We start from the raw sequence: 72,089 nt of genomic DNA on the forward strand, positions 1-72,089 counted from the left end.
TGGCAGAGGTTGGCAGACTACACGCTGAAGGCCTGACACCCGCTTGAAGACAACTAACTGCTATTCAATCTATAACAGTGGAAAAACTTTTTTTCTTTTTAAAGGCACGCTATTGTCACACCAGATATGAGTGGCAAAGTGGACTGGCAGAGGTTGGCAGAGTACACGCTGAAGGCCTGAAAACCGCTTGAAGACAACTAACTGCTATTCAATCTATAACAGTGGAAAAACCTTTTTTCTTTTTAAAGGCACGCTATTGTCACACCTGATATGAGTGGCAAAGTGGACTGGCAGAGGTTGGCAGAGTACATGCTGAAGGCCTGACACTCGCTTGAAGGACACTGACTGCTATTAGCTTACAGTGAAAAACTCATTTTTCTTTTTAAAGGCACGCTATTGTCACACCAGATAAGAGTGGCAAAGTGGACTGGCAGAGGTTGGCAGAGTACACGCTGAAGGCCTGAAACCCGCTTGAAGACAACTAACTGCTATTCAATCTATAACAGTGGAAAAACTTTTTTTCTTTTTAAAGGCACGCTATTGTCACACCTGATATGAGTGGCAAAGTGGATTGGCAGAGGTTGGCAGAGTACATGCTGAAGGCCTGACACTCGCTTGAAGGACACTAACTGCTATTAGCTGACAGTGAAAAAGTTTTTTTCTTTTTAAAGGCACGCTATTGTCACACCAGATATGAGTGGCAAAGTGGACTGGCAGAGGTTGGCAGAGTACACGCTGCAGGCCTGACACCCGCTTGAAGACAACTAACTGCTATTCAATCTAGAACAGTGGAATTTTTTTTTTCTTTTTAAAGGCACGCTATTGTAACACCTGATATGAGTGGCAAAGTGGACTGGCAGAGGTTGGCAGAGTACACGCTGAAGGTCTGACACTGGCTTGAAGACAACTAACTGCTATTCACTCTATAACAGTGGAAAAAAGTTTTTTCTTTTTAAAGGCACGCTATTGTCACACCAGATATGAGGGGCAAAGTCGACTGGCAGAGGTTGGCAGAGTACACGCTGAAGGCCTGACACTCGCTTGAAGGACACTGACTGCTATTAGCTGACAGTGAAAAACCTTTTTTCTTTTTAAAGGCACGCTATTGTCACACCAGATATGAGTGGCAAAGTGGACTGGCAGAGATTGGCAGAGTACACGCTGAAGGTCTGACACACGCTTGAAGACAACTAACTGCTATTCACTCTATAACAGTGGAAAAAAGGTTTTTCTTTTTAAAGGCACGCTATTGTCACACCAGATATGAGGGGCAAAGTCGACTGGCAGAGGTTGGCAGAGTACACGCTGAAGGTCTGACACTCGCTTGAAGGACACTGACTGCTATTAGCTTACAGTGAAAAACTTTTTTTCTTTTTAAAGGCACGCTATTGTCACACCAGATATGAGTGGCAAAGTGGACTGGCAGAGGTTGGCAGAGTACACGCTGAAGGCCTTACACCCACTTGAAGTACACTGACTGCTATTAGCTTACAGTGAAAACGTTTTTTATTTTTAAAGGCACGCTATTGTTACACCAGATTTGAGTGGCAAAGTGGACTAGCAGAGGTTGGCAGAGTACACGCTGAAGGCCTTACACCCACTTGAAGTACACTGACTGCTATTAGCTTACAGTGAAAAAGTTTTTTTCTTTTTAAAGGCACGCTATTGTCACACCAGATATGAGTGGCAAAGTGGACTGGCAGAGGTTGGCAGAGTACACGCTGAAGGCCTGACACCCGCTTGAAGACAACTAACTGCTATTCAATCTATAACAGTGGAAAAAACTTTTTTTTTTTGAAAGGCACGCTATTGTAACACCTGATATGAGTGGCAAAGTGGACTGGCAGAGGTTGGCAGAGTACATGCTGAAGGCCTGACACTCGCTTGAAGGACACTGACTGCTATTAGCTGACAGTGAAAAACTTTTTTCTTTTTAAAGGCACGCTATTGTCACACCAGATATGAGTGGCAAAGTGGACTGGCAGAGGTTGGCAGAGTACACGCTGAAGGTCTGACACTGGCATGAAGACAACTAACTGCTATTCACTCTATAACAGTGGAAAAAAGTTTTTTCTTTTTAAAGGCACGCTATTGTCACACCAGATATGAGGGGCAAAGTCGACTGGCAGAGGTTGGCAGAGTACATGCTGAAGGCCTGACACCCACTTGAAGTACACTGACTGCTATTAGCTTACAGTGAAAAACTTTTTTCTTTTTAAAGGCACGCTATTGTCACACCAGATATGAGTGGCAAAGTAGACTGGCAGAGGTTGGCAGACTACACGCTGAAGGCCTGACACCCGCTTGAAGACAACTAACTGCTATTCAATCTATAACAGTGGAAAAACTTTTTTTCTTTTTAAAGGCACGCTATTGTCACACCAGATATGAGTGGCAAAGTGGACTGGCAGAGGTTGGCAGAGTACACGCTGAAGGCCTGAAACCCGCTTGAAGACAACTAACTGCTATTCAATCTATAACAGTGGAAAAACCTTTTTTCTTTTTAAAGGCACGCTATTGTCACACCTGATATGAGTGGCAAAGTGGACTGGCAGAGGTTGGCAGAGTACATGCTGAAGGCCTGACACTCGCTTGAAGGACACTAACTGCTATTAGCTGACAGTGAAAAACGTTTTTTTCTTTTTAAAGGCACGCTATTGTCACACCAGATATGAGTGGCAAAGTGGACTGGCAGAGGTTGGCAGAGTACACGCTGCAGGCCTGACACCCGCTTGAAGACAACTAACTGCTATTCAATCTAGAACAGTGGATTTTTTTTTTCTTTTTAAAGGCATGCTATTGTCACACCAGATATGAGTGGCAAAGTGGACTGGCAGAGGTTGGCAGAGTACACGCTGAAGGTCTGACACTCGCTTGAAGGACACTGACTGCTATTAGCTTACAGTGAAAAACTCATTTTTCTTTTTAAAGGCACGCTATTGTCACACCAGATATGAGTGGCAAAGTGGACTGGCAGAGGTTGGCAGAGTACACGCTGAAGGCCTGACACTCGCTTGAAGACAACTAACTGCTATTCAATCTATAACAGTGGAAAAACTTTTTTTCTTTTTAAAGGCACGCTATTGTCACATTTGATATGAGTGGCAAAGTGGACTGGCAGAGGTTGGCAGAGTACACGCTGAAGGCCTGACACTCGCTTGAAGGACACTGACTGCTATTAGCTGACAGTGAAAAACTTTTTTTCTTTTTACCTGATATGAGTGGCAAAGTGGACTGGCAGAGGTTGGCAGAGTACACGCTGAAGGCCTGACACTCGCTTGAAGGACACTGACTGCTATTAGCTTACAGTGAAAAACTTTTTTTTCTTTTTAAAGGCACGCTATTGTCACACCAGATTTGAGTGGCAAAGTGGACTGGCAGAGGTTGGCAGAGTACACGCTGAAGGCCTGACACTCGCTTGAAGGACGCTGACTGCTATTAGCTGACAGTGAAAATCTTTTTTTCTTTTTAAAGGCACGCTATTGTCACACCAGATGTGAGTGGCAAAGTGGACTGGCATAGGTTGGCAGAGTACACGCTGAAGGCCTGACACCCACTTGAAGTACACTGACTGCTATTAGCTTACAGTGAAAAAGTTTTTTCTTTTTACCTGATATGAGTGGCAAAGTGGACTGGCAGAGGTTGGCAGAGTACACGCTGAAGGCCTGACACTCGCTTGAAGGACACTGACTGCTATTAGCTTACAGTGAAAAACTTTTTTTTCTTTTTAAAGGCACGCTATTGTCACACCAGATTTGAGTGGCAAAGTGGACTGGCAGAGGTTGGCAGAGTACACGCTGAAGGCCTGACACTCGCTTGAAGGACGCTGACTGCTATTAGCTGACAGTGAAAATCTTTTTTTCTTTTTAAAGGCACGCTATTGTCACACCAGATATGAGTGGCAAAGTGGACTGGCAGAGGTTGGCAGAGTACACGCTGAAGGCCTGAAACCCGCTTGAAGACAACTAACTGCTATTCATTCTATAACAGTGGAAAAACCTTTTTTCTTTTTAAAGGCACGCTATTGTCACACCTGATATGAGTGGCAAAGTGGATTGGCAGAGGTTGGCAGAGTACATGCTGAAGGCCTGACACTCGCTTGAAGGACACTAACTGCTATTAGCTGACAGTGAAAAACGTTTTTTTCTTTTTAAAGGCACGCTATTGTCACACCAGATATGAGTGGCAAAGTGGACTGGCAGAGGTTGGCAGAGTACACGCTGCAGGCCTGACACCCGCTTGAAGACAACTAACTGCTATTCAATCTAGAACAGTGGAATTTTTTTTTTCTTTTTAAAGGCACGCTATTGTAACACCTGATATGAGTGGCAAAGTGGACTGGCAGAGGTTGGCAGAGTACACGCTGAAGGTCTGACACTGGCTTGAAGACAACTAACTGCTATTCACTCTATAACAGTGGAAAAAAGTTTTTTATTTTTAAAGGCACGCTATTGTCACACCAGATATGAGGGGCAAAGTCGACTGGCAGAGGTTGGCAGAGTACATGCTGAAGGCCTGACACCCACTTGAAGTACACTGACTGCTATTAGCTTACAGTGAAAAACTTTTTTCTTTTTAAAGGCACGCTATTGTCACACCAGATATGAGTGGCAAAGTAGACTGGCAGAGGTTGGCAGACTACACGCTGAAGGCCTGACACCCGCTTGAAGACAACTAACTGCTATTCAATCTAGAACAGTGGAAAAACCTTTTATTTCTTTTTAAAGGCACGCAATTGTCACACCAGATATGATTGGCAAAGTGGACTGGCAGAGGTTTGCAGAGTACACACTGAAGGCCTGACACTCGTTTGAAGGACACTGACTGCTATTAGCTGACAGTGAAAAACTTTTTTTCTTTTTAACCCCTTAAGGACCAAACTTCTGGAATAAAATGGAATCATGACGTGTCACACACGTCATGTGTCCTTAAGGGGTTAAAGGCACGCTATTGTCACACCAGATATGAGTGGCAAAGTGGACTGGCAGAGGTTGGCAGAGTACACGCTGAAGGCCTGACACCCGCTTGAAGACAACTAACTGCTATTCAATCTATAACAGTGGGAAAACTTTTTTCTTTTTAAAGGCTTGCTATTGTCACACCAGATTTGAGTGGCAAAGTGGACTGGCAGAGGTTGGCAGAGTACACGCTGAAGGCCTGACACTCGCTTGAAGGACACTGACTGCTATTAGCTTACAGTGAAAAACTTTTTTCTTTTTAAAGGCACGCTATTGTCACACCAGATATGAGTGGCAAAGTGGACTGGCAGAGGTTGGCAGAGTTCACGCTGAAGGCCTGACACCCGCTTGAAGACAACTAACTGCTATTCAATCTATAACAGTGGAAAAACTTTTTTCTTTTTAAAGGCACGCTATTGTCACACCAGATTTGAGTGGCAAAGTGGACTGGCAGAGGTTGGCAGAGTACACGCTGAAGGCCTGACACCCGCTTGAAGACAACTAACTGCTATTCAATCTATAACAGTGGAAAAACTTTTTTTTCTTTTTAAAGGCACGCTATTGTCACACCAGATATGAGTGGCAAAGTGGACTGGCAGAGGTTGGCAGAGTACACGCTGAAGGCCTGAAACCCGCTTGAAGACAACTAACTGCTATTCAATCTATAACAGTGGAAGAACCTTTTTTCTTTTTAAATGCACGCTATTGTCACACCTGATATGAGTGGCAAAGTGGACTGGCAGAGGTTGGCAGAGTACATACTGAAGGCCTGACACTCGCTTGAAGGACACTAACTGCTATTAGCTGACAGTGAAAATCGTTTTTTCTTTTTAAAGGCACGCTATTGTCACACCAGATATGAGTGGCAAAGTGTACTGGCAGAGGTTGGCAGAGTACACGCTGCAGGCCTGACACCCGCTTGAAGACAACTAACTGCTATTCAATCTAGAACAGTGGAAAAACTTATTTCTTTTTAAAGGCATGCTATTGTCACACCAGATATGAGTGGCAAAGTGGACTGGCAGAGGTTGGCAGAGTACACGCTGAAGGCCTGACACTCGCTTGAAGGACACTGGCTGCTATTAGCTTACAGTGAAAAGCTCTTTTTTCTTTTTAAAGGCACGCTATTGTCACACCAGATATGAGTGGCAAAGTGGACTGGCAGAGGTTGGCAGAGTACACGCTGAAGGCCTGACACCTGCTTGAAGACAACTAACTGCTATTCAATCTATAACAGTGGAAAAACTTTTTTCTTTTTAAAGGCACGCTATTGTCACACCAGATTTGAGTGGCAAAGTGGACTGGCAGAGGTTGGCAGAGTACACGCTGAAGGCCTGACACTCGCTTGAAGGACACTGACTGCTATTAGCTGACAGTGAAAAACCTTTTTTCTTTTTAAAGGCACGCTATTGTCACACCAGATATGAGTGGCAAAGTGGACTGGCAGAGATTGGCAGAGTACACGCTGAAGGTCTGACACTCGCTTGAAGACAACTAACTGCTATTCACTCTATAACAGTGGAAAAAAGGTTTTTCTTTTTAAAGGCACGCTATTGTCACACCAGATATGAGGGGCAAAGTCGACTGGCAGAGGTTGGCAGAGTACACGCTGAAGGTCTGACACTCGCTTGAAGGACACTGACTGCTATTAGCTGATAGTGAAAAACTTTTTTTCTTTTTAAAGGCACGCTATTGTCACACCAGATATGAGTGGCAAAGTGGACTGGCAGAGGTTGGCAGAGTACACGCTGAAGGCCTGACACCCACTTGAAGTACACTGACTGCTATTAGCTTACAGTGAAAACGTTTTTTTCTTTTTAAAGGCACGCTATTGTCACACCAGATTTGAGTGGCAAAGTGGACTGGCAGAGGTTGGCAGAGTACACGCTGAAGGCCTTACACCCACTTGAAGTACACTGACTGCTATTAGCTTACAGTGAAAAAGTTTTTTTCTTTTTAAAGGCACGCTATTGTCACACCAGATATGAGTGGCAAAGTGGACTGGCAGAGGTTGGCAGAGTACATACTGAAGGCCTGACACTCGCTTGAAGGACACTAACTGCTATTAGCTGACAGTGAAAATCGTTTTTTCTTTTTAAAGGCACGCTATTGTCACACCAGATATGAGTGGCAAAGTGGACTGGCAGAGGTTGGCAGAGTACACGCTGCAGGCCTGACACCCGCTTGAAGACAACTAACTGCTATTCAATCTAGAACAGTGGAATTTTTTTTTTCTTTTTAAAGGCACGCTATTGTAACACCTGATATGAGTGGCAAAGTGGACTGGCAGAGGTTGGCAGAGTACACGCTGAAGGTCTGACACTGGCTTGAAGACAACTAACTGCTATTCACTCTATAACAGTGGAAAAAAGTTTTTTCTTTTTAAAGGCACGCTATTGTCACACCAGATATGAGGGGCAAAGTCGACTGGCAGAGGTTGGCAGAGTACATGCTGAAGGCCTGACACCCACTTGAAGTACACTGACTGCTATTAGCTTACAGTGAAAAACTTTTTTCTTTTTAAAGGCACGCTATTGTCACACCAGATATGAGTGGCAAAGTAGACTGGCAGAGGTTGGCAGACTACACGCTGAAGGCCTGACACCCGCTTGAAGACAACTAACTGCTATTCAATCTATAACAGTGGAAAAACTTTTTTCTTTTTAAAGGCACGCTATTGTCACACCAGATATGAGTGGCAAAGTGGACTGGCAGAGGTTGGCAGAGTACACGCTGAAGGCCTGAAACCCGCTTGAAGACAACTAACTGCTATTCAATCTATAACAGTGGAAAAACCTTTTTTCTTTTTAAAGGCACGCTATTGTCACACCTGATATGAGTGGCAAAGTGGACTGGCAGAGGTTGGCAGAGTACATGCTGAAGGCCTGACACTCGCTTGAAGGACACTAACTGCTATTAGCTGACAGTGAAAAACTTTTTTTCTTTTTAAAGGCACGCTATTGTCACACCAGATATGAGTGGCAAAGTGGACTGGCAGAGGTTGGCAGAGTACACGCTGCAGGCCTGACACCCGCTTGAAGACAACTAACTGCTATTCAATCTATAACAGTGGAAAAACTTTTTTCTTTTTAAAGGCACGCTATTGTCACACCAGATTTGAGTGGCAAAGTGGACTGGCAGAGGTTGGCAGAGTTCACGCTGAAGGCCTGACACTCGCTTGAAGGACACTGACTGCTATTAGCTGACAGTGAAAAACCTTTTTTCTTTTTAAAGGCACGCTATTGTCACACCAGATATGAGTGGCAAAGTGGACTGGCAGAGATTGGCAGAGTACACGCTGAAGGTCTGACACTAGCTTGAAGACAACTAACTGCTATTCACTCTATAACAGTGGAAAAAAGGTTTTTCTTTTTAAAGGCACGCTATTGTCACACCAGATATGAGGGGCAAAGTCGACTGGCAGAGGTTGGCAGAGTACACGCTGAAGGTCTGACACTCGCTTGAAGGACACTGACTGCTATTAGCTTACAGTGAAAAACTTTTTTTTCTTTTTAAAGGCACGCTATTGTCACACCAGATATGAGTGGCAAAGTGGACTGGCAGAGGTTGGCAGAGTACACGCTGAAGGCCTTACACCCACTTGAAGTACACTGACTGCTATTAGCTTACAGTGAAAACATTTTTTATTTTTAAAGGCACGCTATTGTCACACCAGATTTGAGTGGCAAAGTGGACTGGCAGAGGTTGGCAGAGTACACGCTGAAGGCCTTACACCCACTTGAAGTACACTGACTGCTATTAGCTTACAGTGAAAAAGTTTTTTTCTTTTTAAAGGCACGCTATTGTCACACCAGATATGAGTGGCAAAGTGGACTGGCAGAGGTTGGCAGAGTACACGCTGAAGGCCTGACACCCGCTTGAAGACAACTAACTGCTATTCAATCTATAACAGTGGAAAAAACTTTTTTCTTTTGAAAGGCACGCTATTGTCACACCAGATATGAGGGGCAAAGTCGACTGGCAGAGGTTGGCAGAGTACATGCTGAAGGCCTGACACTCGCTTGAAGGACACTAACTGCTATTAGCTGACAGTGAAAATCGTTTTTTCTTTTTAAAGGCACGCTATTGTCACACCAGATATGAGTGGCAAAGTGGACTGGCAGAGGTTGGCAGAGTACACGCTGCAGGCCTGACACCCGCTTGAAGACAACTAACTGCTATTCAATCTAGAACAGTGGAATTTTTTTTTTCTTTTTAAAGGCACGCTATTGTAACACCTGATATGAGTGGCAAAGTGGACTGGCAGAGGTTGGCAGAGTACACGCTGAAGGTCTGACACTGGCTTGAAGACAACTAACTGCTATTCACTCTATAACAGTGGAAAAAAGTTTTTTCTTTTTAAAGGCACGCTATTGTCACACCAGATATGAGGGGCAAAGTCGACTGGCAGAGGTTGGCAGAGTACATGCTGAAGGCCTGACACCCACTTGAAGTACACTGACTGCTATTAGCTTACAGTGAAAAACTTTTTTCTTTTTAAAGGCACGCTATTGTCACACCAGATATGAGTGGCAAAGTAGACTGGCAGAGGTTGGCAGACTACACGCTGAAGGCCTGACACCCGCTTGAAGACAACTAACTGCTATTCAATCTATAACAGTGGAAAAACTTTTTTTCTTTTTAAAGGCACGCTATTGTCACACCAGATATGAGTGGCAAAGTGGACTGGCAGAGGTTGGCAGAGTACACGCTGAAGGCCTGAAACCCGCTTGAAGACAACTAACTGCTATTCAATCTATAACAGTGGAAAAACCTTTTTTCTTTTTAAAGGCACGCTATTGTCACACCTGATATGAGTGGCAAAGTGGACTGGCAGAGGTTGGCAGAGTACATGCTGAAGGCCTGACACTCGCTTGAAGGACACTAACTGCTATTAGCTGACAGTGAAAAACTTTTTTTCTTTTTAAAGGCACGCTATTGTCACACCAGATATGAGTGGCAAAGTGGACTGGCAGAGGTTGGCAGAGTACACGCTGCAGGCCTGACACCCGCTTGAAGACAACTAACTGCTATTCAATCTATAACAGTGGAAAAACTTTTTTCTTTTTAAAGGCACGCTATTGTCACACCAGATTTGAGTGGCAAAGTGGACTGGCAGAGGTTGGCAGAGTTCACGCTGAAGGCCTGACACTCGCTTGAAGGACACTGACTGCTATTAGCTGACAGTGAAAAACCTTTTTTCTTTTTAAAGGCACGCTATTGTCACACCAGATATGAGTGGCAAAGTGGACTGGCAGAGATTGGCAGAGTACACGCTGAAGGTCTGACACTAGCTTGAAGACAACTAACTGCTATTCACTCTATAACAGTGGAAAAAAGGTTTTTCTTTTTAAAGGCACGCTATTGTCACACCAGATATGAGGGGCAAAGTCGACTGGCAGAGGTTGGCAGAGTACACGCTGAAGGTCTGACACTCGCTTGAAGGACACTGACTGCTATTAGCTTACAGTGAAAAACTTTTTTTTCTTTTTAAAGGCACGCTATTGTCACACCAGATATGAGTGGCAAAGTGGACTGGCAGAGGTTGGCAGAGTACACGCTGAAGGCCTTACACCCACTTGAAGTACACTGACTGCTATTAGCTTACAGTGAAAACATTTTTTATTTTTAAAGGCACGCTATTGTCACACCAGATTTGAGTGGCAAAGTGGACTGGCAGAGGTTGGCAGAGTACACGCTGAAGGCCTTACACCCACTTGAAGTACACTGACTGCTATTAGCTTACAGTGAAAAAGTTTTTTTCTTTTTAAAGGCACGCTATTGTCACACCAGATATGAGTGGCAAAGTGGACTGGCAGAGGTTGGCAGAGTACACGCTGAAGGCCTGACACCCGCTTGAAGACAACTAACTGCTATTCAATCTATAACAGTGGAAAAAACTTTTTTCTTTTGAAAGGCACGCTATTGTAACACCTGATATGAGTGGCAAAGTGGACTGGCAGAGGTTGGCAGAGTACATGCTGAAGGCCTGACACATGCTTGAAGGACACTGACTGCTATTAGCTGACAGTGAAAAACTTTTTTCTTTTTAAAGGCACGCTATTGTCACACCAGATATGAGTGGCAAAGTGGACTGGCAGAGGTTGGCAGAGTACACGCTGAAGGTCTGACACTGGCATGAAGACAACTAACTGCTATTCACTCTATAACAGTGGAAAAAAGTTTTTTCTTTTTAAAGGCACGCTATTGTCACACCAGATATGAGGGGCAAAGTCGACTGGCAGAGGTTGGCAGAGTACATGCTGAAGGCCTGACACCCACTTGAAGACAACTAACTGCTATTCAATCTATAACAGTGGAAAAACTTTTTTTCTTTTTAAAGGCACGCTATTGTCACACCAGATATGAGTGGCAAAGTGGACTGGCAGAGGTTGGCAGAGTACACGCTGAAGGCCTGAAAACCGCTTGAAGACAACTAACTGCTATTCAATCTATAACAGTGGAAAAACCTTTTTTCTTTTTAAAGGCACGCTATTGTCACACCTGATATGAGTGGCAAAGTGGACTGGCAGAGGTTGGCAGAGTACATGCTGAAGGCCTGACACTCGCTTGAAGGACACTGACTGCTATTAGCTTACAGTGAAAAACTCATTTTTCTTTTTAAAGGCACGCTATTGTCACACCAGATAAGAGTGGCAAAGTGGACTGGCAGAGGTTGGCAGAGTACACGCTGAAGGCCTGAAACCCGCTTGAAGACAACTAACTGCTATTCAATCTATAACAGTGGAAAAACTTTTTTTCTTTTTAAAGGCACGCTATTGTCACACCTGATATGAGTGGCAAAGTGGATTGGCAGAGGTTGGCAGAGTACATGCTGAAGGCCTGACACTCGCTTGAAGGACACTAACTGCTATTAGCTGACAGTGAAAAACGTTTTTTTCTTTTTAAAGGCACGCTATTGTCACACCAGATATGAGTGGCAAAGTGGACTGGCAGAGGTTGGCAGAGTACACGCTGCAGGCCTGACACCCGCTTGAAGACAACTAACTGCTATTCAATCTAGAACAGTGGAATTTTTTTTTTCTTTTTAAAGGCACGCTATTGTAACACCTGATATGAGTGGCAAAGTGGACTGGCAGAGGTTGGCAGAGTACACGCTGAAGGTCTGACACTGGCTTGAAGACAACTAACTGCTATTCACTCTATAACAGTGGAAAAAAGTTTTTTCTTTTTAAAGGCACGCTATTGTCACACCAGATATGAGGGGCAAAGTCGACTGGCAGAGGTTGGCAGAGTACACGCTGAAGGCCTGACACTCGCTTGAAGGACACTGACTGCTATTAGCTGACAGTGAAAAACCTTTTTTCTTTTTAAAGGCACGCTATTGTCACACCAGATATGAGTGGCAAAGTGGACTGGCAGAGATTGGCAGAGTACACGCTGAAGGTCTGACACACGCTTGAAGACAACTAACTGCTATTCACTCTATAACAGTGGAAAAAAGTTTTTTCTTTTTAAAGGCACGCTATTGTCACACCAGATATGAGGGGCAAAGTCGACTGGCAGAGGTTGGCAGAGTACATGCTGAAGGCCTGACACCCACTTGAAGTACACTGACTGCTATTAGCTTACAGTGAAAAACTTTTTTCTTTTTAAAGGCACGCTATTGTCACACCAGATATGAGTGGCAAAGTAGACTGGCAGAGGTTGGCAGACTACACGCTGAAGGCCTGACACCCGCTTGAAGACAACTAACTGCTATTCAATCTATAACAGTGGAAAAACTTTTTTTCTTTTTAAAGGCACGCTATTGTCACACCAGATATGAGTGGCAAAGTGGACTGGCAGAGGTTGGCAGAGTACACGCTGAAGGCCTGAAACCCGCTTGAAGACAACTAACTGCTATTCAATCTATAACAGTGGAAAAACCTTTTTTCTTTTTAAAGGCACGCTATTGTCACACCTGATATGAGTGGCAAAGTGGACTGGCAGAGGTTGGCAGAGTACATGCTGAAGGCCTGACACTCGCTTGAAGGACACTAATTGCTATTAGCTGACAGTGAAAAACTTTTTTTCTTTTTAAAGGCACGCTATTGTCACACCAGATATGAGTGGCAAAGTGGACTGGCAGAGGTTGGCAGAGTACACGCTGCAGGCCTGACACCCGCTTGAAGACAACTAACTGCTATTCAATCTATAACAGTGGAAAAACTTTTTTCTTTTTAAAGGCACGCTATTGTCACACCAGATTTGAGTGGCAAAGTGGACTGGCAGAGGTTGGCAGAGTTCACGCTGAAGGCCTGACACTCGCTTGAAGGACACTGACTGCTATTAGCTGACAGTGAAAAACCTTTTTTCTTTTTAAAGGCACGCTATTGTCACACCAGATATGAGTGGCAAAGTGGACTGGCAGAGATTGGCAGAGTACACGCTGAAGGTCTGACACTAGCTTGAAGACAACTAACTGCTATTCACTCTATAACAGTGGAAAAAAGGTTTTTCTTTTTAAAGGCACGCTATTGTCACACCAGATATGAGGGGCAAAGTCGACTGGCAGAGGTTGGCAGAGTACACGCTGAAGGTCTGACACTCGCTTGAAGGACACTGACTGCTATTAGCTTACAGTGAAAAACTTTTTTTTCTTTTTAAAGGCACGCTATTGTCACACCAGATATGAGTGGCAAAGTGGACTGGCAGAGGTTGGCAGAGTACACGCTGAAGGCCTTACACCCACTTGAAGTACACTGACTGCTATTAGCTTACAGTGAAAACATTTTTTATTTTTAAAGGCACGCTATTGTCACACCAGATTTGAGTGGCAAAGTGGACTGGCAGAGGTTGGCAGAGTACACGCTGAAGGCCTTACACCCACTTGAAGTACACTGACTGCTATTAGCTTACAGTGAAAAAGTTTTTTTCTTTTTAAAGGCACGCTATTGTCACACCAGATATGAGTGGCAAAGTGGACTGGCAGAGGTTGGCAGAGTACACGCTGAAGGCCTGACACCCGCTTGAAGACAACTAACTGCTATTCAATCTATAACAGTGGAAAAAACTTTTTTCTTTTGAAAGGCACGCTATTGTAACACCTGATATGAGTGGCAAAGTGGACTGGCAGAGGTTGGCAGAGTACATGCTGAAGGCCTGACACATGCTTGAAGGACACTGACTGCTATTAGCTGACAGTGAAAAACTTTTTTCTTTTTAAAGGCACGCTATTGTCACACCAGATATGAGTGGCAAAGTGGACTGGCAGAGGTTGGCAGAGTACACGCTGAAGGTCTGACACTGGCATGAAGACAACTAACTGCTATTCACTCTATAACAGTGGAAAAAAGTTTTTTCTTTTTAAAGGCACGCTATTGTCACACCAGATATGAGGGGCAAAGTCGACTGGCAGAGGTTGGCAGAGTACATGCTGAAGGCCTGACACCCACTTGAAGACAACTAACTGCTATTCAATCTATAACAGTGGAAAAACTTTTTTTCTTTTTAAAGGCACGCTATTGTCACACCAGATATGAGTGGCAAAGTGGACTGGCAGAGGTTGGCAGAGTACACGCTGAAGGCCTGAAAACCGCTTGAAGACAACTAACTGCTATTCAATCTATAACAGTGGAAAAACCTTTTTTCTTTTTAAAGGCACGCTATTGTCACACCTGATATGAGTGGCAAAGTGGACTGGCAGAGGTTGGCAGAGTACATGCTGAAGGCCTGACACTCGCTTGAAGGACACTGACTGCTATTAGCTTACAGTGAAAAACTCATTTTTCTTTTTAAAGGCACGCTATTGTCACACCAGATAAGAGTGGCAAAGTGGACTGGCAGAGGTTGGCAGAGTACACGCTGAAGGCCTGAAACCCGCTTGAAGACAACTAACTGCTATTCAATCTATAACAGTGGAAAAACTTTTTTTCTTTTTAAAGGCACGCTATTGTCACACCTGATATGAGTGGCAAAGTGGATTGGCAGAGGTTGGCAGAGTACATGCTGAAGGCCTGACACTCGCTTGAAGGACACTAACTGCTATTAGCTGACAGTGAAAAACGTTTTTTTCTTTTTAAAGGCACGCTATTGTCACACCAGATATGAGTGGCAAAGTGGACTGGCAGAGGTTGGCAGAGTACACGCTGCAGGCCTGACACCCGCTTGAAGACAACTAACTGCTATTCAATCTAGAACAGTGGAATTTTTTTTTTCTTTTTAAAGGCACGCTATTGTAACACCTGATATGAGTGGCAAAGTGGACTGGCAGAGGTTGGCAGAGTACACGCTGAAGGTCTGACACTGGCTTGAAGACAACTAACTGCTATTCACTCTATAACAGTGGAAAAAAGTTTTTTCTTTTTAAAGGCACGCTATTGTCACACCAGATATGAGGGGCAAAGTCGACTGGCAGAGGTTGGCAGAGTACACGCTGAAGGCCTGACACTCGCTTGAAGGACACTGACTGCTATTAGCTGACAGTGAAAAACCTTTTTTCTTTTTAAAGGCACGCTATTGTCACACCAGATATGAGTGGCAAAGTGGACTGGCAGAGATTGGCAGAGTACACGCTGAAGGTCTGACACACGCTTGAAGACAACTAACTGCTATTCACTCTATAACAGTGGAAAAAAGGTTTTTCTTTTTAAAGGCACGCTATTGTCACACCAGATATGAGGGGCAAAGTCGACTGGCAGAGGTTGGCAGAGTACACGCTGAAGGTCTGACACTCGCTTGAAGGACACTGACTGCTATTAGCTTACAGTGAAAAACTTTTTTTTCTTTTTAAAGGCACGCTATTGTCACACCAGATATGAGTGGCAAAGTGGACTGGCAGAGGTTGGCAGAGTACACGCTGAAGGCCTTACACCCACTTGAAGTACACTGACTGCTATTAGCTTACAGTGAAAACGTTTTTTATTTTTAAAGGCACGCTATTGTTACACCAGATTTGAGTGGCAAAGTGGACTAGCAGAGGTTGGCAGAGTACACGCTGAAGGCCTTACACCCACTTGAAGTACACTGACTGCTATTAGCTTACAGTGAAAAAGTTTTTTTCTTTTTAAAGGCACGCTATTGTCACACCAGATATGAGTGGCAAAGTGGACTGGCAGAGGTTGGCAGAGTACACGCTGAAGGCCTGACACCCGCTTGAAGACAACTAACTGCTATTCAATCTATAACAGTGGAAAAAACTTTTTTTTTTTGAAAGGCACGCTATTGTAACACCTGATATGAGTGGCAAAGTGGACTGGCAGAGGTTGGCAGAGTACATGCTGAAGGCCTGACACTCGCTTGAAGGACACTGACTGCTATTAGCTGACAGTGAAAAACTTTTTTCTTTTTAAAGGCACGCTATTGTCACACCAGATATGAGTGGCAAAGTGGACTGGCAGAGGTTGGCAGAGTACACGCTGAAGGTCTGACACTGGCATGAAGACAACTAACTGCTATTCACTCTATAACAGTGGAAAAAAGTTTTTTCTTTTTAAAGGCACGCTATTGTCACACCAGATATGAGGGGCAAAGTCGACTGGCAGAGGTTGGCAGAGTACATGCTGAAGGCCTGACACCCACTTGAAGTACACTGACTGCTATTAGCTTACAGTGAAAAACTTTTTTCTTTTTAAAGGCACGCGATATTACACACCAGATATGAGTGGCAAAGTAGACTGGCAGAGGTTGGCAGACTACACGCTGAAGGCCTGTCACCCGCTTGAAGACAACTAACTGCTATTCAATCTATAACAGTGGAAAAACTTTTTTTCTTTTTAAAGGCACGCTATTGTCACACCAGATATGAGTGGCAAAGTGGACTGGCAGAGGTTGGCAGAGTACACGCTGAAGGCCTGAAACACGCTTGAAGACAACTAACTGCTATTCAATCTATAACAGTGGAAAAACCTTTTTTCTTTTTAAAGGCACGCTATTGTCACACCTGATATGAGTGGCAAAGTGGACTGGCAGAGGTTGGCAGAGTACATGCTGAAGGCCTGACACTCGCTTGAAGGACACTAACTGCTATTAGCTGACAGTGAAAAACGTTTTTTTCTTTTTAAAGGCACGCTATTGTCACACCAGATATGAGTGGCAAAGTGGACTGGCAGAGGTTGGCAGAGTACACGCTGCAGGCCTGACACCCGCTTGAAGACAACTAACTGCTATTCAATCTAGAACAGTGGATTTTTTTTTTCTTTTTAAAGGCATGCTATTGTCACACCAGACATGAGTGGCAAAGTGGACTGGCAGAGGTTGGCAGAGTACACGCTGAAGGTCTGACACTCGCTTGAAGGACACTGACTGCTATTAGCTTACAGTGAAAAACTCATTTTTCTTTTTAAAGGCACGCTATTGTCACACCAGATATGAGTGGCAAAGTGGACTGGCAGAGGTTGGCAGAGTACACGCTGAAGGCCTGACACTCGCTTGAAGACAACTAACTGCTATTCAATCTATAACAGTGGAAAAACTTTTTTTCTTTTTAAAGGCACGCTATTGTCACATTTGATATGAGTGGCAAAGTGGACTGGCAGAGGTTGGCAGAGTACACGCTGAAGGCCTGACACTCGCTTGAAGGACACTGACTGCTATTAGCTGACAGTGAAAAACTTTTTTTCTTTTTACCTGATATGAGTGGCAAAGTGGACTGGCAGAGGTTGGCAGAGTACACGCTGAAGGCCTGACACTCGCTTGAAGGACACTGACTGCTATTAGCTTACAGTGAAAAACTTTTTTTTCTTTTTAAAGGCACGCTATTGTCACACCAGATTTGAGTGGCAAAGTGGACTGGCAGAGGTTGGCAGAGTACACGCTGAAGGCCTGACACTCGCTTGAAGGACGCTGACTGCTATTAGCTGACAGTGAAAATCTTTTTTTCTTTTTAAAGGCACGCTATTGTCACACCAGATATGAGTGGCAAAGTGGACTGGCATAGGTTGGCAGAGTACACGCTGAAGGCCTGACACCCACTTGAAGTACACTGACTGCTATTAGCTTACAGTGAAAAAGTTTTTTCTTTTTACCTGATATGAGTGGCAAAGTGGACTGGCAGAGGTTGGCAGAGTACACGCTGAAGGCCTGACACTCGCTTGAAGGACACTGACTGCTATTAGCTTACAGTGAAAAACTTTTTTTTCTTTTTAAAGGCACGCTATTGTCACACCAGATTTGAGTGGCAAAGTGGACTGGCAGAGGTTGGCAGAGTACACTCTGAAGGCCTGACACTCGCTTGAAGTACACTGACTGCTATTAGCTTACAGTGAAAAAGTTTTTTTCTTTTTAAAGGCACGCTATTGTCACACCAGATATGAGTGGCAAAGTGGACTGGCAGAGGTTGGCAGAGTACACGCTGAAGGCCTGACACCCGCTTGAAGACAACTAACTGCTATTCAATCTATAACAGTGGAAAAAACTTTTTTTTTTTGAAAGGCACGCTATTGTAACACCTGATATGAGTGGCAAAGTGGACTGGCAGAGGTTGGCAGAGTACATGCTGAAGGCCTGACACTCGCTTGAAGGACACTGACTGCTATTAGCTGACAGTGAAAAACGTTTTTCTTTTTAAAGGCACGCTATTGTCACACCAGATATGAGTGGCAAAGTGGACTGGCAGAGGTTGGCAGAGTACACGCTGAAGGTCTGACACTGGCATGAAGACAACTAACTGCTATTCACTCTATAACAGTGGAAAAAAGTTTTTTCTTTTTAAAGGCACGCTATTGTCACACCAGATATGAGGGGCAAAGTCGACTGGCAGAGGTTGGCAGAGTACATGCTGAAGGCCTGACACCCACTTGAAGTACACTGACTGCTATTAGCTTACAGTGAAAAACTTTTTTCTTTTTAAAGGCACGCGATATTACACACCAGATATGAGTGGCAAAGTAGACTGGCAGAGGTTGGCAGACTACACGCTGAAGGCCTGACACCCGCTTGAAGACAACTAACTGCTATTCAATCTATAACAGTGGAAAAACTTTTTTTCTTTTTAAAGGCACGCTATTGTCACACCAGATATGAGTGGCAAAGTGGACTGGCAGAGGTTGGCAGAGTACACGCTGAAGGCCTGAAACCCGCTTGAAGACAACTAACTGCTATTCAATCTATAACAGTGGAAAAACCTTTTTTCTTTTTAAAGGCACGCTATTGTCACACCTGATATGAGTGGCAAAGTGGACTGGCAGAGGTTGGCAGAGTACATGCTGAAGGCCTGACACTCGCTTGAAGGACACTAACTGCTATTAGCTGACAGTGAAAAACGTTTTTTTCTTTTTAAAGGCACGCTATTGTCACACCAGATATGAGTGGCAAAGTGGACTGGCAGAGGTTGGCAGAGTACACGCTGCAGGCCTGACACCCGCTTGAAGACAACTAACTGCTATTCAATCTAGAACAGTGGATTTTTTTTTTCTTTTTAAAGGCATGCTATTGTCACACCAGATATGAGTGGCAAAGTGGACTGGCAGAGGTTGGCAGAGTACACGCTGAAGGTCTGACACTCGCTTGAAGGACACTGACTGCTATTAGCTTACAGTGAAAAACTCATTTTTCTTTTTAAAGGCACGCTATTGTCACACCAGATATGAGTGGCAAAGTGGACTGGCAGAGGTTGGCAGAGTACACGCTGAAGGCCTGACACTCGCTTGAAGACAACTAACTGCTATTCAATCTATAACAGTGGAAAAACTTTTTTTCTTTTTAAAGGCACGCTATTGTCACATTTGATATGAGTGGCAAAGTGGACTGGCAGAGGTTGGCAGAGTACACGCTGAAGGCCTGACACTCGCTTGAAGGACACTGACTGCTATTAGCTGACAGTGAAAAACTTTTTTTCTTTTTACCTGATATGAGTGGCAAAGTGGACTGGCAGAGGTTGGCAGAGTACACGCTGAAGGCCTGACACTCGCTTGAAGGACACTGACTGCTATTAGCTTACAGTGAAAAACTTTTTTTTCTTTTTAAAGGCACGCTATTGTCACACCAGATTTGAGTGGCAAAGTGGACTGGCAGAGGTTGGCAGAGTACACGCTGAAGGCCTGACACTCGCTTGAAGGACGCTGACTGCTATTAGCTGACAGTGAAAATCTTTTTTTCTTTTTAAAGGCACGCTATTGTCACACCAGATATGAGTGGCAAAGTGGACTGGCATAGGTTGGCAGAGTACACGCTGAAGGCCTGACACCCACTTGAAGTACACTGACTGCTATTAGCTTACAGTGAAAAAGTTTTTTCTTTTTACCTGATATGAGTGGCAAAGTGGACTGGCAGAGGTTGGCAGAGTACACGCTGAAGGCCTGACACTCGCTTGAAGGACACTGACTGCTATTAGCTTACAGTGAAAAACTTTTTTTTCTTTTTAAAGGCACGCTATTGTCACACCAGATTTGAGTGGCAAAGTGGACTGGCAGAGGTTGGCAGAGTACACGCTGAAGGCCTGACACTCGCTTGAAGGACGCTGACTGCTATTAGCTGACAGTGAAAATCTTTTTTTCTTTTTAAAGGCACGCTATTGTCACACCAGATATGAGTGGCAAAGTGGACTGGCAGAGGTTGGCAGAGTACACGCTGAAGGCCTGAAACCCGCTTGAAGACAACTAACTGCTATTCATTCTATAACAGTGGAAAAAACTTTTTTCTTTTTAAAGTCACGCTATTGTCACACCTGATATGAGTGGCAAAGTGGATTGGCAGAGGTTGGCAGAGTACATGCTGAAGGCCTGACACTCGCTTGAAGGACACTAACTGCTATTAGCTGACAGTGAAAAACGTTTTTTTCTTTTTAAAGGCACGCTATTGTCACACCAGATATGAGTGGCAAAGTGGACTGGCAGAGGTTGGCAGAGTACACGCTGCAGGCCTGACACCCGCTTGAAGACAACTAACTGCTATTCAATCTAGAACAGTGGAATTTTTTTTTTCTTTTTAAAGGCACGCTATTGTAACACCTGATATGAGTGGCAAAGTGGACTGGCAGAGGTTGGCAGAGTACACGCTGAAGGTCTGACACTGGCTTGAAGACAACTAACTGCTATTCACTCTATAACAGTGGAAAAAAGTTTTTTCTTTTTAAAGGCACGCTATTGTCACACCAGATATGAGGGGCAAAGTCGACTGGCAGAGGTTGGCAGAGTACATGCTGAAGGCCTGACACCCACTTGAAGTACACTGACTGCTATTAGCTTACAGTGAAAAACTTTTTTCTTTTTAAAGGCACGCTATTGTCACACCAGATATGAGTGGCAAAGTAGACTGGCAGAGGTTGGCAGACTACACGCTGAAGGCCTGACACCCGCTTGAAGACAACTAACTGCTATTCAATCTATAACAGTGGAAAAACTTTTTTTCTTTTTAAAGGCACGCTATTGTCACACCAGATATGAGTGGCAAAGTGGACTGGCAGAGGTTGGCAGAGTACACGCTGAAGGCCTGAAACCCGCTTGAAGACAACTAACTGCTATTCAATCTATAACAGTGGAAAAACCTTTTTTCTTTTTAAAGGCACGCTATTGTCACACCTGATATGAGTGGCAAAGTGGACTGGCAGAGGTTGGCAGAGTACATGCTGAAGGCCTGACACTCGCTTGAAGGACACTAACTGCTATTAGCTGACAGTGAAAAACGTTTTTTTCTTTTTAAAGGCACGCTATTGTCACACCAGATATGAGTGGCAAAGTGGACTGGCAGAGGTTGGCAGAGTACACGCTGCAGGCCTGACACCCGCTTGAAGACAACTAACTGCTATTCAATCTAGAACAGTGGATTTTTTTTTTCTTTTTAAAGGCATGCTATTGTCACACCAGATATGAGTGGCAAAGTGGACTGGCAGAGGTTGGCAGAGTACACGCTGAAGGTCTGACACTCGCTTGAAGGACACTGACTGCTATTAGCTTACAGTGAAAAACTCATTTTTCTTTTTAAAGGCACGCTATTGTCACACCAGATATGAGTGGCAAAGTGGACTGGCAGAGGTTGGCAGAGTACACGCTGAAGGCCTGACACTCGCTTGAAGACAACTAACTGCTATTCAATCTATAACAGTGGAAAAACTTTTTTTCTTTTTAAAGGCACGCTATTGTCACACTTGATATGAGTGGCAAAGTGGACTGGCAGAGGTTGGCAGAGTACACGCTGAAGGCCTGACACTCGCTTGAAGGACACTGACTGCTATTAGCTGACAGTGAAAAACTTTTTTTCTTTTTACCTGATATGAGTGGCAAAGTGGACTGGCAGAGGTTGGCAGAGTACACGCTGAAGGCCTGACACTCGCTTGAAGGACACTGACTGCTATTAGCTTACAGTGAAAAACTTTTTTTTCTTTTTAAAGGCACGCTATTGTCACACCAAATTTGAGTGGCAAAGTGGACTGGCAGAGGTTGGCAGAGTACACGCTGAAGGCCTGACACTCGCTTGAAGGACGCTGACTGCTATTAGCTGACAGTGAAAATCTTTTTTTCTTTTTAAAGGCACGCTATTGTCACACCAGATATGAGTGGCAAAGTGGACTGGCATAGGTTGGCAGAGTACACGCTGAAGGCCTGACACCCACTTGAAGTACACTGACTGCTATTAGCTTACAGTGAAAAAGTTTTTTTCTTTTTACCTGATATGAGTGGCAAAGTGGACTGGCAGAGGATGGCAGAGTACACGCTGAAGGCCTGACACTCGCTTGAAGGACACTGACTGCTATTAGCTTACAGTGAAAAACTTTTTTTTCTTTTTAAAGGCACGCTATTGTCACACCAGATTTGAGTGGCAAAGTGGACTGGCAGAGGTTGGCAGAGTACACGCTGAAGGCCTGACACTCGCTTGAAGGACGCTGACTGCTATTAGCTGACATTGAAAATCTTTTTTTCTTTTTAAAGGCACGCTATTGTCACACCAGATATGAGTGGCAAAGTGGACTGGCAGAGGTTGGCAGAGTACACGCTGAAGGCCTGAAACCCGCTTGAAGACAACTAACTGCTATTCATTCTATAACAGTGGAAAAACCTTTTTTCTTTTTAAAGGCACGCTATTGTCACACCTGATATGAGTGGCAAAGTGGATTGGCAGAGGTTGGCAGAGTACATGCTGAAGGCCTGACACTCGCTTGAAGGACACTAACTGCTATTAGCTGACAGTGAAAAACGTTTTTTTCTTTTTAAAGGCACGCTATTGTCACACCAGATATGAGTGGCAAAGTGGACTGGCAGAGGTTGGCAGAGTACACGCTGCAGGCCTGACACCCGCTTGAAGACAACAAACTGCTATTCAATCTAGAACAGTGGAATTTTTTTTTTCTTTTTAAAGGCATGCTATTGTCACACCAGATATGAGTGGCAAAGTGGACTGGCAGAGGTTGGCAGAGTACACGCTGAAGGCCTGACACTCGCTTGAAGGACACTGACTGCTATTAGCTTACAGTGAAAAACTCATTTTTCTTTTTAAAGGCACGCTATTGTCACACCAGATATGAGTGGCAAAGTGGACTGGCAGAGGTTGGCAGAGTACACGCTGAAGGCCTGACACTCGCTTGAAGACAACTAACTGCTATTCAATCTATAACAGTGGAAAAACGTTTTTTTCTTTTTAAAGGCACGCTATTGTCACACCTGATATGAGTGGCAAAGTGGACTGGAAGAGGTTGGCAGAGTACACGCTGAAGGCCTGACACTCGCTTGAAGGACACTGACTGCTATTAGCTGACAGTGAAAAACTTTTTTTCTTTTTAAAGGCACGCTATTGTCACACCTGATATGAGTGGCAAAGTGGACTGGCAGAGGTTGGCAGAGTACACGCTGAAGGCCTGACACCCGCTTGAAGACAACTAACTGCTATTCAATCTATAACAGTGGAAAAACTTTTTTCTTTTTAAAGGCACGCTATTGTCACACCAGATTTGAGTGGCAAAGTGGACTGGCAGAGGTTGGCAGAGTACACGCTGAAGGCCTGACACTCGCTTGAAGGACGCTGACTGCTATTAGCTGACAGTGAAAATCTTTTTTTCTTTTTAAAGGCACGCTATTGTCACACCAGATATGAGTGGCAAAGTGGACTGGCATAGGTTGGCAGAGTACACGCTGAAGGCCTGACACCCACTTGAAGTACACTGACTGCTATTAGCTTACAGTGAAAACGTTTTTTCTTTTTAAAGGCACGCTATTGTCACACCAGATATGAGTGGCAAAGTAGACTGGCAGAGGTTGGCAGAGTACACGCTGAAGGCCTGACACCCGCTTGAAGACAACTAACTGCTATTCAATCTATAACAGTGGAAAAACTTTTTTTCTTTTTAAAGGCACGCTATTGTCACACCAGATATGAGTGGCAAAGTGGACTGGCAGAGGTTGGCAGAGTACACGCTGAAGGCCTGAAACCCGCTTGAAGACAACTAACTGCTATTCAATCTATAACAGTGGAAAAACCTTTTTTCTTTTTAAAGGCACGCTATTGTCACACCTGATATGAGTGGCAAAGTGGACTGGCAGAGGTTGGCAGAGTACACGCTGATGGCCTGACACTCGCTTGAAGGACACTGACTGCTATTAGCTGACAGTGAAAAACTTTTTTTTCTTTTTAAAGGCACGCTATTGTCACACCAGATATGAGTGGCAAAGTGGACTGGCAGAGGTTGGCAGAGTACACGCTGCAGGCCTGACACCCGCTTGAAGACAACTAACTGCTATTCAATCTATAACAGTGGAAAAACTTTTTTTCTTTTTAAAGGCACGCTATTGTCACACCAGATATGAGTGACAAAGTGGACTGGCAGAGGTTGCAGAGTACATTCTGCAGGCCTGACACCCGCTTGAAGACAACTAACTGCTATTCAATCTATAACAGTGGAAAAACTTTTTTTCTTTTTAAATGCACGCTATAGTGACACCAGATATGAGTGGCAAAGTGCACTTGCAGAGGTTGGCAGAGTACACGCTGAAATCCTGACACCCACTTGAAGGACACTGACTACTATTAGCTGACAGTGAAAAACTTTTTTCTTTTTAAAGGCACGCTATTGTCACACCAAATATGAGTGGCAAAGTGGACTGGCAGAGGTTGGCAGAGTACACGCTGAAGGCCTGACACCCAGACGCTTGCAGACAACTAACTGCTATTCAATCTATTACAGTGAAAAACATTTTTTGGTTTTTAAATGCAAGCTTAAACTATTGTGACACCAGATATGAGAGGTGGCACTGGGCAAGTGGGCACAGTATCCACTGTGAGCCTGAAACAGAAGCTGGCAGACAACTAACTGCTATTCAATCTATTACAGTGAAAAAAAATGTTGTTTTTAAATGCAAGCTTAAGCTATTGTGACACCAGATATGAGTGGTGGCACTGGGCAAGTGGGCACAGTATCCACTGTGAGCCAGACACAGAAGCTGGCAGACAACTAACTGCTATTCAATCTATTACAGTGAAAAAAAAATGTTTTTGTTTTTAAATGCAAGCTTAAGCTATTGTGACACCAAATATGAGTGGTGGCACTGGGCATGTGGGCACAGTATCCACTGTGAGCCTGACACAGAAGCTGTCAGACAACTAACTGCTATTCAATCTATTACAGTAAAAATATTTTTTTTGTTTTTAAATGCAAGCTTAAGCTATTGTGACACCAGATATGAGTGGTGGCACTGGGAAAGTGGGCACAGTATCCACTGTGAGCCTGACACAGAAGCTGGCAGGCAGGCAACTGCAATTACATTACACAGAAAAAAAAAGCAGACTGATGTTCTAGCCCTAAAAATGGCTTTTTGGGGTGCTGTCCTTACAGCAGAGATCAGATGAGTCCTTCAGGACTGTAGTGGACACTGAATACCCTAGCCTAGCTATCAATTTCCCTATAAAATGAGCCGCAGCTTTTTCTCCTCTATCTAAGAATGCAGCTTCAGAATGAATCTAAAATGGATGCTGTACAGGAGGTGGGAGGGTCTGGAAGGGAGGGTCTGCTGCTAATTTGCTGGAATCTGTCTACTGACCGTGAGGAACAGGGTCAAATTTTGCTCATTGATGACGAATAGGGGCGGATCGAACCGTGCATGTGTTCGCCCGCTGTGGCGAACGCGAACACGCTATGTTCGCCGGGAACTATTCGCCAGCGAACAGTTCAGTACATCATTACATACCATTAGTAACTTTTATAATTTAGAAAACAACTCTGTACTTTTTAGAAACCTGGCATCTTGGCCTTGATTTTTATTTATTGCATTCAGAATCAGAAATTATTACATTTAGTTAGAAAACAACTTTTAAATGATTCATCTATAAACGTTACCATTAAAGAATTTGGGAATTTCTTAAGACATATTATGTCAAAAAAGTTAATTTTCTAACAAATTGGAATAATTTCTGATTGTGATTCAAACAAATAAGATCAAGGGATATCTCAGAAGTTCTGATGTATCGAGTGCAGATGTAAATAAAGAAGAAGAGTACAAAATCTGACTAACTATTGAGTTATGATGTTTGTATTTCAGAAAAACACATTATAGTTGTAAGAATCCTGGCTTCATGTTAGAAAAACAAGCATATCTAGACTTTGCATGTGTAACTGACTTAGTGCAAACAACCAAACCGCATTCTACAGGCATTCAAATGATTAATAAACTTCAAGAAATATTATTTAAATGTTTCACCCTACTTAATAAAATAGCAAGAGATAACAAAAAAACATGAAATGTACCTGTACCAGTAATGATTGTATCTGTAGGGGTATCTGAAAAATAAATGGAAAATTATTTTATTTTTCTTTACTTATTCTACAAGGAACAGTCCATGCAATTATTTCATTTAGTTAGAAAATAACTTTTAAATGATTTATCTATAAACATTACCATTAAAGAATTTAGGAATTTCTTAAGATATATTATATCAAAAAAGGTGTATTTTCAAAAAAAATTGAAATCGATGATCCTAGTGCTTGCTGAGGACTCCAAGCACTCCCACCGACACCATCAGCACTGCAGACTTATCCCATCCCCAAGCATGAGCCAAGGCTTCAAGAAAGGGTCAAGCAGGTCTGTTTAATGAGCACACAAAGCAACAGCACTCATGCAGCAAAACAACTCCTCCTCAGAGCATAACAAAATGACAGTTAAGTTCAGTCAGTGTTTGAATATTTGACACTTATTGGAAGTTGCAGAACTGTGCCAGTACCATTTAAAGGGCCAGAGCAGTCTTTTAAAACACCAATAAGTCCAAATGGTGTTTCTAACTGGCAAAATCTCCCAGGGACCATAGTCATACGGCAAGAGGCTAGTAATTGGTCCTCTCCAGGCACAAGTGGTGAAGGTCACTTCGTCACAGCAGGTGTGCAAGTGTTGCAGTTGTTTTCGATCCATGTCAATTCACATTTCACACTGTGTGTACATTTAGTAGCATAACAGATAGTAACAGAAATTAACAATAAAAATAATCAACATGAACTGGGTATTCCGCTTATCCCCATCTACATCCCTCTCCTAAGTTACCCACATTTTCCGGGAGTCGCACCTTCAGCGTACTTCTAGCGTACTTCCCACTCTAAAGCCCTGTGCCCGGGGTCCTCCTGCATCTAGGCCTGTGGCTTGTCTGTTCCCCTGTATGCTGGAAATGCATGGGTCCCATATGGCATGGTATTTGGAGGTCATACCCCATTAATGCCCATCTTAGTTCCTCCAATACCCTGTATTGTTCCACCTTCACTGCCCATTCCCGGTAGTCTATAGACGATGCAGTGTTCCATTTGAGGGCTATAATTGCTTTTGCTGCCACCAGCAGGAAGTATAGGAGGGAGTGTTTGATTTTCTGCAGGGGTATCCCTACATTCAAAAATAAGAGCTTATCAATTTTGCACGGTATGGTCACCCCAGTTATCTCTTGTATTTTGGATCCTATCATGTCCCAGAACCACCTCACCGCCCTGCAATGCTACCATATGTGGCCTATGTTGCCCTCATCTCCTCCACATGTCCAGCTTGGGGGGGCATGGCTGAGTGGAACCTGTGGATGTCTTGTGGTGTGCGATACCAGGCTGACAATAGTTTGCAGTTAGTCTCATGTAGGGAGACACTTGCGTGTGCGTAGAAGGTTGTGCGAAAGATGGTTTCCCATGTCCTATCCCCTAGGGGGTGTCATAGGTTCACTTTCGTGTGAACTAAGGGAACCCTGTGTGCATATCTGCGTGGAGTAGTTTAAGGCATCTAGAAGCTGCTTTGGCTATTGGTGTCGTGCTTGAGCACATCCTTTCAAAGTCTGTGATATCTCTGATAGGGCCTTCAGGTAGGTTGAGAGTTTTGAGGAAGTGTGTGGGTTGAAAATATTGAAATTTCTGTGCTATGGTGGTTGTTTTTTTTTGTACTAGATCTTTAAGTGGTACTTGCCCTTGCGTGCTCCACGCACTATCAAGTGGTACGTATGGAGAGTGTTTTAGTTGGATGCGTACTGGGAGTGTTAGGCCGTTAAGACCTACCGGGAAATTTTAATTTTGGGATATCGGGTATCTTGGTGATATCTCCAGTGCTATATTTGGGAGCTGGGCAATTTTTCTCCAGACTGCAATGCTTGCAGCCACAGTATGTTGGTGTTTGGCTGGGTAATCATTTGGCCCTGTGTAGGCCCATGGTAGGGCTTCTAGTGGGGTGCGGGACATTGCTCGTTCTACAGTGATCCATAGTTTGGCCGGGGGCTGGATTGTCCAGTCCAGTATTCTCGCCATATGAATAGCCTGATAGTATAGGGAAACATCCGGTAGGCCTATACCCCCCCCCATGTTTAGGTTGGGTAAGTATGTAGTACGCAATTCAAGGATTCTTACCCGCCCAAATGTATGTCGTAAAAAGAATTTGTATCAATTTGAAAAATTGCTTGGGTAGTTTTATAGGTATAGTGTTCATCAGGTAAAGTATGCTGGGGAGTACGTTCATGGTGAGGACATTCACCCTACCCAACCAACGGAAATGTGGCCTTTATGGTTTCCAACAATTTAGGGAAATTAGCCTGGTATAGGTCTTAGGTCTTCCCTGTGATATTAACCCCTAGATCTTTAATGGACTTTGTGGTCCAGTGAAAAGGGAAACCTCTCTGGATTGTCTCAGCTTTCTTAGCGTCTATATTTATATTAAGAACCTCACATTTGTCAGAATTTATCTTAAGGTTGGCATGCATACTATATTCCTGTAGTGTCGACATGATATATGTGAGGGATTTAGTCGGGTTAGTTACTGTAAAGAGTAAGTTGTTCGCGAAGGCCGATATTTTAAAATTTTGGTGACCCACCGTGATTCCTTCAATGTTGGCATTCGTGCGTACTGCTTGGAGTAGTGGTTCTAGTGCCAGGATAAATAAAAGGGGCGACAGGGGGCATCCCTGGCGTGTACCATTTGTGATAGATAGTACGGGAGACAATATGCTATTCACTTAAATGTAGGCTGTGGGTGTGGAGTATATAGCATTTATCCATGTCATCCATCTCGAGCCAAAGCCCAAGCATTCCAGGGTTCGCGTGAGGAAGGGCTAGTCCACCCTGTCGAACGCTTTCTCTGCGTCAATGGCCAACAGGGCGGGCGGTATCCCCCCTCCCGCACCCACTGTACCAAGTAGATAACCTTAGTGGTGTTATCCTTGGCCTCTCTGGTAGGAATGAATCCTGCCTGATCTGGGTGGATCAGGTGGTGAAGTAGCGGTCTCATCCACAATGCCATCATCTTTGTGAATAATTTAAAATCCACATTGATTAAGGAAATGGGCCGGTAGCTTCCACAGATTTCAGGGTTTTTCCCCGGTTTAGGTATCACCGTAATCGTGGCTGCTAGGCTCGAGTGGAGGAGGGTCACTCCCGGATTTAGGGCGTTTAAAGCTTCCAGGAGGTGTGGGGAAAGTCCGGCTGTGTATGCTTTGTAGTATGCTTAACGAAAACCCGTCGGTTCCCTGGGGCTTTGTTGTGGGGAGTTGTGTGGAGGGCCCTCTGTAGTTCCGCCAAGGTGAAGGGGGCATCCAGTGTCTGACTGTCAGTCTGAGAGAGTTTCCTGTCTGAATGTCGTTCTAGGTATGCCCCCATCGTGATCCTGTCTGGGGCGTATGTTTTAGATTATATAGGGAGTGATAAAAGTCTTCGGACAATATCTTCGGACAAATGTGCCATCATACCGTCTTTCCGTCTAATCTTAGGAATGTATGTTCTTGCTGCATTTTCAACACTGAGGCCAGGAGTTTACCACATCTGTCCCCCTGGGTGTAATAGCGTTGCTTGAACCATAGAAAAGCTTTTTTGGTGGTATCGTGTAACAATATTTTAAGGTCGTTTCTAAGAGTAGTTAGCTTGTGGAACTCCGCATCTGAGAGTGAGGTTTTGTGGGAGTTTTCTAGCATGTGTATATCACTGATCAATTTTTTTCTAGTCTTAGATTTCTCTCTTTTCAGATATGAACCCCATTTGATTAGTTCTCCTCTTATGATGCACTTATGTGCTTCCCATTGGGTGGTTGGTGTAGTGTCAGGAGTTTTGTTGAGATCGAAATAGCTGGCAATGGATCCCACTATGGCTTTATGAACCGCTGAGTGTTGTAGGAAATGAGGGTTCAGCTTCCACTGGTATGTGGTTGGGGGCAATGTTGGAATAGTCACCCACAGGGATTTGGGAACGTGATGCGACCATGTGATATCGCCTATGAGTGCCTTTCTAATGAGTGAGAGGTCTTTATGTGCTGTGAGGAACAGGTCTATTCATGTGTATGTGCGATTCGGAGAAGAGTAAAATGTGTAGTCTTTCGTATTGGTGTTGAGTATTCTCCAGCAATCAATCAGCTGGTTGGCATGCAGGGTTTTTTGCATTTGTGTTCTGGCCGAGGTCAGGTGTTTTAGGTTTGTGGCTGTACTATCCCATTGTAGGTCTAGGGACATATTGAAATCACCCCCTATGATGACTATACCCTTCGAGTGCTGTCTGACTTTAGTCAGTATGCATCTAAGGGAGGCGCATAGGTGGGTGTTCGGCAGGTAGAATTTAACCAGTGTTATTGGGGAGTTCCCCACTTGCCCTTTTAGGATGATGTATCACCCTGTGTTGTCGTTTATGTGTTTTTTTATAGGTAAACGGGGTATGCGTCCCTATCAATATAGCCACCCCTCTCGATTTGGACGCTGCATATTTATTGTAGTAACACAATGGGAAATGTCTGGGTTTTTTGGTGCTTCCAGTCCCTGAAAATGGGTCTCCTGTATGAAGACTATGTCAGCCTTCATCTTGTGAAACTCCCTGACGGCCATATGCCGTTTCTCTGGAGAATTAAGACCCTTTACGTTATAAGAGAGTATATGTAGCTGTTTATGCATTGTACGCCTTGTGCACGTTTGCTATCTAAGAATGTTTGTTAGTGCTTGTGTGCACTTCCCGGAGGGGTCTTCAGCACGGAAGGAGGAAAATGAGAAAGCGGAAACTAAAAATAATAAAGAAAAATAAGAATATGAAACTATAATAAAAGATTGCCAACCGTGGCAATGCTTGAAGACGCGGTACGTCAATAAAGGAGACGGTGCTTTTTCCCGTTACCACCCAGTCAGTAGGCTGGGGTGTGTCGGAAAAGGTATTGTAGGTTAGATTCAGCTGTTGATGGCTAGCGCACCGCTCTTTCCCAAACAAGTTCAGATTGTAGGGGGGTGCATATTAGTGTGGATGCTGCGGTCTAGGTCAGGTAGCACCGAAGTCGGTGCCCTGGACGCCAGTTTAATGTGCAATAGATACTGTATCGGCCCGATTACCATCGGAACCAGGGTGCCTGTATGGCAGAGCCGATCACTTGTCCCATGGCCCCCCTTCTCACAATGCACCTATCACAAGGGGGGTACTGCCCCAAAATTCAGCCCGTGTCCCTCCCTCGTTCCTGCCCGGTCCCCTAGGCCCGACATTGTATCAATTTGTAATTAAAAACTATATACATTATATAAGTTCAGGGCCCACCAGACAACACCCCTGATACCCGTCCCCCCAACACCCCACAACGGTACATATGCACATTTCTCCAGCTCACTTTGGTGGGTTCATCTGGGGTGGGGGAGGGGAACGATGCACAGACTGACCCCGTAGGGAGCCATGTTTCATCTCCGGCTCAAGTGTACCTGTTTCATTCCCGGTCTGGGTAAGAAAAAGGGAGATACGGGGAGGGGAGGGTGGAGGGTAGTAGAGCTAAATAAAAGGGGGGCCACGGGCCTGTGCCGGACCTCCAAAGTCCCCTCCATACGATACCCATAGTCTCTGTTAAATCAATGGTGGCATCTTGCCTGTGTCTGCTCCACCAAACCCCCCAAGTGGTTCAGTTCTCAACTGAGAGTCACGGGTGTGGAGGCTCCTGCCTGGCCCTGGTATTTGGGAGTTGAGATACCTGGCTGGAGGTAGATTTCTTTTCGCTCACTGGCAATTTCCTTCGTTGTCGCTGAGGTTGAGCTAACGAGGCCGGCTGTGGTGTTTCCATGTACCAATCCTGGATTGTTACATGGAGCAGTCCCAGTCAATGAAGGAAATCCGGGGCGTCCCCCGTGGTCCGCAGGGTATGTGTGGTACCGTCTTTGGCTTCAGATAGGGAAAAAGGAAATCCTCAACGATATTTTATTTTCCGAACCTGCAGGATCATGGTGAGGGGGTGCAACGCTTTTCGAACTTGTAACGTTGACCAGGCCAAGACCAGAAACAACTGGAGTTGCAGGTTGTTCTGCCGCATGGCAGGGGAATCTTTTGCGAGGCATAGGATATCCTCCTTCAGCTTATAGTAGTGCATCCTGCAAATGATGTCTCTCGGTGCTTCTTGTGGGAGGCCTCAGGGTCGTAGTGCTCTGTGAGCTCTATCAAGCAGGACGGGCGAATCCAGAGGTCTCTGCAATATGTTGTTGAACAGGGCTTGTGATTGGGCCTGGAGATTTTCGGAGGCCTCCAGGTCTTCTGGTAGGCCTCGCTGCCTCAGATTGTTATGCCTGATTCTGTTGTCCAGGTCTTCTAAATTCCTGCCCATAGTGACCAATTTGCCTTCAATACGCTCTTGTCTGGATTCTAGGGCTTGTATTGCTGCTATCGTGCGTAGGTTTTCATCCTCCAGTTCACCCACTCTCTGGCCCATATTGCGTACCTCCTTTGCGACATTGGAGATTTGTGTTTGCATAGACTCTTCTAACTGTGCCAGCATCGACGCCAGATCCGATTTGGAAGGTAAGTTGCGTGATATCTCCTTAAGATCTGTGTCTCCTGTCAATGCCTGGCGGTCCGAGATTGTTGGGCTGTGGGGAGGTGAGTCAGAGTATTGAGAGTCTACCGCCTTATTGCTGTATTCGTCCTGTGTCAAGGCCCGCAACTTTTCCCGGAAATATCGGTCTATATCTCTGGATTTTTTACAGGAGCCAGGGTCCAGGTGGTCCTGCGAGGTAGTGGGCTTCTTTTTATTCCCCATGCAAGCTGTGTGAGTGGGGAAATTGGGCATTTAGTTAGTTAGGCGCCGGGAGCACATGTTGAATGCGACCGTTTACATGGAGTCTCAGGATACGCCCCCACCAATTTAAGTTTTAGGTGTTTTGGGAGGTGTTTTGGGAGGAAAGTGATTGTGTTTTACAACTAATGCTACTAAAATCTTAACTGTTAGAGAGAAGTTCTCATAAAACCCGTGCACATGCTCCTCGCAGAAACAAAGTAATTCATGTTTTGTCTTTCATTTTTACTTGTGTCTAAATTGTGACCTCATTGACATATTGAGGAGAAGCAGATACCTCCCAATGGGACGATGTAGAGAATTTGTAACAGTAACAGAAACACTCAGAAATCATTTCACCCAATATTAGTGGGGCTACAAAAGGAAGATCCTAATCTGCAGAAATGGAAGAAACAATGTTGTGATCGAATCGGAAGTTGGCCTATGACTGCTTAGGGAATGGGGTCTGTACCGCTCACTTGAAACAGCACCACAGTCTTTAACGTCACCAAGGAGAGTTTCTAGAGAATGGCAAATGTTCAGCCTAATGGAACTTTACCTTTACCCCAAAGTTGTAATGCAGCCTACAGGGAGACGTGATATCCTTTAACTGATTTACTTTTAATATTTTGTTTGAGTTTGCAATGTTTATGTATTCAGGCAGCATACTATGCATAAGGCCCTAGATTTGATATATCACCCAGCGCGGTGTATGCTGGACACCAAGCTGGCTTACTCCCATAACACCTGAGGTATCAGGGAACAGTGTTCAGCCGGTGACCCTATGAAGTTAGTTTACAGTTTTTCATTTGGCCTATAGGCACACAATGGGGCTTGTTTCCCTGTGGGGGAGGGTTATGACTGTGTTTGTGGGGCCCGTGGCAGGGTTTCTATAAGGTAGGCTTCCTTGATGGTAGTGGAGGGGCCTTGAACTCCCTGCTGGCTAGAACCTAGTTGCAATTGATGTAGATTAATTTAGAAATAAACAAATATGTTTAAATGTCTATCTGTTCCTGTCCAAATCTGAGATGATTAAATTGCGTATACGCAGAAGTAAGTTCACACTGACACATGCAGTTCAGGTTAAAAGCACTTCAGAAAATTTAATGGCATCTGGTTAGAAAACGGGTATGCAGACCCTTTTAAAGGCAAAATGACATCATCATTGAATATCAGATAATAACAAATAAACATCACTAATTGGATTAAATGTTAAGTGGCTACGTCAGTGTCCACCCATCAATATTGTTAATTGGCTCAGGGATTTGAGTGACTAGCTAGGTGTCCTCCCACCGGGAGGTGGTATTGTTCTGGACACGGGTGTGGACGGATGGCTCAAGAGCCATCTTTCCCAGCATGAGGTTTACTCGGTGGAAAGGGGGGCTTGGGCGTCATTTTACGTAGTTAGTGATGTCAGTCTCATGATCAGGTGCAAGGTTCTTTTATGAATAGAACATTTCATTAGTACAGTGTTCTCATGGCCTTCAGATTATACTATGTTGCAAATTACAGGAGATTCAGCAATTCCGGGGTTAGTCATATCTTTATAGAAAATACAGTCTCTATTCATTATACTAAATGCTGTTAGGAAATTCTGTCATGTAATGTAGACAAAATGGAGGGTTTGTCATAATGTGAGGTTATGTGAGATTAAAATGGAGTTAGTACAATAATTCAATACAGGTGCAATAAAGATTATTTAAATAATTCTACATCACAATGACCACACTAAAACAACCTGCTGACATACATCCGAGCAGTACATACATGCACAAAGAGTCCCAGGGTGGAGCTTGGAGACCCATTAATGCTCCAACAATTTTGAGGAGGCTGATAGGGGAAGCTGTTCATTCAGTTACAGACCTATTAAGGGTCGTAGACTCTAGGCTGTCACTAGTCCCTGTTAAAGAAAATGACCAAAAAAGGTTTGATACAACTACTAGTGCCAAGGCTTTAACAGTAACATTAGCACTTGTCCAAGTTTTGGCTTTAGAAGAATACTATTTATGGATCCTGTTCATAGAGTCGACACTTCTCATTTTGACCACCTCGGTACCCCCCCATGAGTTGAGTAATTGCTGGCTGAAGCATTATGTGCAATCTTGCACTTCAACTAAGTTTACTGCCCAGCTCCAACAGGGAAAGCTGTAAATACTTTAGTTTCCTTAGTATGTTTTGATTCTTCAGGTTTTCTTTTTGGTTTTGCTCCCTGCTTGATCCTATGTGGTTGTTAGATCTGCTGTACCCCATTAAGACATCTATGAAAAAGTTTATTGCTTTGCCGCTACTGAGCATTTACACGCAGTATGGTTACTGCATCATGGGGCACTCTGATGGCCTCTACTAGTAACTGTCACCATTGCTAGTTCCATAAAAATATTTGTATTTAACGTCAGAGGCTTCAATAGCTCACACAAATGGAGACTCACATCACAAGAGGTACAAAAATCTACTGCAGCTATAGCATACCTGCAGGAAACACATTTCTGCAACTGCAAACCTTAGACCCAAAGTTGGACATTAAAAGGACACAACACAAATAACTGAAGCAACTACCCATATCCCTTAGCAAGCACTTGTCAAATTTGTTGACTCGTAGCGGAGCTTATACCCCACGCGAAGGATATTACCTTTTAGTCACAGGTGCATAGGACATACTCCTGAACAGACATAGCCTGATAGACAAAATAACTCTCCTACACATGTCCAAAGTATACATTGGTCCAATTACTTGGTCAGACCAAGCACCACTTATTGTGACCTTACAAATACCATACCCAGCCTGGGGGGAGGCACTTAGCGAATAAACAAAGCTTTGGTAGACCTCACACAATTTAACCCCTTAAGGACACATGACATGTGTGACATGTCATGATTCCCTTTTATTTCAGAAGTTTGGTCCTTAAGGTGTTAAAGCTCACATTTTGAAACTACTTTATAGAACACGCTATTTGTTCTAATTCCCTGCCAATGCAATGGCCTGCACACAAAGTGGTCATGCAAGGCATGTTGATACAACTAGGATCCTTGATGAAAAAACGTCGATGCCAAGTCACAACTCCTCCAACAAATCTCAACATTAGAAATCCAAACAAATCAAACCCATCAAGACAAACTCACAAACAATTGGAGAAGTTAAAGGCTGACTTATGCTCCCTTGCACTGCACACAAGTGAGAAACACATGAGGTATCTGAAACAATCTTACTATATCTCTGGCAACTAAGCTTGCAAGCTTCTAGCCAGGAAATTAAAACAGAATTACCCCAGACTAAAATTCCATACATTTCCTTGGCCAGAGGGGACAAGTTATTTAACCCTCAAGACATAGTAGAAGAGTTAGCAAAATACTATGCCAATCTCTACCAACTCGATCAGGATGCTAACACACATCAACCTCCACAGAGTTTATCCAAACCTTTTTAAATCAGGTACAGCTCCCACACATCTCCCCGGATCAGAGCATCAATCTTGATTCTCTGTTTACAGAAGAGGAGGTCACACATGCAATTAAAAACCTGCCCAAACACAAATCACCGGCCTGGATGGTCTCTCCAATTACTACTACATCACACTGGAAACATTACTTATGCTGCAGCTCACAAAACTCTTCAATCATATCAAATATACTGGCCAGAATCCTTAATGAAATGCTGGAAGCATTCATTGTGACGCTGCCCAAACCTAACAAATCCCCAACAGAATGTGTGAACCTAAGACCGATTTCCCTGCTTAATGCTGACAAGTTATGCCAAACTCCTAGCCAATTGCAAGAATTTGTTTACCAGATTGATCTCAGATAAACAAGCAGGGTTTGTCCCAAGGAGACAGGTGAGCAACACTAAGCATTTAATCAATCTTAACGGGGTCAACAAAACTTCTCAAGCAGGTTTAACCCTAGCGTCAGATGCTGAAAAAGCAAATGCTTTCTCAAATGGGGCTCCCACAGTTGTTCCTGACAAGCAGCCAGACCCTGTACCAACAACCAACAGCTAGAGTATTTAGTACGGGTTTTTATCCTCACCCTTTCATATCCACAATGGCACATGCCAGGGGTGTCCCCTCTCTCCATTAATCTTTATCCTGTGATCAGAGCTTTTAATTTGCCACATAAAAGAAAACCTAAACATTGCTGACTTGTCCACTCAGGGTGGCTGCAAAAACTGGCTCTTTTTGCAGATGATATGCTCTTGTTTATGACAAACATGACGACTGCCATTCCTCATTTACTCGCACTACTGAGTCTTATGGTACAGTCTCTTACTATAAGAATAAGGCCTCAAAAACTCAACAGGAGCAAGAAATCGATCTCCTACCTAGGGATCAAACTAACCAAATCTCTGCACCAACTCCTGCACGAAAATTATGTACCCATGATACATAAGCTCAAATATCAAATTACACAATGGGAAGATATGTGGGTGTCATGTCTGGGCTGCCTCAATTAGGTTAAAATTATAAAATTGCTGCACATACTTTACTTGTTTCGCACCATACCAAACTGGCTATAATGACCAAACTGGTTAAACAATTTCATTCTGTGATCAACGTGCCCTTTTGGAAGAGGAAGCCCCCTCGAATAGCTTGTTGAAAACTGGGTCTTCACTATTCCAAGGGTGGTTTGGGCATGCCAAACATCAGAGCCTACTAAAGAGCATCTATACTAACAGCAATGAAAGCACTCTCTCCTGATCTCCAATGCAAACTTGGACTAGTAGGGGTATTTGCACAGTAAATAGTCTCTTTACTCATGACACTTTGAAACCTTTACCCACCACTCAGAATGAATTCTCCTTACCATTCAGGGACGTATTCTTCTACCTGAGAATTAAAAATAATTTGCAATTGTGCAAGGCAAGAATTAATACCTCGCCACAACCATCTGCTCTTAACTTGAAACCAAATTATGACTACAAAGCCACTTAAGCCTCTTTGTCTGCTATATGAAATTTCCCAAGACAAATTGCCATTTATGATACAATGGGAACGAGATGTAGGGCAGGCATCTACCTTGTCTCAATGGCATGTTGCTTTAGAACAACAACAAAAAAACAGTCTGTCTCTCTGGGAAGCTTAGTGCAAACTAAATATGCACTGGTATTCGTTGCCTTACAGTTTGTCACAAATATACAGTACTGCCTCCCCACTATGTTGGAGGTATGAGGCTGCTACCGGTACTATAAACCACATGTTTTGGGAATGCACAGCTTTAGCTCAATTCTGGAGAAAAATCCAGACAGCTATCTATAACATAATTGCCCTCACCCTCCCTCTGAAGCCTAAATATTACATTCTTCACATAATATCTGATCTAGAATCTAACCCACATCGCGCAGTCATTCTTAATCTGTTGACTGTGGCAAAGTTAAGGCTAGTGTTCCATTAGAAAAGAGGTACCATCTCTGAAGGAGATCACCAGCTGCAGATGGTTGTGGCGAGGTATATGTTCATAATATATGTATTATATAAATAAAAATAAAAATAAATAAAAATAGGAGAGAAAGGATTTAATTCCTACACAATGCAAATGAGTACATATGCAAACGCTAGCATACTATAACAAATGATCACCTTTTCTGCTAGAAGAAAGTCATAGAATAGTAAATAAAATAATAGTCAGTAAATGGTGATTTTAAGTAAAACCTGTATATAATTATTGTACAATGTTAGTTATCATGCAGAAAAGAAAGGAACTTCTATAAAGGTTAGTGCCTATAGATGCTGTTTGTAAATAAGAAGATAATAAATGGAGTAAATTGTCACCTAAATGTTGATTTAGAAAGAAATCCTATAGACCAACCATGTCAAACTCAAAGTCTAGCAAGGGCCAAATAAACAAGGTTTAAGTTTATGTGGGCCGCAAAAAAATAAAAAAATAAAATTTCATAGAAACGTAGGTTTATTTTGAAAAGTACAGTATAATAAGAAAACAGCATCCCCCTCTACTAAACCACAGCACTCCCCTCTACTAAATCCCAGTCCCCCCCCACTCTACTAAATCCCAGTCCCCCCTCTACTAAATCCCATCACCCCCCTCTAGCCAACAAGCAGAATCCACTCACATTGCCACTGCCAGTATGCGACTCCGGAGTCTGGCCTCTGGTATAACCCCAAATGGTGCCGTCCACACTCTGTGCCAAAACGGATCCTGCCGCTACTTCTTGAAACCCTGTGAAGGTGGAGCATGTCAACGTCATGTTTAAATGTGACATGGCGTTGCATACCTCTGTGCACCTCCAGGTCTTCCACTGTCCAGCCGCGGCCATCGCAACACTGACCGACACTCACACACTAACTGGCAGACACACACAGACACAATTACTGACAGACACACACAGACAGACACACTCACTGACTGACACACAGACACACACTCACTGACACACACACACTGACACACACACACACTGACACACACACACTGACACACACACACAGACACACTCACTGACACACACAGACATACACACACACTCACTGACACAGACACATTCACTGATAGACACACAGACACTCACTGACACACACACAGACACACACACTCACTGACACACACAATCAGACACACATTGTTGCTGACAGACGCACACTCACTGACACACACACACGCTCACTGACAGACACACACACACACTGACAGACACACACTCACTGACAGACACACACACACACACTTACACATTCTTGCACACACTCACATAATTGTAGTTATCCCTCTGGTGCAGTGGAGATCTATCTGGAGATCTCCTTCATGCGTCTCACTGCTCCCTTTGAGCGCAGTTTAGTGATGCTGGGTGCAGGAATCTAATGTCATATTCCGATACCCGGCATCAATACAGACGGCGCGCACGAGGGAGCAGTGAGGAGCAAGACTGAGCGCACAGTCCCCCCCACCTTCCTCTCCTCCTGGAGAAAGCATCCACCTTATTCTCCTCCTGGAGAAAGCAGGTGCCTACTCTGCTTGGAACACTAAGCATGTACTCAAGGCTCGCCGGGCCACAAAGATGTCCAGTGGGTCGCGAGTTTGACATGCTTGCTATAGATAGTTCTAAAGTTTCTGAAGTGTTGACTTATAATATGCAGCAGTGAAAAAAAACAACAGCCCAATGAAGGTTCATGCCTACATATGTATAACTAGCATATTATAGCAACCACTAAGAGAACATATGAAATATAACCAGATTAATGAGGCATAGTTACTTTTGATAAACATTATCAAAAGAAACTATTTTCTATCAAACTAAAAGTTGCAATATAACACACCAATGTATCAATTGTCGGTAAAGTAAACATTGGGTATTTAACCCCCTTCCCTCATCACTCCTGATCCAAATCTTTTTCTTATAATTCATATCTAGACTTTGCATTCTTAACTGATTTACCCAAATACATCTGCCAAGTATAGAATTTGTCAATAGTGCAAACAATCATAATGCAATATGTATCCATTCAAAAGATTAATAAACAGAAATAAGTGATTATTTTATACTTCTCCCTCTATAGTGACCTGGAACAGTTGTGTCTACTGTTGTGGTGGATCCTGAAAAGAATTTAGACAATTTTTGTATTTTCAGAAATTCATTCAGTAGAGTAAAGTTCATAACATGGACTTTTAATGTCCTGTTATCAGTTTATGTAACAAAAGCCTTCATAATTCATAAAATCGGTTACATTTATAACTCTGAAAACAAATTGAACAACCTGACATTATGACATATTACACAGTGAGGGAAAAACTTTTTTGATCCCCTGCTGATTTTGAACGTTTGTCCACTGACAAAGAAATGATAAGTCTATAATTGTAATGGTAGGTGTAATTTAACAGTAAGAGACAGAAAAAAAAAAAAAATCCAGAAAAACGCATGTCAAAAATGTTATAAATTGGGGGGGCGGAGCCGAACGCCACGAGGAATGAATGCTTAACTTGTGAGCTCCAACATGGGCGGACAAAAAAAGTAACTCCAGCCAGACACAAACGGCAACAATCCCGACTAACAGTGTGGGGTAATCCTTTTAAATATGTCCCACCACAAACCCAAGCAGAAAACCGACAAATCAGCGTTTTTCACAGCAAAAAAACAGGTGAAAACGCTGAGCCTGCAAGAAGGCCTAGAGGAAGATGGCGACCAGGACTCTAATGAGAGCCGTGACTCAAACAATCTGATCCACGGCTCAAAAAGATGAGATACTCATCTGACAGAATCCAAGCTCCAAGCCATGCTCGATGCACAATCAGCACAACTCATAGCCCAATTCCAAATGTCCATATTAGGCATCCAAAATGATATCCTAGACGTCAGCTCCAGAACAACTGTCCTGTAAGGCAAATCAGAGGAGCAGGCCGCGGCTCACGACTTCTTGACCACACAATTACACCACATGGAAACAAGGCTGAACATGCACAAAGCAAAACTTACTGACCTCGAGGACCGCTCCCGCCGAAACTACCTGGAGTTGAGAGGGATCCTGGAAACGGTCCCGATGAGCGACTTGCAAGTGTACACGACTGAGTTGTTCCGCAGTTTGTGCCCAGACATCCCGACCGAAATGTTCCTGCTAGATAGAATACACAGGCTGGCGAAAGCAAGAGCAGCCCCGCCAACTGCGCCCAGGGACGTACTACTGAGGGCACACTACCACCACAGAAAGGAAGAACTCCTGAAAGCCAGCCGCAACACCAACAACATGGCGGAAAAGTTTAACAATATCCAGATCTTCGCTGACGTGTCGCCAGCTACACTGGCTCAGAGAAGGGGGTTTGCAGCAGTGACTGGAGCACTGAGGAGCCAGCAGATTCCATACCAATGGGGCTTCCCCACCAAGATGCTCGTGACCAGGAATGGACAAATTACGGTTGTCTACACCCCAGAAGACGGACTCCAACTCCTACAAGAGTGGGACATACCCCCAGCAGGGCCTTCCTCCTCGGTCCGCAGACAAACGGCGGGAGCATAGCACGGGAGGATGCAAACACCGCACTAACCCGCACGACCCAAGAGAGCCCTACAGACTACCTTGCCGAGCCCAATACTCACAGCCATGCTTCAGCATGGTTAACAAAGAAGAAATATGGTTGCCAAGCAGGAAAACGACAAATGCCACCCAGCGCCAACCACCAAGCGCCACCTTACCTCGCCACACCTGGAAAAACCTTTGGACAGGGGAGAAGGTTCACTACCAGACCCGTAAGTAACAGAAAAGCCCCAACAGCTGCCTAACGTTGCTAAACAGGCAAACCGAGAGGGGTAAAAAGGCACTAGGAACTCACAATAGGACTGATACCCAGCAAACTACGCTGAAAGCTCAGGTACAGACGGTGGGAGGGGGGTGGATATGACTCTGGGGCGAGTAATAACCCATAGACACGGCCAAAGCAGCCACAGAGTGCCCGCCTGACCCAGGGCCCTTTATACCTCTGCAGGCAGTACCACCTTAACGCAACAGGCCAAGGGCACAACCATTCAACAAGTCACCACCCCGTGGGGGACCTTATAAAGAAGCGGACATTGTTAACTACTCCACCAAGTAACGGGTCATGTTTTAGGAGGTCTTAGCAGGGACTGCTTGCTGTTTACATTATGTTTTGTTACATTGTACATAGTTGATAAAAGTGTCGGGCGGGATGAAGCCAATTGATAATGCTGGTGAAAGCTCCGCCTGTGTCGAGTGTAGCTATCTAAGTCGCTGTAACTCCTACCCCCAGGGACCAGGTACTTCACTCGGTACAACTGGATCCGACACTAATTCGCCGGCGGGCGAAAGAGGCTACCCCACCGCGTATAGCCAACGTCACTCAACACTGATTCCACAATCCACCCCCCATCCCCTATCCCCCTACCCACCCACCACATGCAGGGCACCTCTCCCAGGGACTTACAGACTACACAAGCCACCCCAAGAGCACCATAAGCATTGAACGCAATATAACTGTGCTGCAATGAAGATAATCTCATATAATGCCAAGGGGCTAAACACCCCAGCAAAACGTCATGCACTCTACAGAGAGGTCAAAAAACTACAAGGCAATATAATATGTCTCCAGGAGACACAGTTCCGCCATGCTGACCCCCATAGACTACATATTCGCCAATACCCAACCAGTACCATGCCACGGCAGTCTCTAAATCCAAGGGAGTGTCAACTCTATTCAGCAACCAAATGCCATTTTCCCTAATCAAAAAGGTGACAGACCCTTGGGGCAGATACCTGATTATAGTGGCCAAGGTCAACGAGCAGATATATACTACAGCTAACATATACACCCCGAATGAGAAACAAACAGGCTTCCTGGCAATGGTGCTAGAGAAGATTAATACAGTACAAGAGGACATTCTGGTCATCGGAGAGGACTTTAATTGTGTGCAGGATCCCACACTAGATTCCTTATCCCGCAAAACACGCACAAGAGTAGCTCAGCTCAAGAGGGACGCAAAACGCTTAACATCTATACTCACCAACCATAACTTATACGATGTATGGAAAACTATACCCCTGAGGTACACAATACACTTACTTCTCAGCAGTGCACAACTGATACACGAAGATTGACAGGTTCTACATGGGAGGCCCACACATTGATCAAGTGCAAGACTGTGACATAGGGAGCCAGTCTTGGTCGGACCACGCCCCCATAACTCTGACACTAAAGGACAAATTCACAATCAAACATAAACCCCCATGGCCACTAAACGAAACCTTGTTACGTAACCCCACATTCGTAAAATATGTGACAGATCAACTGACACACTACTTTACCACCAATGACACCCCTGAGGTACACAAGCACACAACGTGGTTAGCTCACAAGGCCGTGGTGCGAGGCCTGTTCATTAAACAGGCATCACACCTCAAACGAACGTCAAACAGACAGTTGCAGGAGTGGGAGGAAACCTTGAAAGTCCTTAACAGAGACAACATACATGCTCCCTCAGATTGCGTCAAGAAAGAACTAATGCTCCTTCAAACGAAAATAAGAGAAGCCCACATAAAGAAAACTAGCCTAATAATGCGCAAACTCAAACAGGTACAATACACGCAGGGAAATAGAGCAGGGAAAATACTGGCAAACACACTTAAAAGCGCACAGGCAAAAACTAGAATCCCATTCATCAAAAATTACGTAAACGCTAAAATCATGTCACCAATAGAAATAGGGAACACATTTGCTTCATTCTACAGATCCCTCTATAATCTCACGGAAGACGCCTCACACCACCACGCCACAGTGGAGGAGGCCATAGAATACATAGCAAAAATAAAAACCACAAAACTATCCGTAACACAGCAGAAGACACTAACGAACCTTATCACTAGGGAGGAAATAGAACAAGCTATTGCTCAATTGCCAGCCCATAAGACACCGGGCCCAGATGGCCTACTAAATAGCTATCATTAAACCTTCCGAACACTCCTGACCCCACATCTATTCAATGGTGTGATCCACAACGCACAATTATAACCCCACCCAAACCGGGCAAAACCCCAGACCAATGCAAAAATGTCGCACCATATCCCTCCTCAATTCAGACGCCAAATTGTTCGCCAAGATCATCGCAAACAGAATGTCAGACACCCTTGCCACCCTCATACACACAGACCAGTTGGGCTTCGTAAAGGGCAGACAGGGCACTGACAACACTAGGTGGGTGCTAGATATTGTGGAATCTATGAGAAGAGGAGGAGAGAGAGGTCTCCTGCTTTCTCTGGACGCAGAGAAAGCGGTTGACCGACTGAGCTGGAACTTCATGGAGGCCGTACTGGCAAAATATGGATTCCTACCCAGTTCGCAGCAGCAGTCAAGGCTCTATACAATCTGCCAATGGTGCGGGTACTGTATGGAGGCTTCATGTCCGATAAGTTCGCCATCACCAATGGCAAGCGCCAGGGGTGCCCCCTCTCACCTCTGCTGTATGTCCTGGCACTCGAACCCCTAGCAACTCTAATCCACGCGAACAAAACCGTCAGGGGGGTACACATAGGTAAGACCGAGCATAAACTTAGCCTCTTCACCGACGACGTGCTCTTGTCTATTACGGAGCCAGAGACCTCACTCCCAGCTCTTAAGGATTTAATAGACACATATGGTAGACTCTCCTACTATAAACTCAACAAGACCAAAACACAGGCATTACCAATCAACACACCCCAAACATTGCTACAAACACTAAGACAACACCATGACCTGGACTGGAGGTCTGACCACCTTACATATCTAGGGATAGCAATCACCAAATGCCCTGGAAATCTCCACAATGTCAACTACACAAAAACAGCTACCGCCATTAGAGCACAAATGGAAAAATGGAAAGGTAAATACATCTCCTGGATGGGGCGCGCGGCGGCTTTTAAAATGATGCTACTCCCAAAACTTCAATTCCTATTCAGATCCCTGCCGATAGATGTCCCTAAGTCGTTTTTCACTACCTTACAAAGGCAGGTGGATTGTTTCATTAACGGCCAACGTAAAGCCAGAGTTCCCAAAGCGATGACATATAAAAAACTCCTAGACGGAGGACTGGGTTGTCCAGACATACATGCATACTACAGGGCCACCTTGCTTACATAAGCCATTAGCACGCATGAAGGGAACGGGAGCCCACCATGGGTGGACATAGAATCTCAATGGTCTCTACCAGAATGGTCTTCTACTCTGCATACCCAAAAACCTCTGCCCTAGAATGCACAGCCTGCTGCCCATGACAGCAGTAATGCTAAAAACATGGGATAACCACAAACTAACATCCTTCTCGGGGACCCCACTCTCCCTTGCCACGCCGCGCAGATGCTTCAGATACCTTGTCCAATTTTTGACAGCAGAGGATGGGAAGGCCGTGGCCTCACACATCTGCACCATGTTTGGTCAGGTGACTCACTAGCCAGGTTCACACAATTATGTTCGACCCATGACATCCCCCAAGGGATGTACTTATCATGCCACCAAATGCAGGCAATAACATGCCAATTACAACTAAAAACTACCAGGGCCCAGGAGCCACCACCAACACATGTCAATTATTGAAAAAATGTACATAGGTCAAATACCCAAAAAGAGAGTGATATCGACATGCTAAGACAATTGACGAAAGCCTCGGCAGCGCAGCTACCGAACTACACATCAGCATGGGAAAAGGAACTAGGAGTTGCCATACCATGGGAACAGTGGCTCACAGCCTTTAATATACACAAAGCCCTCACCCACTGCACGTCTCACATTGAACTTATTAGGAAAATACTAACATGGTACCCTCGAAACTAGCCAAGGCCTACCGCACCATAAAGGACACATGTTGGAGGTGTGGGGAAGGAGGGGGAAATATGACGCACATCTGGTGGACATGTCCAGCCCTACAGATGTACTGGAATATGATGGCCACCCTTCTGACAGATGTTGTAGGCAAACCAATACCTAGATCTATTGAGGCCTTCGTGCTCTTCATGCTACCCAAGAGTCTAACACTGACCCAAAAAACCCTGGCTTTCCACATCCTGATATCAGCGACTCTGCTCATTGCTAGGAGGTAGAAATTGACTAAGATACCTAGTAAGACGGAAATTATCACACAGGTCACCACTAATGGACAGTATGAGAAAATGGCACACTTGAGCTCAACGAGAGCCCACAAACGGATGGAGGACTGGGCTCCATGGGAAATGTAGGTCTCCAAGCAACCAGAGCGCAGACTCCCAATGGAGGGCCAGAGCCCTAACGCAGAACTCTTTTAAGCCCAACCTCTAACTATACAAAATATTGGCCCCGGGAATGGTAACCAGGGCCCTGATATGGAACCTTGCCTGTAATTATACAACCCCTATCCCCCTCCTGCACCCAACTACCCACAATACCTCATACCTGTCTTCCCATGGCCCTACAAGAAATAGCGCAAAGGCGCGAAAAGTTACACTGACTCAATTTAAACACCAAAAGCGGGTATTGCCAAGTTATATGTTAAATCTGACAAATGTTGAATCAGCTTGCAAGCATTATATTTTGTACGAACGCTTGATGTTCACAGATTTGTACACTGCTCTTTAAAAATAAAATAAATAAACATTAAAAAAAAAAAAGTTATAAGATCCCCTATCAATCAGCCAAATGTTTGGCTCCCAGGTGTCTTTTATACAGGTAACGAGCTGAGATTAGGAGCACTCTCTTAAAGGGAGTGTCCACAGAAGCAATCAATCAGATTCCAAACTCTCCACCATGACCAAGACCAAAGGATGCTCGCCAAGGATAATCATCAGGACGGTGAGGAATCAGGCAAGAACTACATGAGATGATCTTGTTAATGATCTCGAGGCAGCTGGGACCATAGTCACCAAGAAAACAATTGGTAACACACTACGCCATGAAGGACTGAAAACCTGCAGTGCCCGTAAGGTCCCCCTGCTCAAGAAAGCACATGTACAGGCCCATCTGAAGTTTGCCAATGAACATCTGAATGATTCAGAGGAGAACTGGGTGAAAGTGTTGTGGTCAGATGAGACCAAAATCGAGCTCTTTGGCATTAACTCATGGAGGTGGAAACATTATGCTTTTAGGGTGTTTTTCTGATATGGGGACAGGACAACTACACCTTTTCAAAGGGATGATGGACGGGGCCATGTGCCATCAAATCTTGGGTGAGAACCTCTTTCCCTCAGCCCTGACATTAAAAATGGGCTGTGGATGGGTATTCCAGCATGACAATGACCCAAAACACACAGCCAAGGCAACAAATGAGTGGCTCAAGAAGAAGCACATTAAAGGACCACTCTAGGCACCCAGACCACTTCAGCTTAATGAAGTGGTCTGGGTGCCAGGTCCAGCTAGGGTTAACCCATGTGCCTGACTTCTGCAGCATGTGGGTGGAGACCGGTCGCTGCGGATCCACACGATATTGTAGGCCCACGTCTGTCCACTGTAATGACTGCAAAATATGCGCATGCACATTTTAGGGTCAAAGGCCGGTTGGATCTGCAGGAGGGTTATTTAAACTCATGTTTCATTCTACTCTTTGCCCTGTAGTGGTTTCCCTTTGCTGGTTATCCGAGAGTGTGTTCTTGAGCGTATTATTCTGGTTTTCCACTTTGGCTTCATTTTGACTTCCCTAATTTCTGGTATCCTGGACTTTTGGCTTTCCCTCATCGTTGTGTCTCCTTCTGTATCCCTGACCTCGGCAAGTATTTTGACTATTCTTGAATAAATAAGTCCGGCCATTCAAAGGTCTGGTTAAACTTTATCCTTAGTCCTAGGTGTGATATCATTCTGCATGCTGGATCAGCTAGTAACCTGACATTACGACATGGCCATAGATCCTGAAGAATTGTGTCAACACATAGCAGCTTGTGAGAGAAAGCTAGAGGAGAATGATCACAGTATGGATCAATTTGCACAGGCTTTCAGTACACTACTCAGATAGCTCATTTACAGCCTGATGTTTCTCCTATTATCTCACCTCCACCTATAGTAAAGAAGGCACCTACTATCTCCTCCCCCACATTTTGATGGTAATATTCAAGAATGCTGGGGATTTCTAAATAAAATTGAGTACCACTTTGAGGCCTCACCGGGATCTTTTCCCACGGATAGAGCTAAGATTGGGTACTTGATGAACCAACTTAAAGGTAAAGCCTTAACTTGGGCCAATCCATTATGGGAGAGTAATAGGAGTATTGCGTATAATTACCAGGAATTCCTTGTGGAATTCAAATTAAAATTTGAACCATTAAGCAGGGAGGACGATGCTTCCACTGCCCTGATGTGCATCAAACAGGCAAAATTGACATTGCTGCCAAAGCTCTAGAACCAGACACATGGCTATGTCACTGGCACCTTGTTTCTCCAAACCTATTGTCCCTGACTTCTCTGTGCAGTCTGAACCCAAACAGTTAGGGGTTACTAGACTGTCAGAGGCAGAGAAACAGTATAGAAGAAAAGAGGGTCTTTGTTTATACTGTGGCAAAAAAGGACATATGAGAAATGCTTGTCCCATACGTCCAGAAAACTTCCACACCTAAGAACCTTAAGGGGCAGCGATCTTAGGTGTGATGGCTACATCCTCTGTTAATACCCAATGTATTTGCGCAGGCTTTGAGTACAGTACTTGGATGGCTCATTTACAGCCTGATGTTTCTCTGATTATCTCACCTCCACCTATAGTAAAGAAGGCACCTACTATCTCGCTATCTCCTCCCCCGCATTTTGATGGTAATATTCAAGAATGCTGGGGATTTCTTAAGCAAATTTGTGGCGAAACCGACCTCGCCACGTGTCCTTGGAGGGGGCTGATTGCCCGCCTCTTGCCTTTGGACTATGGACCAGACTTTATGGGAATGTGATACCCCAGATAGCTATACCATGGAGCCTATTCATATAATGAAAGACTATGGGAAAGACTTTAGCTCCATGGCAATTGCACTGTGTGAGTAGGATCTGCGCGCTATTCGGTAGTTTTGTGCGCGCAGATCCCAGCTATCTGGGGATAGGTGAAATGTCTGTGTGTTATGTGTAAATGTGACTTTATGTATTTTAAAGTGTTTTATGTCGTTTTGCAACCATGTGGTTAATGGAGTCTGCCTCTAGTCCTGGATAATTGGATTACTTCTCCAATTAACTCCAGGGCAGAAGGGAGGAAACCAGGGTGCATTGTGGGGATGTTTTTCTGCCAGCCAGAAAGGAACAAAAGATACTTTTAGTAATGTAACGGCTACCCAGATAGAGAGAGGGTTTCTGCCGTTGGAGACGTCCTTTTTCCCTGCAAGCTGCTGTGGAGAAGTAGGCTGATGTAATCCCATCCACGATATCCAGAGCGAGAATCAGGTTCAGCTGCAACAGGAACAGAATAACCTTCCCAAACAATCCCCTTTCAAGAACGAGACGAGGCTACGTTATGAAGGGTCAAGATGAACTGAGGACTGGGACACCCAGCCTGCTTTTTATTAGAAAAGGGTACACACAGGACACTCCCAGGGGGAGGATAAAAACAACCAATTATGCACAGGGTAACACCCCCACGTCTCCTCCCCTCAGATAACCACATAATACAATTAGAACATACAATATTTTACCCCAGTTCTGGATGTACCCCAAAAACAGGGGGTACACCCTTAAATCCGGCACCGCTTGATAGATCTTCGTTAGGGGAACACTCTGTCCAAAAATCAGCCCGATTGGATGAACGGTTCGGGAGTTACAGAGTTTCAAAGTTTTGACCGACCGCACAGACCAACTAGCCGAAAATAGTTCCATGAGTTTTGGCCTTGCGGTCGGTCTCTGTTCGCACGGTAAAACGGTATGAAAATCTTGTCATCCATCCGAATCGCGGGGTTCGCTGAAATCCCCATAGATGACTGAGTGTAACTACCGAATGGTGGAGTGTTCGGTAGTTTCTGTGCGAACTTATGGAGGTCTGGAGGACTCAGCGGTGTTCGCCTGTTTGCGTATCCGTTTTTAGTTCCATGCGGTTACAGGCAAACACCGCTGTTCGTACACAAGATGGCCGCGAACACGTGTAAAGTCCCGAAATGGCGGCCACCTATATTTCACATACGGACTTCGCACGAAATCAGGCGAACAGAGGCATGAACCGAACAAAAGACTAAGTTGGAAGGATCTGTTACACTGCTCCCCTTTTGTGGAACACTCCGGCAGACCCGGATTGATCCTTTTCGGGTCAACTTGGGGCTGTCCGGTCCCTTGTTAGGGTAATAGTTCTGTTTGTCTGGACAGACCATCGGCATTCCCGTTAAACCTGCCCGGGCGGTATTGAATGGAAAAGTTGTAGGGTTGCAGTGCTAGGCTCCATCTCAACAAGCGTCCATTATCTCCAGCTACTCTGTTTAACCACACCAGGGGGTTATGGTCGGTGATTAGTGTAAATTCCTGTCCGTACAAATATGGGGTGAGTTTCTTTAATGCCCAGACCAGGGCTAAGCATTCCTTTTCCACTGCCGCGTAGCTCACTTCTCTAGGTAACAGTTTCCTACTGAGATACGCGACAGGGTGCTCGCCTCCATCTTCTCCGACCTGGCTTAGAACTGCCCCCAGTCCATACATGGATGCATCTGTATGAACGACAAATCTTTTGTTAGGGACGGGGGCAGACAGGACAGGTGCATGAATCAGAGCATTCTTTAGGGCCTGAAAGGCTGTTTCACAGGCGGGAGACCACAGGACTATCCTAGGCAAGTTCTTTTTGGTTAGGTCTGTTAATGGTTTTGCGATGGTACTATAGTCAGGGACAAACCTCCTATAATATCCTGCGGTCCCCAAAAATGCTAATACTTGAGTTTTGGTGTGGGGTGTGGGCCAGTTAGCTACAGCTTCAATTTTAGCGGGTTCTGGGCGCTGCTTCCCACATCCCACTCGATGTCCCAGGTACTGGACTTCTGCCATGCCGAAGTTACACTTTTCTGGTTTCAGAGTCAAGCCTGCGGCCCGAATCTGATCCAGTACGGCCTCTACATGCCTTAAGTGCTCTCCCCAGGTTTCGCTATAAATCGCAATGTCATCCAGGTACGCGCAGGCGAAATCCTGGAAGCCATCAAGGAGGCGGTCCACTAAGCGCTGAAATGTAGCCGGGGCGTTTTTCATCCCAAATGGCATGACCTTAAATTGGTACAAGCCAAATGGGGTGACAAAGGCCGACTTAGGGATAGCCTCCTTGGCCAGGGGAATCTGCCAATACCCTTTACACAAATCGATGGTGGTCAGATAACGTCCCCTGGCAATACGATCTAATAGCTCGTCTACTCGGGGCATGGGATATGCGTCTGTCAGGGTTTTGTCATTGAGACGTCGATAATCGACACAGAACCGGGTAGTCCCATCCTTTTTGGGGACTAGGACCACCGGTGAGGCCCACGGGCTGTCAGATGGCTCTATCACTCCTAGTCTTAGCATCTCCTGGATTTCCTTCCTCATCTCATCTTTTACTGCCTCAGGGATCCTATAGGGAGTTTGCCGGAGAGGAGTTTGACCTGGGGTCTCTACATAGTGAGTTGCTAAGGGGGTGTATCCGGGCTCTTGGGAAAACGTCAACCTCTTTTCAGTCAGCAGTTGTCGGATCTGTCCCTTTTCAGCGGGGGTTAACCGCTCCCCTAGCTGTATGGTATTGAGCAGGGTCTTAGGTTCCGAGTTAGCTAAAAGGTCGGGTATGGGTAAGCTGTCAGGGTCTTCAGTGGCTGGTATACATATGGCTGCTATATCCTCGGGCCTTTCTTGATATTCTTTTAATAAATTTACGTGAAAGGACTTCTGAATCCTTTCATCTTTGCTGCTGGCAATTACATAGGTGGTGTCACATACCTGTGCTACCACTTTGTAAGGGCCCTGCCAGGAGGTCTGGAGCTTATTCCCTTTGACAGGTCTAAGCACCAGCACCTTCTGGCCTACTTGGAACGTTCGCTGGCGGGCGCCCTGATCGTACCAACGTTTCTGCCGTCCCTGGGCCGCATGGAGATGGTCCCGTGCCATCCGGGCTAACTGTTCCATACGGTCCCGCATTTCTAGCACATATGGCACGATGGGGACACCCTCATGTTCTGTCTCTCCCTCCCAGTGCTCTCGGATGAGGTCGAGAGGGCCTCGTACTCTCCGGCCATAGAGCAGTTCAAAGGGAGAGAACCCTGTGGATTCCTGTGGCACCTCCCGATAAGCGAACAGGAGGTGCGGCAAGAATCGTTCCCAATCTTTGTATTCCGCTGTAAAGGTCCGTAGCAATTGCTTTAGGGTACCGTTAAAACGTTCACAGAGACCGTTAGTCTGAGGGTGGTACGGGGAACTAAGTAGGGGTTTAATACTACAAACCTTCCATAGCTGCTGGGTTAGGTCTGCGGTAAACTGGGTCCCTCTATCGGACAAGATTTCCTGAGGAAATCCCACTCGGGTGAATATCCCGACTAGAGCACTGGCGACAGTGTCAGCCTGGATATTCGTCAGAGCGACAGCTTCCGGGTAGCGAGTAGCATAGTCCACTACGGTAAGGATGTATTTCTTACCAGAGGGACTGGGGTTAGGTAGGGGTCCCACTAGGTCGACTGCCACCCTGCTAAATGGTTCCTCGATCACAGGCATAGGTAACAGTCGAGCTTTAGGGTGATCTCCTCTCTTCCCTACCCGTTGGCATACGTCACAAGTGCTGCAGTAACGTCGTACATCCTTTGAGATCCCCGGCCAAAAGAAGGTCTGGGTGATCCGGAAGGTGGTACGGTTACCCCCTAGATGCCCTGCCAACGGAATGTCGTGGCCGATTCGGAGAAGCTCCAACCGGTACTTTCTGGGTACCACTAGTTGGCGCTTCTGCGAAGGGGGACAGCCTCTCTTTTTCCCTTCCGTCAGTCTGTACAACCTGTCCCCATCCCATAGAAAACGTTCCTGTTTGCCCTCCCTACTGTCTGCTAATTCTCGATACTTTTGGAGGGTGGGGTCCTCTCTAGTTTCCCTCCCAAACTCCTCTGGGGTGTCCCAAGCTATGGGCCTGCTTGTTGGAGTAGGGTTACATGTGGGTGCTTGGCTTACCTGGGTCTCCCGGCCTGTATTAGGGTCATCTGTGACACGGGCCTGTGAGCGGGTGGTTACGGGACAAGCGGCAGCAGGTGTGGGCAAATATGCTGAGGTCAAGGGGCCAATGTCATTTCCCAAGACGACCTCGGCAGGCAAGTTGTCCATAATGCCAACTGTGGTTTTTCCCGATCCGACTCCCCAGTCTAAGTGTACTCGGGCAGTGGGCAAGCGAAAAACAGCGCCCCCTGCGACCCGAACAGCAACAGTGCGGGTAGACACATTCTCTGGCTTTACTAGGTGTTTTTGGATCAACGTGATGGTAGCCCCGGTGTCTCTTAGGCCTTGTGCTGTTTGTCCATTCACCCGAACTTCCTGCCGATGATGCTGTCGGTTATCTGGCGAAGCAGCTTGTATGGGATCTGCTTCATACAAAATCCCCAGGCATTCCTCAGGGCCCATTTCAGCTTCCACACAGTGAGCCGCAGAGGGTCGTGATGCAGGGGCCTCTGTGTTGGGAGTTGTGCGTCTCCAATTGTTGCTATTGGATCTTAGGGGACAATATCGAGCAATATGTCCGAGGTTGCCGCAGTGATGGCACGTCACTTTCGACAAATCTCGGGGGTAGTTGGTAGGTCCCTGAGGACGGGGTGGTCCTGGTGGGACTGGAGCTCGAAACTCTGGGCGTGAGACAGCGGCTGGGGTACGTGGCTCTACCTTATGAGCTGGTCGTGGAGTACCCTGGCTTACTCTCCTTGTCTCGGCGTATTCATCGGCCAGCCGAGCCGCCTCATTTAAATTAGCGGGGCGCCGGTCTCGTACCCAGTCTTGTAGGTCCGCAGCCAAATTTTGGAAGAAATGTTCCATTAAGAACAATTGCAATATTTCCTCTCCGGTGTTGGCCTTACACCCTTGGACCCAATGTGATGCCACTCTTTGTAGTCGGTTGGCCCATTCCATGTGGGAGTCCACAGCTTTCTTTTTGGACTCCCGGAAGCGGCGACGGTAGGCTTCTGGGGTTACCGCATACCTGGTGAGCAGTGCCTCTTTTACTGTTTGGTACTGCGTGATCTCCTCTGTAGTGAGCGCTCGAAAAGCCTCACTAGCTTTTCCTGATAGTTTTCCCGCCAGGATAGTGACCCATTGCCCTGGCGGTATTTGATGTAGCGAGCACTGTCTTTCAAAGTCCGCCAAATACCCATCAATTTCCTCTTCATTTTCCACAAAGGTTTTAAATGCATTGAAGGGAATTTTCTTTACTGTAGTAGTGGGTAGCGGGGTAGGAACTGTCTGTGTAGTGAGCTGTCTGGCTCTTACCAGTTCCATTTCTTGATCCCTCTTGGTTTGGATCTCTTCCCTTGTTTCCCGGAGCAGTTGGGTTATTAGCTCTGTAGACGTGACTGGATACAACGCTAACCTCCGCTGCACAATTGCCGTAATCACATCGTCCTCACTGATGGGTGCCATGGGTTCCGTTACCTCCATGGACCTATCCATCTCGTCCAGCTCCAGTAGGTCAGCTATCAGCTCCCTCCGTGGTCTGTTGCTGGCACTCCTACCACGATTCTCCAATAAATCCTTTAGTGTGGGTCTTTTCAGCTTGGCATACTGAGACTCCATTCAGCACTTGCTCCTTGGATAAAAGGACCATCCCACCGCTGCCACCAATGTAACGGCTACCCAGATAGAGAGAGGGTTTCTGCCGTTGGAGACGTCCTTTTTCCCTGCAAGCTGCTGTGGAGAAGTAGGCTGATGTAATCCCATCCACGATATCCAGAGCGAGAATCAGGTTCAGCTGCAACAGGAACAGAATAACCTTCCCAAACAATCCCCTTTCAAGAACGAGACGAGGCTACGTTATGAAGGGTCAAGATGAACTGAGGACTGGGACACCCAGCCTGCTTTTTATTAGAAAAGGGTACACACAGGACACTCCCAGGGGGAGGATAAAAACAACCAATTATGCACAGGGTAACACCCCCACGTCTCCTCCCCTCAGATAACCACATAATACAATTAGAACATACAATATTTTACCCCAGTTCTGGATGTACCCCAAAAACAGGGCACCGCTTGATAGATCTTCGTTAGGGGAACACTCTGTCCAAAAATCAGCCCGATTGGATGAACGGTTCGGGAGTTACAGAGTTTCAAAGTTTTGACCGACCGCACAGACCAACTAGCCGAAAATAGTTCCATGAGTTTTGGCCTTGCGGTCGGTCTCTGTTCGCACGGTAAAACGGTATGAAAATCTTGTCATCCATCCGAATCGCGGGGTTCGCTGAAATCCCCATAGATGACTGAGTGTAACTACCGAATGGTGGAGTGTTCGGTAGTTTCTGTGCGAACTTATGGAGGTCTGGAGGACTCAGCGGTGTTCGCCTGTTTGCGTATCCGTTTTTAGTTCCATGCGGTTACAGGCAAACACCGCTGTTCGTACACAAGATGGCCGCGAACACGTGTAAAGTCCCGAAATGGCGGCCACCTATATTTCACATACGGACTTCGCACGAAATCAGGCGAACAGAGGCATGAACCGAACAAAAGACTAAGTTGGAAGGATCTGTTACAAGTAACTTTTGAACCCCTGGTCGGATTCATGCCATTTTTTTAATATGTTGTTCCCCTGAATGGATTGATTGTGGATATGTATTTTTATGTGAATGTGATGTATGGTTTTAAAGTTATGAAAGTTGTGTAAAAGTATATTTTACACTGTATGCATAATGGGATTATGTGTCACACTAAGGGGAGGGGATGTGTGGGAGTTAACATCTATGTCATTGGTTCTTTTATGCCTCCCCCTGGGTGTGGCCTGTATGTGTGAGTTGGAAATAAAAGCCAGGCTGGATGAGCCAGTCCAGAGTTCCTGTTTTACCCTCAAAGTGATGTGTCGTCTCATTATTGGGGGGAAGGATTTATTGCATGCTGTTCCAGTTGACTGCTAGGAGTACAAGCCTATTCGTATGGTTCCTATTCAATGGTCTACAGCATTCATATGCTTGGGAGAATTTAAAAGGTTTCTCGGATTCAGTGTTCGTGTGTCTCCAGTCGGGAGAATGGTGTTTGCAGTAGCTGCTTGTGCATCTGTAAAGGGGATTATCGCCTAAACTGGGTTTTATCCTCTTGTAAGTGAAACGGTCCGTTACAATTGGTGGCAAGCGGTGGGATCGTTCCTACAACCAGAGGGACAGCTACAGACAACACCATTTCTGGATTACAAATTGAGGGCAACGCTAGTATCCGTACAGCGACCCTATCTACAAAGGAAATCAGGAAAATGGAAGGAGACAGAGTCGCAGCTGCTGCAGCACCTCCGAGGGAGGAGGAGGAATCCGAGTTTGCCAGGGAATATAGGAGCAGGATGGCTCTATTCTCACCAGCCCGAGCGGAGCAGATGGCAGACCGGGTCTACAACGATGTACAGGCGTACCTCATGCTGCGAACGACGCAGAGGAACCAACAAGCTGCGGGATTGTTCCCACAGCCAGAAGGACAGCTACAGAACACCAATTCCTTGGAGTTACAAATTGAGGGCAACGTTAGCACTCGTGCAGCGCCCCTGGCAGCAGAGGTATCCAGCGACTTGGAGCAGACAAGTATGGAAGGCTCTGATGCTGAAGATGATTTTATGGCCAAGGTGAGGCAGCAAGTGGCCCAGTATGGGGGTTATATATCCATGGACATATTCCAGGGGATCTGGAACCAGGTCATGGCTGAGCAAAACTCAAAGATGGACGGAGAGTATGATGAGCAGGAAGAGTGGTACAGCAGCAGAGTAGAGGCTGCATCCGAGGAGGTTAGCCGCCCCCCCCCTGAGGCGGCAGGAAGAACCCGAAGTAGGGGTCATCATAGATTGGTCCTGTGAGGAACCACAACAGGCAGGTGGAGATGGGACCGAGGTCTCTCCACCGGGCCCAACAGGATGGTGGGCAGCAGGCCCAGATCCCCAGCGGCAGAGTAAGTCCCAGGGAGATGAAGGTGCCGTCCTTCCTCCCCAGCGGCAGTGTGTATCCCAGGGAGATGAAGGGGCCGACCTTCCTCCCCAGCGGCAGTGTGTATCCCAGGGAGATGAAGGGGTCGTCCTTCCTCCCCAGCGGCAGTGTGTGTCCCAGGGAGCAGAAGGTACCGTCCTTCATCCCCAGCGGCAGTGTGTACCCCAGGGAGCTGATGGTGTCGTCCGTCCTCCCCAGCGGCAGTGTGTAACCCAGGGAGCAGAAGGTGCCGTCCTTCCTCCCCAGCGGCAGTGTGGAACCCAGGGAGCGGATGGTGTCGTCCTCCCTCCCCAGCGGCAGGCTGAGTTACAGGGGGCAGAGGTTGTTGTTCCTGCCCCCCAGCAGCAAAGTGATATGCCAGGAAGGCAGTGTGAAGTGAAGGGAGAGGAGAGCAGCGTCCTCCCTCCCCAGCGGCAGTGGGTGCCCCAGGGAGCAGAAGGTGCCGTCCTTCCTCCCCAGCGGCCGTGTGTACCCCAGGGAGCTGATGGTGTCGTCCATCCTCCCCAGCGGCAGTGTGTCCTGCAGGGAGCAGAGACAGTCAGTCTCACACCCCAGCAGCAGGACAAGAGAAGGAAAGGGGAGACAGCTGGTCTCCCTTTCCACCAGCAGAGAGAATGGCAGGGAGAGGAGCCTGCTAGCCTCTCTCCCCAGCGGCAGTTTAACGTCCAGAGAGAGGAGCTTGTTACACCCTCTCTCCAGCGGCAGCCTAACCCACCAAGGGGAGATGTTAAGCCCCACATCCGTGCAGATGGGACCGTAGTCTTTGCACTTACAGCACCAGGGGTAGGGACGGTTGGTCGTGTCCCCCAGCCACAGAGCGATATATCCAAAGTGGAGACAGTCAATCTCCAGCAACCAGGCTCCAGCCAGGCTACTCCCGGGGTAGTTCTGGCACCAGGACAGAGTACCGCTGGTCTCTGCACCCTCAGCAACCCACCAAGGCAGCCTACCAGTCCCCCACACAGCCGTGGTAAGGCACCTGGACATGGACAAGATTCTCCCTTATCCAGGTGTAGTAATGGTTTATTGTGGGTGGGCTGTACTGCTGTTTCTGTCTTGTGGGTGGGCTGCTGGACTAACAAGGGCACTGGCCGGCAGGAGGTCAAGTACCCTGTTAGTCTGGGGGGTAAAGGGGAGAAGTGTGGCGAAACCGACCGCGCCACGTGTCCTTGGAGGGGGCTGATTGCCCGCCTCTTGCCTTTGGACTATGGACCAGATTTTATGGGAATGTGATACCCCAGATAGCTATACCATGGAGCCTATTCATATAATGAAAGACTATGGGAAAGACTTTAGCTCCATGGCAATTGCACTGTGTGAGTAGGATCTGCGCGCTATTCGGTAGTTTTGTGCGCGCAGATCCCAGCTATCTGGGGATAGGTGAAATGTCTGAGTGTTATGTGTAAATGTGACTTTATGTATTTTAAAGTGTTTCATGTCGTTTTGCAACCATGTGGTTAATGGAGTCTGCCTCTAGTCCTGGATAATTGGATTACTTCTCCAATTAACTCCAGGGCAGAAGGGAGGAAACCAGGGTGCATTGTGGGGATGTTTTTCTGCCAGCCAGAAAGGAACAAAAGATACTTTTAGTAACTTTTGAACCCCTGGTCGGATTCATGCCATTTTTTAATATGTTGTTCCCCTGAATGGATTGATTGTGGATATGTATTTTTATGTGAATGTGATGTATGGTTTTAAAGTTATGAAAGTTGTGTAAAAGTATATTTTACACTGTATGCATAATGGGATTATGTGTCACACTAAGGGGAGGGGATGTGTGGGAGTTAACATCTATGTCATTGGTTCTTTTATGCCTCCCCCTGGGTGTGGCCTGTATGTGTGAGTTGGAAATAAAAGCTAGGCTGGATGAGCCAGTCCAGAGTTCCTGTTTTACCCTCAAAGTGATGTGTCGTCTCATTATTGGGGGGAAGGATTTATTGCATGCTGTTCCAGTTGACTGCTAGGAGTACAAGCCTATTCGTATGGTTCCTATTCAATGGTCTACAGCATTCATATGCTTGGGAGAATTTAAAAGGTTTCTCGGATTCAGTGTTCGTGTGTCTCCAGTCGGGAGAATGGTGTTTGCAGTAGCTGCCTGTGCATCTGTAAAGGGGATTATCGTCTAAACTGGGTTTTATCCTCTTGTAAGTGAAACGGTCCGTTACAAAATTGAGTACCACTTTGATGCCTCACAGGATCTTTTCCCACTGATAGAGCTAAGATTGATGAACCAAGCCTTAACTTGGGCCAATCCATTATGGGAGAGTAATAGGAGTATTGCTTATAATTACCAGGAATTCCTTGCGGAATTCAAATTTACATCTGAAGCCATTAGGCAGGGAGGATGATGCTTCCACTGTCCTAATGCGCATCAAATAGGGGAACCGGTCTATCTCGGATTTTGCCATAGAATTTAGCACCTTGGCTTCTGAGGTAGACTGGACTAATATCAGATTGATCTCTGCATTTAAAGAAGGATTATCCAAGGCTATTCTTGATGAAATTGATGTCTTTTTGACATCACCAGCCTTTGCAACAAGAAACGTTTTTCATGCAAAGCCCTGATGGGCTCAGGTGCAGCACAAAATTTTATTGACATACATTTTGTTAAAAACACTTCATACCTATCAAGGAGAGATCATCACCTCTGGCCATTTAGGCTATTGATGGGAGATCTCTCTCTCAACCTCTGATAAGCCACGAAACCATGCCTATTAGCATTACTATAGGAGCTTTACACAAGGAAAACATAACAATTCAGATAATTGCGTCCCCTTCTTGTCCCATCATATTAGGATTTCCATGGCTCATCAAGCACAACCCTCATATTGACTGGGCTAAGGGGGGAATACTGGAATGGGGTAAAGACTGTATTGAGAGATGCGTGTTACCCATTACAAAGACAGTGGGCATCGTTAATTTACCTACTGCTACACCTCAGACCTCCAAAATTTCCATAAAGTACTGGGGGGTTAAAGAGGCGTTCAGTAAGAGTCAGACTAGTATTCTACCTCCTCACAGATCATATGATTTCTGCATAGATCTGCTACCTGGCACTATGCCCCTAAGGGGGCAGTATATGTCTTACCCCACAGGATAGTCGAATCATGGATGAGTACATCAAAGATTATTTAATTAAAGGCCATATATGTAAGTCACCCTTGATGACATCTTTTAGAGGGTTCCAAGGATCCCCTTCTGATCATAACTGATCAGAAAAATTTGGCATATATTGGCGATTAGTGATGTCCCGAATAGTTCCCGGCGAACATAGCGTGTTCGCGTTCGCCACGGACGGCGAACATATGCGATGTTCGGTCCGCCCCCTATTTTTTTTTTTTTGGCCAAATTTACTAATACTAAGTAAAAATTACTTAGTATTAGTAAATTGTGCCCCTACTCGCAACACCGCGAGTAGGGGCATGTCTATTAAACAGTGAGCAGCCTGTGGCTGCTCACTGTTAAAAAAAAAAAAGGTCCTAAATACCAATGGGGGGACCTATTGTCCTCCCCCTGGCCCCCACCCCTGAGTGGTGGGTGGGGGCCCTAAATACCAATAGGGGGGGACCTATTGTCCTCCCCCTGGCCCCCACCCCTGAGTGGTGGGTGGGGGCCATAAAAATAACAATAAGGGGGGGACCTACTGTCTCCCCTGGCCCCCACCCCTGAGCGGTGAGTGGGGGCCCTAAAAATAACAATAAGGGGGGACCTACTGTCCCCCCTGGCCCCCACCCCTGAGCGGTGGGTGGGGGCCCTAAAAATAACAATGTGGGGGGAGGGAGCGGTGGGTGGGGGCCCTAAAAATAACAATAAGGGGGGACCTAATGTCCCCCCGGCCCCCACCCCTGAGCGGTGGGTGGGTGCCCCAAAATTAACAATAAGGAGGGGACCTACTGGTCCCCCCCCCCGGCCCCCACCCCTGAGCAGTGGATGGGGGCCCTAAAAATAACAATAAGGGGGGGACCTACTGTCCCGCCTGGCCCCCACCCCTGAGCGGTGAGTGGGGGCCCTAAAAATAACAATAAGGGGGATCTACTGTCCCCCCTGGCCCCCACCCCTGAGCGGTGGGTGGGGGCCCTAAAAATAACAATAAGGGGGGACCTACTGTCCCTCCCCCGGCCCCCACCCCTGAGCGCTGGGTGGGGGCCCTAAAAATAACAATAAGGGGGGGACCCTAGCCACCCCTCCCCCCCCAAAAAAATTATCTCCCTACCTACCCCCCTCACCCTAAAAATAATGAGGGGGGACCTTTAACTAAAAGCCTGTAAAAAAAGTTAGATAAAACCAACTTACCATTCAATGTTTTCTTTCTTCTACAATCTTCTTTTTTCAACCCCAAAAAAGGCCAAATAAAAAACCATAATAACCAACGCAATTAAAAAACAAAAACAAAAAACGAGCGCACAAAAAAAATCCATGCTCACCCATGGAGGGCTCTGCGCAGACTGAGCTCTGCAGGGCGGGGGAAGGCTTATAAAGCCTTGCCACGCCCTGCAATTAAGCTAAAAACACTCTGATTGGCTGGTTTAAGCCAATCAGAGTGCTCTTTGTCATTTTACACAGCGTGGGAAAATTCCAAAGAACAGTGTGATTGGATGGCTTGAAATCCATCCAATCACAGTGCTCTGTGTCATTTTACACAGCGTGGGAAAGTTCAATTTGCCCACGCTGTGTAAAATGACACAGAGCACTGTGATTGGATGGATTTCAAGCTAGACTGGGCACCTCCGATGATGGACGCTTCCTAGCTGATGCCGAGGACCATAAGCACTGCACCGGACACCACAACCACAGCAGACTCCACAACCCTCATAGCTTAATTGGAGTCTTGGCATCTCACTTCCACTCTGGATCAACCTCTGACATCCAGGACCATGTGGGAAAGACCTCTCCTCCAGGAGAGCGTATCAGGAACAGCTCTTAAAAGAGATAAGTGACTAGAGCTCAGGGGAATATAGAAAGTATAGCAATCACCAGTGTGAATATAGCAGTTCCCTACAAACACGAGACAAGGCTATGTATTGAGGGTTAAGCAGATCAGAATGAACTGAGGGTTTATTGTCTCTTTTATACAAGTTTTTCCACAAGGTTACCACCCATGTGGACCTTGTGGAGCACAGAACACAAAGTTACAAAGCCAATCCAAACACTCTTGCACAGTTAGGCAATCCCAGATAATGATAATAATATAACAGATGAGAAAATATCCTAAATGGGAAAAATGGTGCTGCTATCACCTCTGTGGGCCACACAACCACAAAAAGACACAAGCGAAAAATTAAATACAATGGTGAGAGCACTCAAATATAGTATTATTACCCCTACCACAAATCTAAAAAGATAAAACAAAGAAGAAAAACTTAGGGTAATATAGCAACAACAGAGTGATATTAGTACAGCTTCTGGTACTACTATATTTGAGTGCTCTCACCATTGTATTTCTTTTTCACTCACAGATAATGTACACAAACCCTCCCCTCTCCCTGTGATACAATTACCAAACACAATGGACTAACTCAATTACCCACAGGCAGAAAACACACGTTTTTCACAAAACACAGAAAACACCCCAAAACACCACATATCCCAACAAATTATAAATCCCTGGATAGCCCTGATCTGGGTGAACAACAGATCCAAAAATCACCCAGATCAGAGCAGGGGTTCAAAAGTTTTGTGGAAGTCACATTTTACCGACCGCAAGCATGGTTTTCAAGCCCAAAATAGTTTAGGCTGTGCGGTCGGTCTATCTTCTCCTCTATCCTGGAGATAATTGGCTTAAGTGGCTGTGGTAACTTAATTATCTCCAGGTACAGGAAATATCTCAATTCAAAAACTGTTACAAAAACCACATAAAAAATACATAACTCTTATAATTCAATGTTTAACCTATATGTCCAACATTACAACATTAGAAAAGGTGGAAGCTAATCTAAAACAGATCTTAGGGCAGAGAAGGGGTTAACCCTGGTTGAGAAATATAAGTAGAAAAGGAATGAACACTGTCCTATGTTAAATTATATTGTATTTTACATTTTAAAATGTAACTTTTAATGTTGAAATATATATAAAAAAAACATATTTTGTGAGAAAACAAGGTAAATTATAAATTATTGAATAAGATAAGGCCAGGGACTAATGAAAGTATTTAGAAAACTGGGCAGACTAGATGGGCCGAATGGTTCTTATCTGCCGTCACATTCTATGTTTCTATGTTTCTAAGACAACAATTGTTAGCAAAACCCTAAATGTCTAATAAAGGAATTTCTGAAAATGTCAATGTACACAGATCGTGAGAGAGGATATACTCACTGTAAATTTAAGTTTCAAAGTAGTAGAATGATACTTATAGAGTTAGACTAAGTAACTCAATAATATTGTGATAAAGTATCAAGATGCTTGTACCAAATATGAAGAGCATAAGTACATATAGTCAAAACAAAAAGGTTCATTTGTTACTGTTATAATAGCACTAAAATCTAAGGGTAAGTCCAGCAATATATTTTCACTATTGGCTGGACAGAATATGCTGTGAGATGCCTTGCAATAAAGTGAAACTTAAATAGAGGAGTTTCTCTCACAGGTCTGTATACAGAACTCCAAGCATTTGAAAAACTGGCAAGAATGCTGCAGATATAAAGTCTAGCTAGTGCTAGTAAGAGTAAAAATTAGTATTCAGGAAATCCTATAGTACAGTTTATCTGTGCCTTCAAGGGCACCTATCAAGATTTAAATCACTAAACTAGCTGCCTAACACTTGAGCCCCCTGCAATAACAGATTCTAAGTCAGCAAAATTATATCGCTGACACGGCAGTGTGTGTATAATCACCGTGGTTTACAGACGACTAAATAAATCCGAGCCCCAAGCCACTCTCAGTATTATATTGATTAAATTAAATAAACCCATAAAAGATTGGTCAAAATGTGCGAGGTAAAGGAAATAAACCGAGTAACCCTAACCTATTCCTAACCCTACCCCTAATCCTACCCTAACCCTAACTGTACTCCTAAGCCTACCCTACCCTAACCATAAATTTACCACTAACCCTGCCATGACCCTACTCCTAACCCTAACCGTGCTCCTAATCCAACCCTACCCGTAACCCTACCATAACCCTACCCGTAAACCTAACCCTACCCTATTCCTATCCTACCCCTAATCCTACCCTAACCTAACCCTACCCCTAACTCTACCTCTACCTCTAACCCTACACTAACCCTACCCCTAACCCTACTGCTAAACCAACCCTACCCTAACTGTACGCCTAAAACAACCCTACCCCTAACCTAACCCTACCCCAAACCCTACCCTTAACCCTACCTCTAACCCTTCCCCTAACCCTACCCTAACCCAACCCCTAAACCAACTGTAACGGACCGTTTCAGCAGACAAGGGGTTAAAATCCGTTTAGGCGATATGCCCCTTTCTGAGAGACAGGCACAGCTACTGCAGAACACCAAACTCAGAACTGGATACAAAATAGCACTCCAAACTGGAACCTCATGAATAGCTGCTAGCAGACGAACAGGAAAAGCAGACATCAGCTTACACTCCTAGCAATCAATCTCCAACAGCATACAGTGAATCCCCCCAAGAACGAGACAAGGCTCCGTGTTGAGGGTCAAGCAGTGGTCTGAGGTGCTGGCACACGCAGCCTGGTTTTTATTACAAGTGAACACATACAGGCCACACCCAGGGGGAGGCATAAAATAACCAATAGTATCACGGGTGCAACCCACACATCCCCTCCCCCGGGTGTGACACATAATCCCATTATACATACAGTTAAAACATACTTTTTACCCAACTTTCATAACTCTAAAACCATACATCACATTCACATAAAAATACATATCCACAATCAATCCATTCAGGGGAACATATTAAAAATTGGCATGAATCAGACCAGGGGTTCAAAAGTTAGTAAAGTATCTTTTAAAACCCCTGGCAGCATGGCAAAATCTGGCTCACACAGGTTTCACAGAGGCCTCTATCCTGGAGACAATGGGGGGAAGTAATCCAATTATCCAGGGATAGAGGCAGACTCCATTGAGCACATGGTTACACAAAGACAGTAAAACACTTTAAAATACATAAAGTTACTTTTTATACATTAAACACAGACATGTAACATATCCCCAGATAGCTCAGGTCTGCGTGCACATTATTAGGTGAATGGCACGCAGACCACACAAATACAGTTTAATTGCCATGGAGCCAAAGTCTTTCCCATAGTCTTTCATTATATGAATAGGCTCCATGGCATAGCTATCTGGGGGTATCACTGCTCACACAGGGCAAGTACCGAATGGCCCCACTGTATTTAAAGGGCCAGAATGAGTGACATGCACTCTGTTAGGGCCGAATACTGTTTTTAAAGGGCCCAATCTCCCAGGGACCATAATCACATGGCAAGAGGCTGGCAAGCAGTCCTCTCCAGGCCCAAGTGGCGAAGGGCACTTCGTCACACATCTTCCCTTTGGGGGGAAGACTAAACAGGTACCTGACCTTCTGCCGGTCAGTACCTAGGTTAGTCGGGCAGTCCACCCACAGTAAACAGTTCACAGAGTAACCCCCCACAATAAATGGTACTGGCCTGTAGGTTCCAGGTTGTAGTGGGACAGTTCAGCCTCCTCGGTCTCCCTGGCGCAGCTAGGCAGACAGCTGGGGTTACTTGGGGGGCAGAGGCCAGCGGCGCTCTGCTCTGCTGCCAGCTCTTCCGCTGGTTTAGCCTGCGGTAAATCAGGCTCTGGACCAGGGAAAAAGGGAGGGCAGAGGCTAGCAACACTCTGCCCGGATGCCAGCTCTTCAGCTGGAAGGGGGTCAGTGGGTATCGTAGGCTCATCCACTGCCCCCAGGACCCGGTCAGGATGTAGCAGGGGAGGGGAAGGCTTGCTTACCTCCTCCTGGTATCCCTGCGGGGAAGGTTGGGGATCTGGACCGCCCGTCGAGCATCCCTGTTGGACTGGCACAGAGACTGCGGTCCCATCTGTGCCAGTGTGGTTAGGGTTGTTTTCCCCCTCAACCGGTATCTCCTGCTGCGGTGGGAGGGGGAGGCCAGCTGCCCCCACTCCCCAGGACGCTGGTTGCTGTAAGGTGGAGGGATCCACCATCACCTCCTCCTGGAATTCAGGCTGCCGCTGGGAAGAGAGACCTGTTGTCTCCTCTACCTGTGGGATGCACTGCCGCTGGGGATCTGGGCTGGGTACCCAGCATCCCTGTAGGGCCGGTGGAGAGACCTCGGTCCCATCTCCACCTGCCATCTGTGTGTGTCTCCAGGACAAATCTATGAGGTCCACTACCTCAGGTACCTCTGGCTGGTGGAGGAGAGGGAGGCCGGTTGCCTCCACTCCCCAGGACGCTGGTTGTTGTAAGGTGGAGGGATCCACCATCACCTCCTCCTGGAAATCAGGCTGCCGCTGGGAAGAGAGACCGGTTGTCTCCTCTTTGGCTAAACAGCCCGGTTGCTGGGGGGCAGGACCGACCATCCCTACCCCCTGTGCTGTATGTGCAGAGACCACGGTCCCATCTGCACAGTTGTGGGGCTTACTGTCTCCCCCTGGTACATTAAGCGGCCGCTGGGGAGAGGGGGTAACCAGCTCCTCTCCCATACATACTTCCAGCCGCGGGGGAGGGAGACGACTGTCTCTGCTCCCAATACATAGTCCTGCTGCTGGGGAAAGGAGACTGAGCTCTCTATTCCCGGTAGGACACTCTGCCGCTGGGGAATGGAGACTGGGCTCCCAATTCCCTGTATATCACACTGCCGCTGGGGATCTGAGCCGACCGCCCAGCATCCCTGTAGCTCACCTTGCCGCTGGGAAGGGAGGACGCTGCTCTCCTCTCCCTGCAAGGTACACTGCTGCTGGGGGACAGGACCACCTGTCTCTGCCTCCTGTAACTCAGCCTGCCACTGGGGAATGGAGCTTGGGCTCCCAATTCCCTGCAATACCGGTGGAGAGACCTTGGTCCCATCTCCACCTGCTGCCTGGGGTTCCTCCCAGTAAATCTCAACAATATCTTCCCAGCTGAATGGGTCTGGAACTGGATCTGTCACCTTGCTGTCCTACTGAATCTTCTCAATGGAGTGGAAGAGACCTCGGTAGTCCTGCTCCAGTTCCCACTCCATGGTTGCTAGGTGAAGCAGGTCTTGCCCTACCTCATGGGGGTCATCCCAGTCATGCCTAGCCTCCCTTGTGTAGAAAATGTCCTGAAGTCTGGTCTGCGCAGGGCTCCCGAAGTCCGTCTCTGCAAAGGACTCCCATAACAACCCAGGACCATCAAACTTCTCTCCCTCTGGCTTGTCATGCTCGGCTGTCCAGGGTATATACTGTGCCATATACCACCAGAGTGCCTGGTAGGCATCTTCCAGCCAAATCTCCTGCCATACTCGGAGCTCCAATTCCTTCACCCATTCCTCCAGGGGCTGCTCTCCCAGGAAGGGCATCCGCAGGGCCACTTGCTTCTGCAACCGCTGCTCTTCACTGGGAGACTCTCACCCCCGCTGGTATTGTGCATCCAGGGCCTGGTACCAGATGCTTTTCCTTAATGCATCCCGGCGATCCAGGTCCTCCTCCTCGTATAACACTGCTGGTTCCATTCTGTTGCTTTTAGAGTCGCTGTACTGGGACATGCGTTGCCCCCACTTGTAAATCCAAAGAAATGGTGTTTCCTGTAGCTGTCCTTCTGGCTGTAGGAACGATCCCGCCGCTTGCCACCAATTGTAACGGACCGTTTCAGCAGACAAGGGGTTAAAATCCGTTTAGGCAATATGCCCCTTTCTGAGAGACAGGCACAGCTACTGCAGAACACCAAACTCAGAACTGGATACAAAATAGCACTCCAAACTGGAACCTCACGAATAGCTGCTTGCAGACGAACAGGAAAAGCAGACATCAGCTTACACTCCTAGCAATCAATCTCCAACAGCATACAGTGAATCCCCCCAAGAACGAGACAAGGCTCCGTGTTGAGGGTCAAGCAGTGGTCTGAGGTGCTGGCACACGCAGCCTGGTTTTTATTACACCAACCCTTATCCTACCCTAACCCTACCCTAACCCTACCTCTAACCCTACCCTAACCCTACCATAACTGTACCCCTAAACCTACCCTACCCCTAACCTAACCCTAACCCTACCCTTAACCCTACCCCTAACTCTACCTCTAACCCTACCCTAACCCTACACCTAACCCTACACCTAGCCCTACTCCTAACCCTAAACCAACTCTAACCCTACACTAATTCTACCCCTAACGTAACCTTAACCTTAGAAAAGAACAGCGCTGGTAAGAAGTGGAACAAGTCCATCCACCAGGGTTGTGATGGTTGAGAGATACAATGGGGCCTAACCCCTAGAGATATAGAAAGAGAATAGGACTAATGGGTGGCAGATGTAAAACAAACTGCCTCCCGAAAAGACCTTGTATCCTTGTATAGGAGGCTACTCTGCGATTATAATTGTAAAAGTGGGATGCAGAGAGCAAAAAAACAAAAACTCTTTAATGATCCCTCTTGGCGGAGAAAATCAAACGTACTAAACAAACAAACAATAAAAATAGGACCTAATGGAGTAAAGTATCGACTAGTCCAAGTAATAATGTAATCAGAAAAGTAACTGTAAATATATGTGTGGCAGAGTTGCCAATAGTAATAACAAGTTACTTATAAAGAAAGAAAAAGATACAGTAAATGTAGCAAACTCAAAACCCTTGGGTACAGAGTGAATAGGTTCTATAAATACCAATAAATGTGCCAAATACATGGAAGTCTAGCAGAGTTGGTTTGCAACATAGCAGGAAAAACCTGTACTCCAAACACCCAGCAATACTGATATAGAGCAAAATGCCTAAACAGCTATAGGAGATTTGGGGAAAGGAGTCCCTAACATCTTGCTAGTAGTACGCTGGTACCTAGTCCCACAGGAAAATAAAGTATAGGACAGTCAAGAAGCCAAAAGGATCCTAAATTAAAATCATCCGCTTAAGTATATGCCCAACGCGCGTTTCGGCAAAGCAAGTCGCCTTTATCAAGAGCAGTTTGCAGAATGAAAGGCGCCTCTTTTTAAATGTGTATATAGCTCCGCCCTTAAACGTGACGTAATAGTCATTATCCAATCGTGTGGCTTTGTGAAATAGAGGGCGGGGAAACTATCGGGCCCCGAGAGGATAGGAGTATTTTAACCCTCACATACCCGGAAAATGGCAAAAGTTTAGCATTCACCTCCTTCAGATGAAGGCACAATGTGTGAGATATAAATGTGTCAAACATATCAAATGGACGAATTAAATGGCACTTAAGCAAAAAACACGCTACGGGGTGTATTAAAGCAGTGTATGGAGCAGTGCCATCGCTGTGATAGTAGTCACATCAGGAACATTACATATAAACACAGTATAGATCTTGCAATCAAACCGTGTTGCTTGTGCCTTTGAATAATTTACACAAAATAATAATATTTTACTTAATATCAATGAGCTTAACCTACACTTTACCTCTGAGTTTGGGGGCAATAAACTTAATTTCTTGGACCGTACAATCACAGTCAGTGGTAACTCCATTACTACCACACTGTATAAAAAGCCCACATCCTCTAACAGTCTCCTTCGCTGGGAGAGTTTTCATCCCCAATCCCTCAAACGTGGGATTCCGACTGGGCAATATCTTAGAGCCCGAAGGAACTGTAGCGACGTCGAAGATTGTAAGCTCCAAGACAATATACTGCGACAGCAGTTTAGAATGAAGGGCTACCCAAATAAATGCCTCAAAAAAGCCTATAAAAGGGCCCTCGAGGCAGATAGAGGTTCCCTATTAGCCCCCAAAAAAGTGGAAATTTCCACCAAACCTCAACCCCCACGCAGAGGCGTACCTAGAGCATTTGGCACCCGGGGCGGACCCTGAGTGTGGCACCCCCCCCCCCCCCCCCCCCCCCACCCCATAATAAAAATGTAAGAAAACACCCACAATTTTTTCAATGTTTTCAATAATATTTATTGCACAAATTTGTAAACTGTATATCAACTTGAAAAAAATGGAACTATGAAAAATAAATTAACTTAGAAATAAATACAATTTAAATAGTTAACATTTACTTAACAGTTAATATGCTTTCTATAAACAAAAAACAGAGATCCAAAGTGACCACTCAGTCTATTCGGCAGAGGTAATTTGCAATGATTCACATCCGCTGCCTTCGAGCCTTCATTTCTGCAAACTTATCGATTACTTCATCAAAGCCAATCTTCCTTGCATATTCATGCTCAATTGAAAGTATAGCCAGATTTGTCAACCTTGTCTCACTCATGGTTGAGCGAAAGACATTTTTTATCAATTTTAATTTGGAAAAACTTCTTTCACATGAAGCAATAGACACACAGAGAGTCAAAAAGAATCTCAAACACAGTGACAAATTTGGCAGAGATTCACAATAATCCCATTTAACAATGAACTCCAGGAACTGCAATGCCGTCCATTTCTTTGCTTCTTCAACACTGATCTTGGCAGCTTCCAAATGCCTCCGAAGACGTTCAATTTCCCTAAAGATGTCTTCATCAGAGAATTCGTCAAAAATCTCAGTCAATTTTGGAGTATAATTACGAATATCTTTCTCTGTTGCCACAACCAGAGAGTTTGGCTGAATAACAGCAAACATTGAAAGGATTTTTTCAATTGCCTGGGAACGAATTTCCAACTCGTGATGAAAACGATCAAGACACTCAAACATAGCCCTTTTCATTTCCTCTGGCAATGTGAGACCAGCGTCCTTTGCCTTCTCTCCTGGCATTGATTTACGGAGCTTTACTCTCCCTCTTCTTTCCATTGAAATGTCCATTTCTTTACACGTAGTAGTTGCATAACAAATGGCCTTCTCCACAATTTCACTGCGCTGATCTGCTAGAAACGCTTTCAAACCTTGTAGTTTCACAATGCACTTTTCAAGAGTGAGTCCCACCGTTTGCAAATATTTCTGTGTGATATTAACTTCTTCTAGAACTTCACACCAGAAAGAAAGGTAACACAAAAAAAAAAAATCACATACGGCTGACAGCAACATCTGAGCCGATCCTCTTGTGTCCACATTTTCTTTGGGATTACACAATTTTTCAAGAGCTGAAGTCAGTTTTTCAAAATTTGCCCTCACTGGCTTCACAGCATCATAATGAGCGCTCCATCTTGTTTGGGAAAGTCTTTTCACTGTCACACCTAAATTCTCCATCAGCACTTCCCAACGATGTGTAGAAACCGAAAAAAAGGAATACACTCTCTCCAATGTTCCAAAAAAAGTGACACAGGAAGCAACACTT

The sequence above is a fragment of the Pelobates fuscus genome, chromosome 3 (genome assembly GCF_036172605.1).
Source record: "Pelobates fuscus isolate aPelFus1 chromosome 3, aPelFus1.pri, whole genome shotgun sequence".
Taxonomy (NCBI): domain Eukaryota; kingdom Metazoa; phylum Chordata; class Amphibia; order Anura; family Pelobatidae; genus Pelobates; species Pelobates fuscus.